This window comes from Pinus tabuliformis, chromosome 6 (assembly GCF_031772625.1).
Source record: "Pinus tabuliformis cultivar Carrire ecotype Pingquan chromosome 6, CPIR1, whole genome shotgun sequence".
In the NCBI taxonomy this organism is placed as follows: Eukaryota; Viridiplantae; Streptophyta; class Pinopsida; order Pinales; family Pinaceae; genus Pinus; species Pinus tabuliformis.
This window is the reverse complement of record NC_142292.1, coordinates 1,859,045,076-1,859,117,164: the sequence shown is the minus strand read 5'-3', so window position 1 is coordinate 1,859,117,164 and position 72,089 is coordinate 1,859,045,076.

Sequence of the window (72,089 nt, the reverse complement as noted above, 5' to 3'; positions counted from 1 at the left end):
TGAATTTTATCCTACACCCACTAGGTTATCGATATGTAATTTCGGTAATTTTGATTTCAAAAGATATTTTAAAGAAATGCAATGATTTCATTTGTGTATTCAATAAACACAAGATTTTATAATTGAGTAAAATATTCGCCATGCCTGGTGAGAGATTCGCCAAAAAATCATATATACATATCATATTATTGATAAAATCGCCTTCCATTTTTCCTATATACCATGGAGATTCGCCCATTTATTATACATGTAAATTTAGGGGGGGTTCTTAAAATTTTCCCCGTGTAGTACCTTGAGGGTCATCATCATTATCAGTGATTCCTCTCGCACCTGTTAACAACTTACATCATTGACTAGTAATCAGGCGATGTCTTTCCATGTTTGACTCCAGAACATCTTTCACATGGATCGAATTGTACTCCGAGTGAAGATTGGATGACTTTGAAGACCCCGGATCTAGTTTCATCCATCTGGGCTGCAATATATTCAGGAAAATAAAGACATCAAATGTACATCATTACTTCACAGATGATCATCCGAATCAAAGGATGATGGTTCTAACAGAATCATCAGTCTACCACATAGACGGTTGTCTGTCTTATGTACATGAAAATGGATTTATAAAGCTGAGCATGGGAATGCCCGCCTCAGCTAAATCATGAAAAATATTATGAAGATAATGTATTGTATTGTATCTTATTATAGGTTGCCTTCTAGATCGAAAAAACTTCGGATCCTCATGATAAAGCATTTCACCCGACATCAAAAGATTAACGACCTCATGCTTTAGGGGGCAACTGTTATAGACATTTTTGGGCACTGCAACCCCAATCATACATGTCCATAAACCAAGGGCTCCTAAGTGCCTAAAAGTGTTGCTTCACACCCTAAAGGAACAAGGTCAGCTGATTATATCATCTCCCAGAAGTTTTCCACAGATAACTGCTCAGAACTGGTCAAAGCTAGACCATATAGACTACCCAATGTAGAGGGTGCGATGCATCTCACCTGCACAGTGAAAAGGGTGCGATGCATACTGGAAAGCCCTTCTGTAGGGTGCGATGGGCAAGAGTAGACAAATGGCAGAGACAGTTTGCAAGGTGGATCGTCATGGAATCTTCTAGAAACTTCTCCTGTGACACTTGCCTTTCTAATTCGCCCAGGGATGAGTAAGAGATCATCAATATCCAAGTGGAATCAAGAACTATCAGAGAGAGGACACTAATCAAAATCCGAGAAGCTAACTCACCCCCTTGCAATCATCTATATATGGATCCCTCATCCCGGAGATCCAGAAGCTGGAATTTTGTATCTTGTAAGGAAGTGTTGTTGGTTTCTTGGTGGAACATCATAGTGTTGGGTGATCTAAGCTTTTCATGAGGTGAAGAAGGGCTTTCATGCTGGGAGGATGACGCTGGGTCAGAACAATTGGTTGTAACCCTCTTTGCTATTCTTGATATTAATAAAGCTATTCAAGTTTTCCTCCACATTCTTGTATGTTTGATGATATATGCATTTGTGTGGTCAATATATATCTGGTCCTATATTGTTTATGATTGTAGATCTTTGTTCTTTGATAGTATTGTGTTGCTTTGATCCCACAGGTGCTTTTTGAAGCTGGGTAGACAAAGGAAAAGCGACAAAGATCTATCAGAAGGGAGAGGAACCAAGGAAGGAACCAAGCGCAAGACTGAGGTTGGTGTCCTTTGTTCCCCTTTTATCTACTTCTCATAAAGGAAAGCGAAAGTAGTTTTAGTTTGTTTGTTTCTAAGATAGCTACCAGTCTTACTAGGACTAGCAGCTTCGAGTGGACACTAGATTTCTCGATAACACCTCCCTTAAAGACTACTTGTCTTTGATCTTCTTGTCTACAAGGTCTTCATTAGCTTATTTACACATATTTGAAATTGCATAGAGCGAACTCCATGAAGTTGTCTCATAACCCTCGTAAAGGTGTAGTCAGAGAACTGGATTCCCGAGTTCCACTCTTGAACTCATGAATCACATATCTCCCAAAGTTAATTATTGAACATCCCAAGATGTCGAATAACCTCATGAGAGGACCACTCCCACGTCTTTAACAAATGAGGGATCCTTCCCTAGATCCACAACTGCCAAACTATCTAGACAACCATCCATATTGAGTTTTACACCACATGAGCTCTTAAAATAGTTGTTTTAGACAGAATAAATCGCGTGCTTGCAATAACTGAACTACTAGTCATTCTATGGACGAGCTCCCATCCACCAAGATACATGGGTACCAACCCCTGTACTTTCCAATTATCTAGGATAACTATCTATATACGGAATGTATCTAGAGTCATTTTTAGAAAATGACCTCTATCTAACTTAGAGGTTCTTCATCATTTATCTTTACAAAAAAAATATATGCCAATTATGAAGCTATCCAATGAGTTTCATAATACCTATAACTCAATCTATATATAATGAAATGGGACACTTGAGTTACGTCTTTGATTCCCTCCTTAATGCAACGTTGTAACTTTAAACCTGTTGGTTGAAATGATAGCCATGTAAATAAACTACATAATCACACTCAATCTACATCAATTCTCTCACCACAACTATGATAAAGACGGACCGCCCCCAATATGAGATTTACATAGCAGATCACACTGACCTATGACTTCACATTCACCCTACCACTCTCCTAAACAAAATAATATTCCATGACCTCTACAAGTCTCTCTCTTTGATGTAAACAAAGGAAAATTTCTTTGGAAGGGCGTGATGCCATGGTGGTTGCTAAGAACTTGAGATGTTGAAAGCGCAGTGTGTACATGCATGGTCAATGATGATTAGGTACATATACATGTGCACCTCCTCTACAACCATAATATGTCTCTAACAGATCATATCAATTGGAAAGCAGGTTAAACCCTTGCTCCAAACACAATAAGTGTCCCTATTACAAAGGATAAGAAGACGATTATCACCACATTACGTAAAACATTGTTTCAAAAACCTGATTCAACTTCACACTAGATAATGTAATTGTTCACACTGGAAATATGTGCAATACATGCATGTTCGCGTTCAAATCCAATGTGGTATGGATTGGTGCGCCTAAGGTTTGAATGCTATCAATAGATCTCAATGCAAACTCCTTCATGTAGGTCACAATTCTCCAAGCTTCTTCTATGCACAAGTTTCTAGTTGACAACATTGAACATGCAAGTGTTACACAACTCTGCTAGGCAATGGCCTGCAACTCTTGCTGCATACAAAACCACCAAACACTCACACACAAAAACAAACTCACTCCGCAGAAACACAAAACTCTTTACACACATCCACACTAATATATTTTCATTCACACATTAATCTCACATTTTTCACATATACCTAGCCCCTCCCTTAAGGAAGTTACCCATAGAGCCACTGGCTGTGATACTAATTTAGAAAATTCAGTTGCCCACCAAAATCACAATTATATTCTATTAAACATTGCATATAAATACAAGAAGTATTATTTCAAGATAGAAATTCTATCTTAACCATACAATTAATTAGTTGAGAAAATATCTCAACCAAACACCAAAGTAGGAACTATTTTAGTTGTACTAATTCTCTCAAATCCAACTAATTAACAACCAAAAAACTCACATAACAATTACATTTATGATGAAGAATCTCATTCAATGTGCACCAGACAAGTAAGATTTAAATCTCCTAGTGTTTAATATTTCAATATCACCTTCTAATTAAAAATTAATGATTTAATATTTAAATATTGTCTTTTAATATTTTAATTTTGGTCTTCATATTGTTAGTTTGGTACTGCTAAAGTCTTCATGTTCAATGGAGCCCTAAGCATTGTTAATTTCCCCTGCAATTTGATCATCAAATATAGTTAAAAATTTATTTGGGCAATTAAATTTATTAAATTCTTTTTGGATCAAGTTGTTGAGTGGTGGCAGTCAAATCTTCAATATCCAATGTGGAAGAGTGTAGAGGAGATTTGTTTATTGGATGCCCTTGTGACAACTTGGAATAACCTCGTTCAAGACTTTCATTTAGTTGGCTTCATGAAGAAGGATATGGGTGATACTCTAGTTTGGAATGATGTTATAAACAAGGGCTCGATGGTGGTTTCAAACATTTATGAGTTTATTTCGAATTATGTCAACCCCATTACTAACAAGTGTTGGTTCAGGAAAGTTCGGAGGTTGCGGGTCCCTTTAAAGGGGACCATATTCTTTTGGATGGTTTGGAAAAATAAAATCCTAACCTCGGATAACATCTGCAAACGAGGATACCTTAGTTCAGGGTTGTGTGTTTTCTATCATATGGAACAAGAAAGTGTGGCACATTTGTTTATCCATTGTCCCTTGTCTGCAGAAATTTGTGGGAGTATATTGAAACTAGTCCATATTTCCTAGATGGATTCCTTCGATACTCTCGAATCTTGCTTCAAGTAGTGGTTCAATAGAAGAGGGAGGTATAAATCACTTCCTCTATATTTTATATGGGAGATTTGACGAGGAAGAAATCTTGTGATCTTTGAAGGCAAACCACCCAATGTCTCCAAAATTTGTCCAAAAATATCAGCTTGGTTGCCGGTGGGGAGTCATTCCATTCGAGTTGATAACGTTTCCAGGACATGTTTTCCTCCATTACAGGTGGAATTTCTTGCAGGCTTCTTCAATGACAAGACTCCAAACGATAGATGTGGATGCGGGGCATGGATGAGTATTAATCCTTGCATACATTTTCTCCTCTTCTAGTATGGGGCTCATGTTCGAACTCAAAGGTTGAATTACTTGCACTTTGGGGTTTGTTGGTTTTTTCCAAACACTTACAACTATTGAAGTCTTATGTGTATGGGGACTCTAGCTCCACCATTATTGTTGTGTCTGGGTGGTCCTCCTTCTCAAATCCCTCCTTAGTTGGATGGATGGATGAGATAAAGTTTCTTTCAGGCTCTTTTGATATTATCACCCTTTCACATGTCCATAGGGAGCGTAACTCGATGGTGGATGGACTCTGAAAACAAGGTTTAGTTGTTGCTTTAGGTTTAATACATTTCATATTTTTAGTCGATGACAAGGTGCCGGAGGAGGGAAATCTTGAGATGCATTAAATTTGATTCTAGATTTCTCGGTTGGCTATTTTGTTTACAACAATATGATGCTCTTTTTTTTTATATTCCTCCTAGTTACATGCTTGACTCTTGTTTACAGTAGATCCTAGAGATCTAGATTGAGTTTTTTGATGTAATTTTGTGACCTTTTGTCTCTTTAGAAATTGGGAAGAAATAAGGACTTCTATTGATGATCATGTCTATTTTGGATATTTACATGTATATATAGTAGAAGTTCCTAGTATTTAATAGAAAGCGCAAGTATTTTTTTCCTTCTGGAAAAAAATCAAATTTATTAAATTATTTCAATTCTTAATAACATCAAAAACAAGTGTAATATGCAGTGTTGATGCTTAGTACTTCCCTCTTATTGATAGAAGAAGTTATTGTATCTAAGATACAAATTCCTCTCATGCCCATGCATAGAGATCTTCAATTCTTTTAATTATTCAAACTTGTGATTTGCAAAGTTCAATTTTGTAGGCAACATTATAATAGTTTAAAACTTCTTCAACTTTTGAATTTAGATTTCTACTTAAGAATGTTAAAACAAATTTTCAAAATATGAAAACAAATAGAATTGTTAAAGTTTTTATGTAGGGAGAATTTTATAGTTCAATTCACAAAGTTAAGATTCAAAAGTGTTTAGTTAAAACAATGAAATTTCTGTTTTGCATTAAAATCATTTATAACAAAATTTTTCACAACAAATGATATCAATTGACTTTTGTTTGCTCTCTATATTCTTAAATGACTAATGCATCTACAAATTCTTATAAGTAGTTATCTTGCATTATTTGACATCTTGATATTTCAAGCCCTTATATGACTCCTACACAAGTTGCCTGTAAAATCAAGCAAACTATTAAAGCTAGGTAAAAATGTTTGAAAGAAAAATATTTAATGTCATAAAATCAAGCTAGCTATTAAAGGTAGGTAAAAATGTTTGAAAGAAAAACCTTATATAATATTAAAGTAACAACTAATTAATTATGTTGATTTAGGGGCATTGCAAAGAGCTATAAACATTTATAATGGAGCGGACATTGTTTTTTCTTATCAATACATTATATTATTTTGAAATACGTTGTTAGTAAATGAATAGGTAAGTTTTAGGCATTTTGTTTTTTTACGGAAAAAACAATAGAAAAATATTTATAAGTATTTGAAGACTTCAAGTTATTAATAGATTAGATAGGCAATAAATGTAATATTGAGACTATAATGTCAGTTCTAATTAGAAAGCAATTTATGAGGTTGCATTAATGTAGAAAAAGACTCAAAATACAGCTAGAGTTTAGAAAAAAACCTTAAATTGCATTTTCAAAAATATCTATATATTAACCTAGAAAGTGATATAATATTTGTTGGTTAGATTTCTCTTTAGGTTGTTCCAATAGTATAAACAGAAAACAGGGAATGTTGATTTTTATACATTGCTTTGTTTGGGAAGAAGCGTCACAATCACCGAGGTGCCGGGCATTTAACTATTTTGGACAGTGACGGGCATTTAAACAGTGATCATTTTAGATCGAGTGACGGGCATTTAAACTGTGAGGGCATGTGAGAGATAGGATTCATAATCGCAAGATACGATATAACTCTAAGCTCATCATTAGATATCTTTAGCGGCTCAGAGAGTATTCGGAACAATATTAAAGGCCGTGTTTTAAAAGGCTTTAAATTGTCAGCATTGTTTTTCGTTATCACGTTACTTATTGCTTGTACCACCTTCCATTTCCATGGTATTATTTAGTTAGTTAAGGTAAACTAGCTGCATATTTTGTTACAGAAAACCCAAAAAAATTAAAGGCAGGAAACACACGGAACAAAATTAAAGGCCGTTTTAAAACGGTTTAAATGGTATAGCTTTTCGTTATAACGTTGCCTACTGCTTCCACTGTGGAGGCATAAACCACGTTCCACTTCCAGGCTCATTAAATCCCGGTGTAGCACACTACACCGCTTTGTGGGGTTACCTTCCAATTAATTCTCATTATTGCATCTCCATGCTCCGTCCTTACACTCACCTGACAGGAGCTTGACGTCACCGGGACCATTGATCATGCATCTATGCATCCATCTCTCCTCCTCACCCAGTTCCGGCGGCAAGAGCTAACCAGCCATACATTGGGTATTAAATGCCCCTATGTAAGCTGGCGCATCTATGTATGTGAACGGGTCATGGACTCATGGTCGGCTTCCTTGCCGAACTTTCCAATGACCGCCAAAACACCTCATCTTGCATCCATGCCAACCCATGCGTAAACCTCCTCGGTTTTCGGTTTTCGTTTTCAGAAAAGTACCTTTTCCGACCGATGTGTTGGTCGACTACTCCGTCTCTCTAACGGCGTTGGTCTCTGTCCCATTCCATTTACATATAGTAATAGAAAGCAGGTTTTCGTGATCCGTGTGACAGCGGATGAGGATCACAACGTCAACCGTCGATTAGAAGTAGAATTTGGACGGTAGAGATCTGTGGCGCTGTGGGATTGCAAATAAAAAAGGAACTCGGTTCTAGGACAATGACAGAATCCTTGTTGTGTGTTTGAATTTGCAGAGTAGAGGAAGAGAGACGGCGAGAACAAAGCGGACGGAGAGCTCAGGTTTGGGAGGACGTTAAATTTTCTGAATATTATTGTGATTTGCTTACTGCGATTTTCTGATAACATCCCGATTTTCTGATTTTCGCCTGGGTTCTTCATCCCGTTTGGCTGGTTAGCTCTTGCCTTCAATGAACCGAGGCAACTACCGAGAGAAATTAGTGTGAAAGAATTTACGATGTGTGCATCAATGTTATTGACAGAACGGCCATGAAGTGCATCCATAAAGCAATCAAATAATACCAGAAAAATCTCCCGCAATATAGCTCCTTTTTCTACCAAAATATAATATACGTTTACATGGAGAATATTGAAGGTGGGAAGACATACAACGAATATGTGAGTGTGTAGCTTCGCCGAGACCATAGCAGTGAACAAGGTTAGGCATATGACCATCTCCACAAATCTGGCTGTAAATGGCTGCGCGGACAGATGCTGATTGAACGCCTCCATTGCCTATAGATTGATTCACCAGAACGATCTGAACTTGAAACTGCACAGAATGGAATTGACAGTCGAAGAGGAAGATAGGCGTGGATCACAGAATTGCCGAGATCAAGTATTTATACACGTAAATTATCAATTGAACTCAGTTCAGTTCAATTTGGTGATTGGTCAGTGTTTGAGTTGTTAAAGTCGTTATAAAATGGCAGAAGTTGGTGAAGCTGAAAGTCGTCGTTACACATGGCTAAACTCGGTGAACTTAGGCCCTGAACTCCAGATTAAAGATGAAAGCACACTCAAACCGTTGTACAACATCCGAAAGGTCTGTTCACTCGATGACGGCACCACCCCAGGGAATCGGGAATCAATCATCTGACCTGCCATCCATATATTATCTTTGGTGGAGACATGAAGACTATGTTCATAGTCTCTCTAATCATTTCTCCCCATTATTAATTATGTGGAACATCATGTACTGCAAGAAGCAACAACGAAAGCTCCACTAAGATTGTTACGAAATTTTGTGTGCACAGAGAGGGTTTAAATATCTGATTAATTATATTGTTTTAGTACGTTGAAATATCCTTGTAAAGAAGTGTTGATTTTAAGTCCGATCATAATAATTATTCTTGTAAGTTAATTGTAAACCAATAGTGCATTCAAAATAATTATGAAACGGACCATGATCATTATGGATGGTAAGGAAATAATAATAAAGAATTTAATGGATGGTAAGGAAATAATAATAAGAATTCAATGGAGAGTAAAGAATTTAATATGATGTATGGTTTTTATTTAATTAAAATGAGAAGTTAATATAAGGTATATTTTTTACTATAAATGAATTTAAAAGTACTTAAAAAAATTGTATTTAATTTAGAAGTATTTAATAAAATTGTATATAACTAATATAGATTTATCTTAACCTTAGAGGGATCAAATCTCTCTAGGTGCAAATTTTTCCTCAAGTTTTCCACTCAAAAAAGAAGTTTTCACCTCAAGAGAATTGATCCCTCTCGCCGGTTGATAGATCTCGGGTTAAAATGGGTCTATGTTTGTTTTAATCATTATCTCCCTCTCTATCTCCTTCTCTCTCTCCCCTTCTCTCCCCCTTAATCTATGTGTCTCGCTCTCTCTCCCCCTCTCTCTCTTCCCTCCTCTCCTCTCTCATTCACTCTCTCTCCATCTCTTCCTTGTCACTCCCTCTCTCTCTCTCCAACTCTATCTCTCTGTGTCTCTGTTCTTCCCTCTCTCACTCTCCCCCTCCAAATCCATCTCTCTCCCTCCCTCTCTCCTTTTCTCTCACGAGTCCTCTCTCTCTTCCTTCCTCTCTCTCTCATCTCCCACCTCCCCCTGTTTCTCCCCCATCACTCTCTCTCCCCCCCCCCCCTCCAACTCTATTACTATCTCCCTCACTCTCTCCCTCTCTCCACCCTCGCTATCTCTCTTCCCTTCTCTCCCTCCCTCTCTCTCCTCTCTCCCTCGCTTTCTCTCCATCTTTCCCTTTTCACTCCCTTTCTCCTTCCATATCTATATATATCTCACTCTCTCTCCCTTCCTCGTCCTCTCCCTCTTTCTCTCTCTTCCCCTTCTCTCCCTTGTCACCTTCTCTCTCTCCAACTTTCTCTCTTGATGTCTTTCTTCTTCCCTCCCCCTCCAACTCCGTCTCTCTCACCCTCCTTCTCTCCTCTCTCCCAAGTCCTGTCTCATTTCCTTCCTCTCTCTCCCTTTCTCTCCCACCTCCTTCTGTCTCCACCTTTTCATTATTGGGATGAGGAAAATTTCACGAATATTTGTAATGCTTTGGGTCAATATATTGATTGGGTCGAGATATAAGAAGGAATGTGATATTTTGTTTGGATTTGTGTTGAAGTGAATCTATATAAGGGGATACCAATAGCAATCAAATTGTAGCTAGACAATTGGATTCATTATCAAGGGGTATATTAAGACCAACTACAATTAAAATATAATATTTTCCATGAATATGGGCATTTTTCTGTTAGATTTCCAAGGAAGGAAGAGACCTAGAAAAACAATCAAGAGGGTGATTAATGGCAGCAGCTAAAACAAAGAAAGGGAGCTTGGAAGGAGAGTGTGGCTACAAAACCTTAGGAAGGAAATGGATCAAGATCTAAATCCCCTTATTCTCCAAAGAAATTAACCACTATAGATGAAGGATCTTCCACAAGTAATCTCAAGGGCCCTAGAGGGAATAAATTTGAAGCCTTGAACCTGGTATATGAAAATGGGAAATTCTGGATTTGACCCATTAAGAGATTCCTTTTGTAGACCACAACAAAAGGAATTTGATATTATGTAATATGGTATCAATTTAATAGGAAAAAAACTTATTTATAAAAAAATTCAAAATTCAAAATTTTAAAATAATATAAACATTTTTAATAATTTTTTGCGAAGTAAATATTTTATATTTCCTAAAAATAGAGGTTTATATGCAACTTCTCTATGTAAATTTGTATGTTTTCCAGTGGATGTTTTCTATTTTTATTGAGAATCTATTTGTAATGACTAATTGTACAGGGTTAAAACCTACATTTGTTATGAGAGAATTTTTGGATACAAGGGGGTGACTTTGTGGCTAAGGTGTTTGGCTCGAACCATGGTAGACCCAATTATAGTGGGAGATCTATGCAAGTGATTCTTTTGGTGAAAATAAATGGTGAGAAATTCAAAAATATAGATTGAGAAATTTATTGGGAAAATATTTTACCTAAGTGGATCACTATGGATCTAGGTATTGCATTAATGGGGATGTGAACATAAGATTGGAGGAATCTGGATTGGAAGGTAAAGGACATAATAAATTGTGTCTCTTAGATTCAATATTACTAAATGTGTCAGTGGAAGCAACAACAAAGACTTGTGGAACAAGTTATGGGATTTGTATTAGTCTCAGTCCCCAGTGAATAATCCCACAAAAAAAAAAACTATATAACCTGAGGATGAAGGATGGAGTCTTGATGAAAAAACATATGAAAAAATTCAATAATATGGTGATTCAATTGTCATATATTGATATTAAAATTTTAGATGAGGATAAGTAAATTATTTAGTTATGTTCTCTACCAAACTTGTGGGATAGTCTGGTTGTTGCATAGGTAGTAATGCAACTACTTCAAAATTCGATAAAATAATCTCATCCTCATTATTGGAGGGGTTGAGATAGAAAAACATGGAGATCAAAAATGAAGATTCCTTGTATGTAAGAGGATGCTCCCAAATCAAAAATAGAAAAAGTCCTCAAGTGGAAGATCTAAATCTAGAGGAAGATCGAAATCTCTAGGAAAGTTCATAAAGGTATGTTGGAGATATGGAAAATAAGGGCATTACAAGAAATACTGTAGATCCAAAATTGTAGAGAAAGGGAAGGGATCTGAAGATTCTCCTTTTATAGAAGCAAATAACTCCTTAGATGAAGGAGGGAATGCGTACTTGGATTCTTCAAGTACATAGGTCGCTGATGAGGCATGACATATTGACTTAGGAACACCTTTTCATATCACTCCTCACAAGGAGTGGTTTTGTGAGTATGAAAGATTTGATGGTGGTGATGTTTTATTAGGAGACAAATAAGGAGCCAAAATCATAGACAAGGAAAATTCAAGTTGAAGATGAAGGATGAAATTATTAGGACAGTTCTTGGTGTTTTGTGTATCTCAGGATTAGCTAGAAATTTAATTTTTGTAAGCAAGATGAGTGATGCAAGTATAAAAATAATGTTTGAAAAGTATACCTGCGGGATGGTTCAAGGAGAAATGGTATTGCTGAGGGGATTTTAGATTGAAATTATGTATAAGTTGTTTGGAAGCACTCTAGTGCTGGGTGCAATAGTTCCATTATTCCTAAGAGTGGACTAGAAGAAGGAAAAACTCTTGCAACTTTAGGAGACAAGACTATGTTGTGGTATCAAAGAATGAGACACATAGGAGAGAAGGGACTTTGAGTATTGCATGGAAATAGTATGGTAGAAAATATGTCTAATTTCTCTCTGTATTTTGATTTCAGTGAACATTATTTATTTACGAAGCAGAATTGGGTGAGATTCTTCTCTGGTGCTAAGAGTGCATAAGGAATACTACAACTAGTGCATAAGGATGTGTTTGGACATGAGCCAGTTCCATCATTGGGTAAATATGTGTATTGTGTCTCATTTATAGATGAATTATTAATGAATATGTGGATATATTTCCTCAAGAAAGAATATGAAGTCTTTGACACATTTAAAGAATTTAGAAATCTAGCGTAGAATTAGATAGAGAAGAAAATATAGGTGTTGATTACTGTGGGAAAGAATGTGAAGAGTTATTTGAAAAGCGTGGTATAGAAAGGAATAATACTAACCCATACAAACCTCAATAGAATGAGTTGTGGAAAATATGAATAAGGCATTTATGCAAAAATACAGGAGCTTGCTCAGTGGTTCTCAGTTAGGAAAGGAATTCTGGGTAGAGGTACTGGATACTGCATGTTACTTAGTGAATGGATCACCCTCATCAATGTTGTATGATAAGAATCCACATGAAGTATGGACTAGAAAGAAACCATATCACACACATTTGAAGATATTAGGTTGTGATGCATATGTACATATTCCAAAGGAATATGTACATATTCCAAAGGAAAATATAACTAAGTTTTATAGAAAATCTGAAAAGTGCATCTTTATTGGTTATAAAGATGGTTTAAAAGGTTACAATCTTTGGAACCTAGAAACAAAGAAGGTTTTGTACAATTGAGATGTGGTATTTAGAGAAGTATAATATGTTATCAAAAAATAAGTCTTACCAAGGGAGGAAGAACAAAAGAAGATCGATTTTGAACTATAGGATGATGATTTAGACTCTATAGAGGAACATGAATTAGAAGAAGAAGAACCACATACTCTGGTTGTGTGGAGATTAGTTCAAGAAAGAAGTCATCCAGAAAGGAATACTCAGCTTGATTTTTTCTTTAATTTTTCTTTGTTAGTAATTTACTGATGATGAGCCTAGAATTATTAGGGAGGCAGTGGATTCAAATGATGGAAAAATCTAGAAAACTGCCATGGTTGAAGAAATATTAGCCTTAGACCAAAATGAGGCTTGGGATCTAGTGGATTTGTTAGTTGGAAGAAAACGCATTGGCAACAAATAGGCATTTAAGAAGAACTTGAATGTAGAAGGCATTGTGGAGAAATAAAAAGCTCGATTGGTAGCAAAAGGATATTCTCAGGTGTAGGGAATTGATTTTGGTGATATATTTTATCTAATTGCAAAGTTAGCTTATATTATATTTATTTTATTTGTTGTTGTTGCTTTTGTTTTAGTAAGGTAGAAAAAATAGATGTGAAGACATCATTCCTACATGGGGATTTGGAACAAGAGATCTATATGAAATAACCAAAAGGATTTGCAGTAAAGGGTAACAAAGTGTTGGTATGAAGGTTGAAAATTTCCTTGTGTGGGTTGAAGAAATCGCACAGGATTTGGTATAAAAAATTTGATACATAAATACAAGGAATTGGCTTCATAAGAAGCAAATTGGATCACTGAGTGTATTTTAAATTAGTTGGTGATTGTATTATTTATTTGATATTGTATGTGGATGATATGATATTGATTGGAAATGAAAGGAAAATCATATAGGAAGTGAAAACCAGTTGTCTTTTAAATTTAACTTGAAGGATCTTGGTGTTGTAAATTTCATTTTGGGAATGCAAATTAAAAGAGTTCAGGTAATGAGGAAACTCTGGTTAAATCAAAGGAAGTGTATCAATAAAATATTGTAGAGGTTTAATATGTAGGAAAGTAAATCAATGAAGGTAACTGTTCATGTAGGTGTAAATTTATTTGTAGACTAGTGTCCCAAGACACAAGAAGAGGAAGAGGAACCCTGGATAATATGCCAGTGCGATTGGAAGTTTGATGTACATGATGGTTCTAGAAGACTAAACATTACACATGTAGTGGGAGTACTTAATAGGTATATGTCAAAACCATGGAAAGATCAATGGACAATAGTAAAGAAGGTTTTCAAGTATCTATGTGGCACTATTGATTAAGGATTTTTCTACTAAGGAAGACTAGGACTAGAAAGAGTGTTGGGCATACATGGCTTTGTTGATGCTGACTAGGTTAGAGATCTAGATTGTAGAAGATCTACAAGTGGATATGTTTTCAACCTATTTGGAGGAGATATCAATTGGATGAGAAAGAAACAAATTGTAATGGCTCTTTCAACCACAAAAGATAAATACATGGCAACCACTCATACAAGTGAGGAAGTAGTTTGGTTATAGATATTGTGTTAAGGTATGGGGTTGGTACAACAAGCTATAATGATAGATTGTGATAGCCAAAGTGTAGTTTTCTTAGTGAAGAACCCTACTTATCATTCAAAGAAAAATCATATTGATGTTCATTATCACTTTGTGAGGGATATGATTGAAGAAAAGAAGGTGTTGTTGGAAATGGTGGACATTTTGAAGAATGTTGTAGATGGATTAACAAAATTTGTGAGTGCTAAAAATTCTTTACTATGTACAAACAATAGATGTCACCGCTCTAAATTTTTCACTATGTAGTCCTATGCTCCCCTATATGCAAATAAAACAACATATGTGAGAATTTTGTGTATGCGTTACATTATTTGCATGAATTATATGCACAAGGAACAAAATGGGGTCCGAGGGGGTTGGGAAGCCCCTACATAGGATTTAGGGCAGCACCCTAAGAAATTTTTTGGGTGGTTTTTTTGCATCCATTTTGGCAATGTTTTGGACATAGATTTTGCTAAAAGTGGTTATGTGGTGCATGATGGTTTTTCTCATGGTTTTTTTAGTTTTGGTTATGGATCTATGGTTCAATTTGTGGTTCATATGCCACAATATGTATATTATATTGTAATACTCTACAAAACTTATATAATGATAAAAATATTAATAGTTTTCCCAGGTTTTGATTTTCAATATAAAATCTTTGTGTAAATTGTGTGTTTTCCATTGTATATTTTCTTCTTTAATTAAGAATCTGTTTACAACAATTAATTGTATAGGGTTAAAACCTACACTCCTATGGGCGACTTTCCTAGGAGGTATAAGGTTAACTGAAAAGACTACGTTCAAAGAAATTTTTTCTCCCTGATCTCATCTAGACAAGATGGAATGTATTGAGAAACTTGGAGTGAAGAAAAATTACATAGGGGGTGAGGGAAACAACATGACTGTGTTTTCTTTTCCTTCATATCCCACCCATAAGAGGATCTTGAGTATCGAGAAACCTAATTTACAAACTACATGGAATGTGAGAGAGGAATGTGGGTTATCCATTGCAATAATGTAAATAAGAATTGTTGAACTGAGAGATCTAAAAGATCCCCAACCACCTATTAATTCATTGTAACACATCCTTGATCAATAAGAAATGATGAAAATGATGTAAAATTATTCCACATATCAAAGTCTTGGAACTGATACTCACCACTTGATGTCTATAGAATGAAAAATTGATTAGCTAAGGTTGTATGACATGATCGATCGGTGACTTGATATCCACATCAGAGTCATTTCCAAATAATTTTATATGATTTTCCATCGTTCTCATGTTGGAAAGGGATAAAATATTTTTTGTTCAGGTTACCTAGTGGTGGCCGCTAGAGGAATCTCTTAATGGGTCAAATCCGGAATTTCCCATTTTCATATACCAGGTTCAAGGCTTCAAATTTATTCCCTCTAGGGCCCTTGAGATTACTTGTGGAAGATCCTTCATCTATAGTGGTTAATTTCTTTGGAGAATAAGGGGATTTAGATCTTGATCCATTTCCTTCCTAAGGTTTTGTAGCCACACTCTCCTTCCAAGCTCCCTTTCTTTGTTTTAGCTGCTGCCATTAATCACCCTCTTGATTGTTTTTCTAGGTCTCTTCCTTCCTTGGAAATCTAACGGAAAAATGCCCATATTCATGGAAAATATTATATTTTAATTGTAGTTGGTCTTAATGTACCCCTTGATAATGAATCCAATTGTCTAGCTACAATTTGATTGCTATTGGTATCCCCTTATATAGATTCACTTCAACACAAATCCAAACAAAATATCACATTCCTTCTTATATCTCGACCCAATCAATATATTGACCCAAAGCATTACAAATATTCGTGAAATTTTCCTCATCCCAATAATGAAAAGGTGGAGACAGAAGGAGGTGGGAGAGAAAGGGAGAGAGAGGAAGGAAATGAGACAGGACTTGGGAGAGAGGAGAGAAGGAGGGTGAGAGAGACGGAGTTGGAGGGGGAGGGAAGAAGAAAGACATCAAGAGAGAAAGTTGGAGAGAGAGAAGGTGACAAGGGAGAGAAGGGGAAGAGAGAGAAAGAGGGAGAGGACGAGGAAGGGAGAGAGAGTGAGATATATATAGATATGGAAGGAGAAAGGGAGTGAAAAGGGAAAGATGGAGAGAAAGCGAGGGAGAGAGGAGAGAGAGGGAGGGAGAGAAGGGAAGAGAGATAGGGAGGGTGGAGAGAGGGAGAGAGTGAGGGAGATAGTAATAGAGTTGGAGGGGGGGGGGAGAGAGAGTGATGGGGGGAGAAACAGGGGGAGGTGGGAGATGAGAGAGAGAGGAAGGAAGAGAGAGAGGACTCGTGAGAGAAAAGGAGAGAGGGAGGGAGAGAGATGGATTTGGAGGGGGAGAGTGAGAGAGGGAAGAACAGAGACACAGAGAGATAGAGTTGGAGAGAGAGAGGGAGTGACAAGGAAGAGATGGAGAGAGAGTGAGTGAGAGAGGAGAGGAGGGAAGAGAGAGAGGGGGAGAGAGAGCGAGACACATAGATGAAGGGGGAGAGAAGGGGAGAGAGAGAAGGAGATAGAGAGGGAGATAATGACTAAAACAAACATAGATCCATCTTAACCCGAGATCTATCAAGCGCCGAGAGGGATCAAATCTCTTGAGGTGCAAACTTCTTTTTTGAGTGGAAAACTTGAGGAAAAGTTTGCACCTAGAGAGATTTGATCCCTCGAGGGTTAAGATAAATCTATATTAGTTATATACAATTTATTAAATACTTCTATATTAAATACAATTTTTTTAAGTATTTTTAAAGTAAAAAATATACCTTATATTAACTTCTCATTTTAATTAAATAAAAACCATACATCATATTAAATTCTTTATTATTATTTCCTTACCATCCATTAAATTCTTTATTATTATTTCCTTACCATCCATAATGATCATGGGTCGTTTCATAATTATTTTGAATGCACTATTTGTTTACAATTAACTTACAAGAATAATTATTATGATCGGACTTAAAATCAACACTTCTTTACAAAGATATTTCAACGTACTAAAACAATATAATTAATCAGATATTTAAACCCTCTCCGTGCACACAAAATTTGATAACAATCTTAGTGGAGCTTTCATTGTTGCTTCTTGCAGTACATGATGTTCCACATAATTAATAATGGGGAGAAATGATTAGAGAGACTATGAACATAGTCTTCATGTCTCCACCAAAGATAATATATGGATGGCAGGTCAGATGATTGATTCCCGATTCCCTGGGGTGGTGCCGTCATCGAGTGAACAGACCTTTCGGATGTTGTACAACGGTTTGAGTGTGCTTTCATCTTTAATCTGGAGTTCAGCTCACCGATTTTAGCCTTTTTGTAACGACTTTCAGCTTCACCAGCTTTTGCCGTGATTTTATAATGACTTTAACAATTCGAACATAGACCAATCACCAAACTGAACTGAAGTGAGTTCAATTGATAATTATAAATACTTGATCTCGGCAATTTTGTGATCCATGCCTATCTCGTCCCTTCCTCTTCGACTGTCAATTCAATTCTGTGCAGTTTCAAGTTCGGATCGTTCTGGTGAATCAATCTATAGGCAATGGAGGCGTTCAATCAGCATCTGTCCGCGCAGCCATTTACAGCCAGATTTGTGGAGATGGTCATATGCCTAACCTTGTTCACTGCTATGGTCTCGGCGAAGCTACACACTCACATATTCGTTGTATGTCTTCCCACCTTCAATATTCTCCATGTAAACGTATATTATATTTTGGTAGAAAAAGGAGCTATATTGCGGGAGATTTTTCTGGTATTATTTGATTGCTTTATGGATGCACTTCATGGCCGTTCTGTCAATAACATTGATGCACACATCGTAAATTCTTTCACACTAATTTCTCTCGGTAGTTGCCTCGGTTCATTGAAGGCAAGAGCTAACCAGCCAAACGGGATGAAGAACCCAGGCGAAAATCAGAAAATCGCAGTGAGCAAATCACAATAATATTCAGAAAATTTAACGTCCTCCCAAACCTGAGCTCTCCGTCCGCTTTGTTCTCGCCGTCTCTCTTCCTCTACTCTGCAAATTCAAACACACAACAAGGATTCTGTCATTGTCCTAGAACCGAGTTCTTTTTTATTTGCAATCCCACAGCGCCACAGATCTCTACCGTCCAAATTCTACTTCTAATCGACGGTTGACGTTGTGATCCTCATCCGCTGTCACACGGATCACGAAAACGTGCTTTCTATTACTATATGTAAATGGAATGGGACGGAGACCAACGCCGTTAGAGAGACGGAGTAGTCGACCAACACATCGGTCGGAAAAGGTGCTTTTCTGAAAACGAAAACCGAAAACCGAGGAGGTTTACGCATGGGTTGGCATGGATGCAAGATGAGGTGTTTTGGCGGTCATCGGAAAGTTCGGCAAGGAAGCCGACCATGAGCCCATGACCCGCTCACATACATAGATGCGCCAGCCTACATAGGGGCATTTAATACCCAATGTATGGCTGGTTAGCTCTGGCCAGTTCCGGCTATGCGTGTTCCTGCCCGCCTCCAGCGCCGGTGTTCGTGCCCGAGTTGCCCAACGGTTCAGCGTAATCAACCCAGGTAGTGCGTTCCGATGCACTGATAGTAATCACGGCATTAATGTTATTCAAATAATAAGCGCATTTGAATTCAAATTCAAATTTGAATTTAAGCGCCCAAAATTCAGCGCTCATCTATATTTCAGCAACCACATTCGAATTTCTTCAGAGCTTCGTCAACCGGAAAAATTGCACATCTGTATCTCCCGCGGTCATTTCAAATATTTTCAAAAAGGTCGGCCCGCTCTTTTGCATATTGATTCTTTGTTCAGTTTTGTTTTGTCAATGAAGTTGCAGACGATAGAATATCATGACCTCGCCCTTCAAATTCGGTCTTCCAGAGATAAAACTCAAGAGCAGACAATGAACGAAGCAATGAAGGCTCTGTGCTCCACAGAAAACAGGCAATATGATGACGTTGAGAGCGCTATGACCGAAGAATTAAACTCTTTGGCCATGGGGATCTAAGAGAGCAGATGGCAGTGAAAGAAGGGTGAAGTTATGTTGAAGGATTGGGGTTCATACAGATCACTGGAAAAAAACCTTCTAGAGCTGGAGATAATGGGGAGCGAAATGAGCGTGGTGATGGAATCTGGCGAAGACTCAGCGTATTTGAGGATCCGAGAAGGTAAGCAATGTAGAACACTGGGAAGCTGTCGTCTTCTCAGTATAAAGGCGTGGTTCCTTGGGGGAAACGACAAGGGGATAACAAATGCGCTGGAAAATATTGCCACTTCATTAATACACCGAAAATTGGCACTCTTGGTCTGTGCTGGGTCGGTCGTAAACATACATATATACATCGACTCCTTTAACTGTAAATCCCAAGAAGCTGAGGAGAGGCCTTTCTCCTTTTCTAATGTTCGGTTGATTTTTATTCTTGGTTCTGTCCAAGACGACGATTCTTCTGAATCATTGGTCTCTCAATTTTTTTTAGCGGCGAATTGAAATGTACACAAAAATTTCAGCATGTTAAGACTCGTCGTTGTTATGAACCACCTGCAGTGATGGTTCAGTGTGGAAAGGGTTACTAGAGTCTTATGGAATAGAAATGATGCATTAAATTCGATATCGCCATGATGCCTTAGCTTTTGAGGTTTTCCTTGTATATATTTTGCAGTTGGAATTTGTTTTAATTTTTAGCTATACAAGATTTTCAATGTTTTCCCTAATATTTGATATTTTTTAACTAGTTATTTTAAAGGCATAATATTTAATATTTTTTAACTAGATATTTTAAAGGCATACACATTTTATAGGTATAATTTTAAGTATTTTTATTTTGAGTAAAATGTTTAGAATTTTAGTTTAATTATTAAAGATTTTTTTTTTATTAAATATTTTAAAATGGTTTTAATAGTAATTATGGTTTAAAAGTTAAGGTTTATCTTAAAAGTACTTATGGTATTTTTGTTCTTTTAATTAATTAATTTATTAAAAATAATGTCATAAGAATATGAATTATGATTGGTGGATATTTGGTATTAATAAGCCATGGCATTGGTATTGGCACACAGTATTATAAGAAAAGTTATTTGCAAATTAAGAATTTTCATGGTAAAATAGAGATGAATCTCCATGGCTAATAATTTTGGTATGTGTTTTTTAAAATAAATATGTTTAACATACATATTAATTTTTTTTATATAATTAATAATAATAATAATAAAGTTTTAATTTAGTTAATTTTAATGTTTTTTTAAATGTTGGTAATGTGATATGTATCATGAGCTTTGAGGCTTAGCTTAGTTCTGTGCATCATAAGTTCAATTCTCTAGACACTATTAGGTGAGGTTCTCATTAAAAAAAATTGAAATGTATCATAAGATCATGTTTAAATGTTTATCAACTTTTATTGACCATTTATTTTATATAATTATCTTAACTTTATATCACATATAAAATTTTCAAAATAAAATTTGTAATTAATAATGTTTTTTTCTGTTAGGATTAATAATATTTTTTATAATTTTTAATAATTGACATTTTATATATGCATAGTATAATTAATTTTAATGATTAAACTTTTTAAGCAATTATTTTTCAATATAATTTAGAAAATTAATTTAATTAATTATTGTTAATTGAGTTACTAAGAATTTGATTTTATTATAATATCTATCAACATCTTTGTTGAACATTTATTTTATATAATTATCTTAATTTTATACCATATAAAAAATTTCCAAAGCAATATTTGTGATTAATAATGATTTTTGTTTTAAAATTAATAATATTTTTTTTTAATAATTAACTCATTTTATATATACGTTAGTTGTAATGATTTAATTGTCATTTTTCAATATAGTTTAGAAAAATAGTTTAAATAATTATTGTTAGTAGCTCTATGTAAATTCTTAGTAATAAGAATTTGATTCTATTTTTTCGAAGTGTAATTATCCATTAAGTTTAATCTGGAAAATAGTTATCCACTTCACTCACAATTAAATCAAACACTTATATTGTGAAATTTAGATCATAAAATGACAATTTGTTTTTTTATAATTAACTCAAAAATGTTTTCATATGATTTACATGTTTAAAAATGTTAAATTCAAACCATTTTAAAAAAATATTATGAGATTATACTCATTTATAGAGTGGTATAATTAGTTGTATGATTTTTTTTTTAATCATAGTGAATTGGTAAGGATCAAAATTAACACTTGGAAAAATATCGAGAAGTTTATGTGATCGGCTAGGATTTTGGTATGAAAGCCCTGGCGCCTCTACAACAATCCCTCAGCAGCGACGATTCCTTCACCTGTACCTACCTCACTTTGTCCTTCTGATAGAGGCATGAGTACACCTACGGGGGGGGGGGGGCGAGAGATCCCCACCTACCGAAACGTAGCGGTTGGGGAAACAAGTAGTCAAGGAGCAACGACGACAGGCAATCATGGCAGCACCAACAAAGGCCCTCCAGTTCTTGGGGCCCTGATGAGCACCATTATTGCAGCAAGGACGCTACAACTCCTGGGGCTACCAACTTTACTTCATCAACCCGGGGTTCGTACAAACTTGGAGGTGGCAGTGCTGTATACACAAATAGATGTAACTGGTCTACTATTTGTCACTATTGAGTTAGGGTGATAGACCACTAGGGTTTCTCAAACCAACCTTCTATTGACTAGAAGAAGTCTGATTACCAATTTGGAGAAGGGAAACTTACCCTAATTGGAAGAAAAGAAATGTTGTCTATTGCATGAAAGAAAGACTGAAAGAAATGCTTGCAAAACAACATGAAATCCTCTATCTACTTGCTAACATACTTTGCTTGCAAAAGAACCATATTTTAACACATGTGAGGTTTTAACTAGTCTAAGCATGAAATTTGATCTAAAGAGTGCTACCTGTTGTGTGCAAGAATAAATATAAAAGAACTTTTTTTTTTTATATTTTTGCTTGAAAAATGTAAGTGCTAATCTTTCTTGGTTCTTTGGCAGGGGAAACAGGTGTGAAGGAAAAAGAGTATAATGGTTTAAATGACTTGGAGGGCAAGTAGGGACCTAATCTAGGCTTTTAGTGATGATTTTTCTCAATTCGGGCTCTAAACAGGCTACTACATGTCTTCCTACAGGATGTCTATGAGAAGTACTAGTTCACCTATAGGATTCCTTGTTTTACTATAGGAACAGGCTGAAATCTTATGGAGTGGTCTAGAAGGTGGGGTGGAGCTTGGAAAACGTGAATAAGGTGGAAATAAGGCATGGGAGTGGTAGGCACTTACTTAGAACTCAAGCCAAAGCTTTAAGATGGTTGGATTTTCTCAATGGAGATGGCAAGTTTTCCTCATAAGATACGAATTTGAATTGAGACCTTAGTGACTTTTGGCAATCATGGGTGGATATGGCTTGGCTAAGGTTGCTGATATGAGGTCTCCCTGCAATTTAGAAACTCCTGCAACAACAAACATCATTCTTGGAATTCATATATAAACTCATCAAAAACAAGAAAGTGTATTCAAGTAAAAGAAAACAGAGTTATCACCATTTACTTACTAAGCTCATGCACGGAAATGCTTGGAACCAATATGAAAGAGAGCTGAAAGCAGTGAAAAACTTAAGAGATCATAAAATACCAATTGCAACTTATCTATGAAACTGCAAGATAATGACCAAATTAGCAAGAAAACCCTAAATTACACAAAAAGCAAGAATTCTGTCTTTTTGGGCTGTATGTGAAGTGTTACTCAAACCATGATCCCTAAAAGGGAGAAATGAGGTGAAAACCACTTGTTGTCAGCCTTTTTGGAATATATTCTTATCACTACAATGCTACTGTTAGAACTATCCACAAATGGAAGCAAACTAATTAAATCTACCGATGCTTGCAAATTAACAACACCAAAATCAGTGTAACTCTAACTATGAACCTAACCTAAGCATACATATACAACAAAGTAACCTTTGCTACTAAGGTTGAGCCCTAACCCAAGAGCTTCAGCTCTCTGTGTAAACTCAGTGCTAGATCAAGGGAATGTTTCTCATTTTCATTAAAGAAATCATAAATACATAAGAGTTCTTGGTTACAATGCTTCAACTCGAAAACTTCTTAGCTATCTTGAACAAAAAATCCAAATCTTAATGACGTCTTAGGTCTCTCGATTTATACAGTTGAATTTACCAACAAATTCCTTAAATTTAGGGAGCCTTGGCTCCAATCTCAAGATCAACTGGCCTTCAACTATCACTGGCTTGGCTAGCAATGAACTTCATGACTCGGTTGCTTACAACTTCAAGTTGATGAGATTTGATTGAGGAATCTTCTGGTGAGTGAGGAGTTAAGGAGGAAGATCATGTCTCCTAGAATCCCTCTTGCTTATCCCCATTCAAGTTCCTGCACTTTAATTAACCAAAATTTACTCCAAAACCTACAATCAATGCACATTAGACCACTAGACATGACATCTCATCTTTACTCTCCTCATTAAGCAAAACATAATTAAAACATGTAAAGAATGATGAGAGAAGTTGATTTTAGTAAGCTGGAGGTGCATTAAGTTCCATATAATTTACTCATTGATGAGCCTCATCATCACACCCCTACTAAAAATGTTGCTCATCCTCTGAGCAACTCAATCTATGTCCATGTCTTTCATTGCTTTGGTGGCCTCCCTAACATTCCAAGCTTTTGTTGTAGTCTTCTCCTCTTGTGGATAAAACCCCGCATTCCTCTCTATTACTTCCCACTTCTTTCTTTCTTCTTCTTCCTTTCTCCCATATAACATACCTAAAAGCAATGTAGGCCAATTTTTAATCCAATCCAGTTGACCTTGAGTCTCTATAATGTGTGTTTATACATTGGGACTCTCTCTAGTGCATCCCTCATTCTATCAGGAGAATAGATTCTTTGATCTTTAGGCTATAAGGTAAGGTGTTCCATCTCCTTTGGCAGGCTTGTTGGCTGTCATCTCCTAGTAATCTTAGCATGTATTCAAAATGAGTGACTGCTTGTTCTTGTACATCAAGGTATCGTGGTGCAAGCTTGGGATCATTTGAAATGAGGTTGTGAGTGTCAATGATAGTCACTGGTTTAGATTGTTCTACTAATGGAAATCGCACTTGCGAGGGCAGTATCTTCCACAAACTGCCAAAAAAATGAGATTTTTCATACCCAACAACAAATTGGAGACTTACAGGAAGTATATGAAATACCATGCCTAATATGTAAATTTATTGGGGTTTGGCCAACAGAAAGGGACTTGGTCAAATGGATCCAGAAAAAAATGGCAGCCAAAAGGCCATATTGAGCCGAAGCTGGGGGCTAAAGGCTTTTTTACAGTGATTTTCACTAATCTGGAGGATAAGAAAAGAGTTTTCGAAGATGGTCCATATGTTTTTAACAATGCAAGTCTCTTTATGGGACACTGGGAAGAATGTTATAACCCTAATAAGGAGAAACTCTTAGTAACGCCTGTTTGGTTCCGATATTCTCCCTACCCGACGACTTCTAGGATCTAGAGATTTTATAAGGGATTGGAAACTCCATTGGAAACTTTTTCAAGGTTGCAGATTCCACGTGAAAGGGAAGGTATACCTCTTATGCTCGGATCTGTGTCTACATGAATATAACAGAGCCATTACCTAAATGCATAGAGCTTGAATACGATGAAGAGTTTTGGTAATAGCCCTTGGACTATGAGCATATACCTTTTAGATGTCATAGATTCCACGAGTATGGGCACATGTTTCATGAATGCCCTCTGAACCAGTTCAAACCTCAAGAATCACCCAGCGCAAATGGCTAGACCAAAGAAAAAGAAGACACATAGGGTTTCTAGGAAGTTCAAAGAAAGAAACGAAATGAAAGGAACCAAAAAAATTCCAACCAGTCTCCAAGCGGTAAAGGTTTACGAAACCATAATTGATATGACATTCTTTAGGAGGAAGAGGAGGGTGTGGAAATCCTTAATGGAAATACAGGTTTGGAACACCACCCAACCCCTTAGAAGGGTGGGAACACCACTAAAAGAAAAGAGGAAGAGCAACCCCAGGAAAGAGAAGTCACCATACAAACAGTGGATCAAGCCAACATGGAGATCGAAAGCCAAAAGGAGGATCTTAGAAGAGAAGAACAAGTAATGAAAAGATTATTGAATGAATGACGACATCTAGATTAGTGATTCATCTTGGAGGATTGGAAGCAACTCTACAAAGATACCTTTCAACAATACAAATCCAAGCAAATAATGACAACCACTGACCAATTGGAGCATTTGGGATCCCAAGCAAGCCAAGTTCTGGAACAAGGACTGGAACAAGGACCGCAAGGGAAAGGAAGGAAGAAGTGAGAAAGGAAAAACCTGAGTGAATCCATCTAGATGGAAGGAGAAACATTGGTAAACTTTGGAAGGGTGGTGTCATTGTCAGCGATCTTCCACCAACTTAACAAACCCTTGAAATGACAATTACATCTTAGAATGTAAGCGGCCTCAACAACATGGGCAAACAAAGGTATTTGAAGGACAGACTCAGAAGATATAAGTTGAGTATTATGGTGATCCAAGAAACCAAGATTACTGAATTAAATCTTAAGGAAATACTGAAGAGCTACAAACCCCATTATGAAGTAGTGACTCAAGATGCTAGAGGCAGTGCTAGAGGCCTTTCTATCCTATGGAACCCTGCTGAAATAATATTTGAGGATTGGGTTAGCCTCCCAAGAAATCGATAGCGAAGGAGAAGGATATCTCTCTCAAGAATAAGAATTTGAAATTATCTCTCTCTCTCTGTTACGTGTGGAGTTTTTGAGCTATTGAAGGGGAAAAAATTGCAGTGTTGAAGTTGGGCTGAAATTCTGAGTTGCTAGGGGCTGAAATTTTGGGTTTTTGTTGGGTCATAGATATTGGACGAGAAGAGACTATTGAAGGTTTCCGAACTATATTGAAAGGTTGACTTGGTGCAGGAGGAAGATAATTAGATCTAGGGTTTATGCTTCTACATCGTATATGCGCAAATTCCATATACATAAATTGCGCATATATGGAAACTGTGCATATACAGAAGATGTGCGCATATACGGAAATTGGGCATATAAGGAAGATGTGCGCATATACGGAAACTGGGCATATACGGAAGACATGCCCATGTCTTCCGTATATCCCTAACTTTCCTGTATGTGCATACCTTCCGTATGTGCACGTCGTTCGTGTATCTGCATCGTATACGTGCAAATTCAATATACAGAAATTGTGCATATACGGAAACTGTGCATATACGGAAGACACGCGCATATCTTCCGTATATGCCAAATTTCCGTATATGCCCAATTTCTGTATATGGAATTTGCGCATCTGCGATGCAGATACACGAACGACGTGCATATACGGAAGGTATGCACATACAGGAAAGTTAGGGATATACGGAAGACATGCGCATGTCTTCCGTATATGCCCAGTTTTCGTATATGCGCACATCTTCCATATATGCACAGTTTCCGTATATGCGCAATTTCTGTATATGGAATTTGTACACATCTTCGTTTATGTTATAGAAACTGCGTATATAGGGAAACTGTGCATATACGGAAGATGTGCGCATATACAGAAACTGGGCATATACAGAAGATATGCGCATGTCTTCTGTATATGCACAGTTTCCGTATATGCGCAATTTCTGTATATGGAATTTGCACATCTGCGATGCAGATACATGAACGACATGCATATATGGAAGATATGCACACACAGGAAAGTTAGGGATATACGGAAGACATGTGCATATCTTCCGTGTATGCCCAGTTTTCGTATATGCGCATGTCTTCCGTATATGCCCAGTTTCCGTATATGCGCACAGTTTCTGTAACATAAACGAAGATACGTGAACGACGTGCATATACGGAAGATATGCACATGCAGGAAAGTTCATGTATCTGCATCGTATACGCGCAAATTCAATATACAGAAATTGCGCATATATGGAAACTGGGCATATACGGAAGACATGCGCATGTCTTCCGTATATGCCCAGTTTCTGTATATGCGCACATCTTCCGTATATGCACAGTTTCCGTATATGCGCAATTTATGTATATGGAATTTGCGCATATACGATGTAGAAGCATAAACGAAGATGTGTACAAATTCCATATACAGAAATTGCGCATATACGGAAACTGGGCATATACGGAAGATGTGCACTGTTTCCGTATATGCGCACATCTTCCATATATGCACAGTTTCCGTATATGCACAATTTATGTATATGGAATTTACGCATATACGATGCAGAATGTCTTCCGTATATGCCCAGTTTCCGTATATGCGCACATCTTCCGTATATGCACAGTTTCCGTATATGCCAAATTTCTGTATATGGAATTTGTATACATCTTCGTTTATGCTTCTGCATCGTATATGCGCAAATTACATATACATAAATTGTGCATATACGGAAACTGTGCATATACAGAAGATGTGCGCATATATGGAAACTGCGCATATACGGAAGATGTGCGCATATACGGAAACTGGGCATATACGAAAGACATGCGCATGTCTTCCGTATATCCCTAACTTTCCTGTATGTGCATGCCTCTCGATTATGCACGTCGTTCGTGTATCTGCATTGTATACATGCAAATTCAATATACAGAAATTGCGCATATACGGAAACTGCGCATATACGGAAGATATGTGCGTGTCTTCCGTATATGCACAATTTCCGTGTATGCCCAATTTCTGTATATGGAATTTGCGCATCTACCTTTTTCCTCCATAGATCCCTTATATTCCTTGAAATTGATTAATTAATAGAATTATAGTTGTTAGTTTGCATTAAAGTTAATTTATGAGTTTTTATGTTAGAAATTAGGAATTTTTAATAAAAATGTTACAGGAAGTCATAACATACTGTAAATGGTTTATCATCTGACATGTGGCATGACAGGCAAGCCAAAGCAAGGGATAGGAACAAGAACTGGAATGTACAAGCATGGAGAAACATCGATCCTACAGCAAATCAAACACCCCTAGTTATGCAGTCAACCCTGGTCAAAACCCCAGCCTTTTGGTGACAAAGGCAGCAACAGCCATAGGTTTCCCAAACAGGTTTTGTTTTGTTTCTTTTTGGAAATCGGTTTAGAATGGAAATGACCAAAAAATCATTCCATAGTAAAAGTGGAAACAGTTGCATAGTGAATGTACATTCAATTCAAATGAAGACCGTGTATTAATTGTTTTTAAAAACACAGTTATAGTTACAGTTACGGGGTTGGTGATCTCTGTGTATTGTTTTGAGAACAGAGCTTTTTGTAAGATCTTCAGAACTTAATACCAGAACTCGATTATAGTCACAGTTTTATTATAACATTGTTCATGCGTTAATACCTTAGTTGCTTGAGCGTATTCCAGTGTACCATTGAAACGCGGACGAGCCCTACGTGGACTGGTATACTGTCATTTTCATTTCATTAGCAGCTTTTGAATATTGAATAGCATGCATAGTAATTAGAGTTATGCTTATAATTTTGTTGATTTAATTAGCAATCCTTATGAATGGTGTTTATGGTGATAGCTTAAAGGATTTATCATTAAGATAATTGAACCATATCTTGTAAGAGATCTGATCCATCATTATATTTTTAAAGCATCCTCATAGACTCTGTTTACATGTATTTAAATTTGTAGTATGCCTTTGATCTTTCATGAGTGCTCAAGTGTTAACTAGACAGAGTTTTTATGCATATCATCCTTGTAAGGGGATCAAAACCTCAGTCTAGTGATACGCTGTATCCTTAGGACAGTTAGACAAGTTAGATGATCTGAGTGTTAAGGTGAGAGGAAACATATCTTAATCTTCTGTAAAGAAGTACTGTGACCCATCACAATAAACACTTAGTTAGGGATCCTTTATGTCTATAGACTGTAGACGCATGCCTCGAAGTTTACCGACCCTGGTTGATAATAAATATAGTCTAATCTAGCACCCTAGATTGGTCACTACAGGGAGTGAAGTGAAAGGATGAACCTGAGTCAATCAACCATGCCTCATGATCTACATGTGTACTTAAAGAAGCCAAGTACACATCCCCACCTTCATCGGAGGTGTTTTTCGCCTCTTTAGAAGGAGCATCATCAGATCCCTTTCCTTTGTCAAGAGCTTTAGATTTATAGTCTTTTTTTGTAGTGCCCTTCCTTTCCGCATTTCCAGCACACCACCTTTACAAGTTTTCCTGGAGATTTAGATCTCCCACTCGATGACTTATTTTTGTTTTTGTTCTGGGACCGTCCTCGTACAGATAAGGCATCACCATACTGGCTCTCCATATTTTTTCATCTCATCTCCTCCGTCAGCACGGATGAGACTATTTCATCAAATTGCAAGGCAGTTGTATTGCTACCTATTGCAATAATCAGACTATCCCACGAATCTGGTAGAGAACACAACAAACTGATTCACTTATCTTCATCTGAAATTTTGATATCAACAAATAATCACGGACTTACCACGGTATTAAATGCATTCAGATGCTCTGTCAGCGAGTCTCCATCTTTCATCCTCAGGTTATACAGCTTTTTCTGCAGGAGCAGTTTATTCACCAGAGACTTAGATTGGTACAAAGTCCCTAACTTGTCCCACAAAGCCTTCATCATAGCTTCCCCAGATACATTTAGAAAAATGAATCTGAGATGCACAATCGTATTGTGCTCTTTGCCTTCTGATCCAACTTCTTCCATTCTTCATCAGACAGTCCCGTTGGTTTAGTACCCAGATCTACTGTGATCCACTAGTCTTTATCCACCAATAGATCCTCCATCTTGAGTTTCCATTACTCAAAACTATGACCATTAAATTTCTCGATCTTTATCTTTCCACTGCTCGCCATCTTCTTTCACCACTAGAATCGATCTCGCAGATTTCCCATTGAACAAGGTCTACCACAAGCCCGAGCAAAACCCCTTAGCAATAAATGCATCCCCTTGAAGCCAAAACATCTATGATACCAAATGTAGGTTCTAACCCCATATAGAAATTACTTGCATATGATTCTAGAACACAAAAAATAAACAATGCGAGAGCATAACACATAAAAAACATATACACAAATATTTTCCCCTTGATCCCAAAACCGGGACTACCAGTTTGATTTTTCATTATGTTCCTTTCAATGTTACAATACATATTTATACATGCCGAAGCATCCAATACCATGGACCGAAAACCATCACGTCCAAAACCATGGACCAAAAACTATCACGTCCAAAACCATGTGCGAAAAATCATGCACAAAACCATAGGTAGGTCTGCCCAACCTAATATAGGGTTAACTGCACCCCTCAAACCCCATGTGACTCCCCCCGCTACGCAATCGGCGCAACGAAGGGGGGCTCCACCCCCCTTCTAACCACTCGGTTAACTACATGGGCTAGTCGTGGAAAGAATATAACACAACCCAACAAATGACCCCTAGTGGCATGGGATAAGTTGTGTAAACCAAAGATGCATGGTGGCCTAGGACTGAAAAATCCTGAGTTGTTATCTCATGCCCTTAGTGCAAAATATTGGTTGTGATGGCTACACGGAGGACAAGAGATATGGAAGTAGCTTTGGGTGTGAAAATACAGGGTTACGGGTTGGAAATATCCATTGCAATACCATCATAGCCGACCAAATGACTCCTCGATCTGGAATCGAGCAAAAGACCACCAGGGCCTCATTCGAGATCACGAGTTCTGGGAACTTAGGAATGGAAGCAAGGCCAAATTTGGAAAGAGGCTTGGATACAACACCCTATATTGGCTCAAGACCTTACCCTCGAATATCTCCAAGCATTTACCTCCCAGTTAGGGGTGGTTCGCGTTAAGGACTTCTAGGAGGACCCATTTCCAGGGTCAAAATGGAGGGAATGAAAATCTTCAGCTCATTGGCCAACCCATGACCCACCTCTAGACTAGATCCAAGACCCTAGATCCAATTATCTTCCTCCTCCACCAAGTCAACCTTTCAATATAGTTCGAAAACCTTCAATAGTCTCTTCTCGTCCAATATCTATGTCCCAACAAAAACCCAAAATTTCAGCCCCTAGCAACTCATAATTTCAGCCCAACTTCAGCACTGCAATTTTTTCCCCTCCAATAGCTCAAAAACTCCACACGTAACAGAGAGAGAGATAATTTCAAATTCTTATTCTTGAGAGAGATATCCTTATCCTTCGCTATCGATTTCTTGGGAGGCTAACCCAATCCTCAAATATTATTTCAGCAGGGTTCCATAGGATAGAAAGGCCTCTAGCACTGCCTCTAGCATCTTGAGTCACTACTTCATAATGGGGTTTGTAGCTCTTCAGTATTTCCTTAAGCTTTAATTCAGTAATCTTGGTTTCTTGGATCACCATAATACTCAACTTATATCTTCTGAGTCTGTCCTTCAAATACCTTTGTTTGCACATGTTGTTGAGGCCGCTTACATTCTAAGATGTAATTGTCATTTCAAGGGTTTGTTAAGTTGGTGGAAGTTCGCTGACAATGACACCACCCTTCCAAAGTTTACCAATGTTTCTCCTACCATCTGGGTGGATTCACTCAGGTTTTTCCTTTCTCACTTCTTCCTTCCTTTCCCTTGCGGTCCTTGTTCCAGTCCTTGTTCCAGAACTTGGTTTGCTTGGGATCCCAAATGCTCCAATTGGTCAGTGGTTGTCATTATTTGCTTGGATTTGTATTGTTGAAAGGTATCTTTGTAGAGTTGCTTCCGATCCTCCAAGATGAATCACTAATCTAGATGTCGTCATTCATTCAATAATATTTTCATTACTTGTTCTTCTCTTCTAAGATCCTCCTTTTGGCTTTCGATCTCCATGTTGGCTTGATCCACTGTTTGTATGGTGACTTCTCTTTCCTGGGGTTGCTCTTCCTCTTTTCTTTTAGTGGTGTTCCCACCCTTCTAAGGGGTTGGGTGGTGTTCCAAACCCGTATTTCCATTAAGGATTTCCACACCCTCCTCTTCCTCCTAAAGAATGTCATATCAATTATGGTTTCGTAAACCTTTACCGCTTGGAGACTGGTTGGAATTTTTTTGGTTCCTTTCATTTCGTTTCTTTCTTTGAACTTCCCAGAAACCCTATGCGTCTTCTTTTTCTTTGGTCTAGCCATTTGCGCTGGGTAATTCTTGAGGTTTGAACTGGTTCAGAGGGCATTCATGAAACATGTGCCCATACTCGTGGCATCTATGACATCTAAAAGGTATATGCTCATAGTCCAAGGGCTATTACCAAAACTCTTCATCGTATTCAAGCTCTATGCATTTAGGTAATGGCTCTGTTATATTCATGTAGACACAGATCCGAGCATAAGAGGTATACCTTCCCTTTCACGTGGAATCTGCAACCTTGAAAAATTTTCCAATGGAGTTTCCAATCCCTTATAAAATCTCTAGATCCTAGAAGTCGTCGGGTAGGGAGAATATCGGAACCAAACAGGCGTTACTAAGAGTTTCTCCTTATTAGGGTTATAACATTCTTCCCAGTGTCCCATAAAGAGACTTGCATTGTTAAAAACATATGGACCATCTTCGAAAACTCTTTTCTTATCCTCCAGATTAGTGAAAATCACTGTAAAAAAGCCTTTAGCCCCCAGCTTCGGCTCAATATGGCCTTTTGGCTACCATTTTTTTCTGGATCCATTTGACCAAGTCCCTTTCTGTTGGCCAAACCCCAATAAATTTACATATTAGGCATGGTATTTCATATACTTCCTGTAAGTCTCCAATTTGTTGTTGGGTATGAAAAATCTCATTTTTTTGGCAGTTTGTGGAAGATACTGCCCTCGCAAGTGCGATTTCCATTAGTAGAACAATCTAAACCAGTGACTATCATTGACACTCACAACCTCATTGCAAATGATCCCAAGCTTGCACCACGATACCTTGATGTACAAGAACAAGCAGTCACTCATTTTGAATACATGCTAAGATTACTAGGAGATGACAGCCAACAAGCCTGCCAAAGGAGATGGAACACCTTACCATATAGCCTAAAGATCAAAGAATCCATTCTCCTGATAGAATGAGGGATGCACTAGAGAGAGTCCCAATGTATACGCACACATTATAGAGACTCAAGGTCAACTGGATTGGATTAAAAATTGGCCTACATTGCTTTTAGGTATGTTATATGGGAGAAAGGAAGAAGAAGAAAGAAAGAAGTGGGAAGTAATAGAGAGGAATGCGGGGTTTTATCCACAAGAGGAGAAGACTACAACAAAAGCTTGGAATGTTAGGGAGGCCACCAAAGCAATGAAAGACATGGACATAGATTGAGTTGCTCAGAGGATGAGCAACATTTTTAGTAGGGGTGTGATGATGAGGCTCATCAATGAGTAAATTATATGGAACTTAATGCACCTCCAGCTTACTAAAATCAACTTCTCTCATCATTCTTTACATGTTTTAATTATGTTTTGCTTAATGAGGAGAGTAAAGATGAGATGTCATGTCTAGTGGTCTAATGTGCATTGATTGTAGGTTTTGGAGTAAATTTTGGTTAATTAAAGTGCAGGAACTTGAATGGGGATAAGCAAGAGGGATTCTAGGAGACATGATCTTCCTCCTTAACTCCTCACTCACCAGAAGATTCCTCAATCAAATCTCATCAACTTGGAGTTGTAAGCAACCGAGTCATGAAGTTCATTACCAGCCAAGCCAGTGATAGTTGAAGGCCAGTTGATCTTGAGATTGGAGCCAAGGCTCCCTAAATTTAAGGAATTTGTTGGTAAATTCAGCTGTATAAATCGAGAGACCTAAGACGTCATTAAGATTTGGATTTTTTGTTCAAGATAGCTAAGAAGTTTTCGAGTTGAAGCATTGTAACCAAGAACTCTTATGTATTTATGATTTCTTTAATGAAAATGAGTAACATTCCCTTGATCTAGCACTGAGTTGACACAGAGAGCTGAAGCTCTTGGGTTAGGGCTCAACCTTAGCAGCAAAGGTTACTTTGTTGTATATGTATGCTTAGGTTAGGTTCATAGTTAGAGTTACACTGATTTTGGTGTTGTTAATTTGCAAGCATCGGTAGATTTAATTAGTTTGCTTCCATTTGTGGATAGTTCTAACAATAGCATTGTAGTGATAAGAATATATTCCAAAAAGGCTGACAACAAGTGGTTTTCACCTCATTTCTCCCTTTTAGGGATCATGGTTTAAGGAACACTTCACATACAACCCAAAAAGACAGAATTCTTTCTTTTTGTGTAATTTAGGGTTTTCTTGCTAATTTGGTCATTATCTTGCAGTTTCATAGATAAGTTGCAATTGGTATTTTATGATCTCTTAAGTTTTTCACTGCTTTCATCTCTCTTTCATATTGGTTCCAAGCATTTCCGTGCATGAGCTTAGTAAGTAAATGGTGATAACTTTGTTTTCTTTTACTTGAATACACTTTCTTGTTTTTGATGAGTTTATATATTAATTCCAAGAATGATGTTTGTTGTTGCAGGAGTTTCTAAATTGCAGGGAGACCTCATCTCAGCAACCTTAGCCAAGCCATATCCACCCATGATTGCCAAAAGTCACTAAGGTCTCAATTCAAATTCTTATCTTATGAGGAAAACTTACCATCTCCATTGAGAAAATCCAACCATCTTAAAGCTTTGGCTTGAGTTCTAAGTAAGTGCCTACCACTCCCATGCCTTATTTCCACCTTATTCACGTTTTCCAAGCTCCACCCCACCTTCTAGACCACTCCATAAGATTTCAGCCTGTTCCTATAGTAAAACAAGGAATCCTATAGGTGAACTAGTACTTCTCATAGACATCCTGTAGGAAGACATGTAGTAGCCTGTTTAGAGCCCGAATCGAGAAAAATCATCACTAAAAGCCTAGATTAGGTCCCTACTTCCCCTCCAAGTCATTTAAACCATTATACTCTTTTTCCTTCACACCTGTCTCCCCTGCCAAAGAACCAAGAAAGATTAGCATTTACATTTTTCAAGCAAAAATATAAAAAGAAAAAGTTCTTTTATATTTATTCTTGCACACAACAGGTAGCACTCTTTAGATCAAATTTCATGCTTAGACTAGTTAAAACCTCACATGTGTTAAAATATGGTTCTTTTGCAAGCAAAGTATGTTAGCAAGTAGATAGAGGATTTCATGTTGTTTTGCAAGCATTTCTTTCAGTCTTTCTTTCATGCAATAGACAACATTTCTTTTCTTCCAATTAGGGTAAGTTTCCCTTCTCCAAATTGGTAATCAGACTTCTTCTAGTCAATAGAAGGTTGGTTTGAGAAACCCTAGTGGTCTATCACCCTAACTCAACAGTGACAAATAGTAGACCAGTTACATCTATTTGTGTATACAACACTGCCACCTCCAAGTTTGTACGAACCCCGGGTTGATGAAGTAAAGTTGGTAGCCCTAGGAGTTGTAGCGCCCTTGCTGCAATAATGGTGCTCATCAGGGCTCCAAGAAATGGAGGGCCTTTTTTGGTGCTGCCATGATTGCTTATCGTCGTTGCTCCTTGACTACTTGTTTCCCCAGCCGCTACGTTTCGGTAGGAGGGGATCTCTCGCCCCCCCCCGTAGGTGTACTCATGCCTCTATCAGAAGGCCAAAGTGAGGTAGGTACAGGTGAAGGAATCGCCGCTGCTGAGGGATTGTTGTAGAGGCGCCAGGGCTTTCATACCAAAATCCTAGCCGATCACATCAACTTCTCGATATTTTTCCAAGTGTTAATTTTGATCCTTACCAATTCACTATGATTAAAAAAAAATCATACAACTAATTATACCACTCTATAAATGAGTATAATCTCATAATATTTTTTTAAAATGGTTTGAATTTAACATTTTTAAACATGTAAATCATATGAAAACATTTTTGAGTTAATTATAAAAAAACAAATTGTCATTTTATGATCTAAATTTCACAATATAAGTGTTTGATTTAATTGTGGGTGAAGTGGATAACTATTTTCCAGCTTAAACTTAATGGATAATTACACTTCGAAAAAATATAATCAAATTCTTATTACTAAGAATTTACATAGAGCTACTAACAATAATTATTTAAACTATTTTTCTAAACTATATTGAAAATGACAATTAAATCATTACAACTAACGTATATATAAAATGAGTTAATTATTAAAAAAAAATATTATTAATTTTAAAACAAAAATCATTATTAATCACAAATATTGCTTTGGAAATTTTTTATATGGTATAAAATTAAGATAATTATATAAAATAAATGTTCAACAAAGATGTTGATAGATATTATAATAAAATCAAATTCTTAGTAACTCAATTAACAATAATTAATTAAATTAATTTTCTAAATTATATTGAAAAATAATTGCTTAAAAAGTTTAATCATTAAAATTAATTATACTATGCATATATAAAATGTCAATTATTAAAAATTATAAAAAATATTATTAATCCTAACATAAAAAAACATTATTAATTACAAATTTTATTTTGAAATTTTTATATGTGATATAAAATTAAGATAATTATATAAAATAAATGGTCAATAAAAGTTGATAAACATTTAAACATGATCTTATGATACATTTCAATTTTTTTTAATGAGAACCTCACCTAATAGTGTCGAGAGAATTGAACTTATGATGCACAGAACTAAGCTAAGCCTCAAAGCTCATGATACATATCACATTACCAACATTTAAAAAAACATTAAAATTAACTAAATTAAAACTTTATTATTATTATTATTAATTATATAAAAAAAATTAATATGTATGTTAAACATATTTATTTTAAAAAACACATACCAAAATTATTAGCCATGGAGATTCATCTCTATTTTACCATGAAAATTCTTAATTTGCAAATAACTTTTCTTATAACACTGTGTGTCAATACCAATACCATGGCTTATTAATACCAAATATCTACCAATCATAATTCATATTCTTATGACATTATTTTTAATAAATTAATTAATTAAAAGAACAAAAATACCATAAGTACTTTTAAGATAAACCTTATCTTTTAAACCATAATTACTATTAAAACCATTTTAAAATATTTAATAAAAAATAAATCTTTAATAATTAAACTAAAATTCTAAACATTCTACTCAAAATAAAAATACTTAAAATTATACCTATAAAATGTGTATGCCTTTAAAATATCTAGTTAAAAAATATTAAATATTATGTCTTTAAAATAACTAGTTAAAAAATATCAAATATTAGGGAAAACATTGAAAATCTTGTATAGCTAAAAATTAAAACAAATTCCAACTACAAAATATATACAAGGAAAACCTCAAAAGCTAAGGCATCATGGCGATATCGAATTTAATGCATTATTTCTATTCCATAAGACTCTAGTAACCCTTTCCACACTGAACCATCACTGCAGGTGGTTCATAACAACAACGGGTCTTAACATGCTGAAATTTTTGTGTACATTTCAATTCACCGCTAAAAAATTGAGAGACCAATGATTCAGAAGAATCGTCGTCTTGGACAGAACCAAGAATAAAAATCAACCGAACATTAGAAAAGGAGAAAGGCCTCTCCTCAGCTTCTTGGGATTTACAGTTAAAGGAGTCGATGTATATATGTATGTTTACGACCGACCCAGCACAGACCAAGAGTGCCAATTTTCGGTGTATTAATGAAGTGGCAATATTTTCCAGCGCATTTGTTATCCCCCTGTCGTTGCCCCTGAGGAACCACGCCTTTATACTGAGAAGACGACAGCTTCCCAGTTTTCTCCATTGATTACCTTCTCGGATCCTCAAATACGCTGAGTCTCCGCCAGATTCCATCACCACGCTCATTTCGCTCCCCATTATCTCCAGCTCTAGAAGGTTTTTTTCCAGTGATCTGTATGAACCCCAATCCTTCAACGTAACTTCACCCTTCTTCCAGTGCCATCTGCTCTCTGAGATCCCCATGGACAAAGAGTTTAATTCTTCGGTCATAGCGCTCTCAACATCATCATATTGCCTGTTTTCTGTGGACCACAGAGCCTTCATTGCTTCGTTCATTGTCTGCTCTTGAGTTTTATCTCTGGAAGACCGAATTTGAAGGGCGAGGTCATGATATTCTATCGTCTACAACTTCATTGACAAAACAAAACTGAACAGAGAATCAATATGCAAAAGAGAGGGCCGGCCTTTTTGAAAATATTTGAAATGACCGCGAGAGATACAGATGTGCGATTTTTCCGGTTGACGAAGCTCTGAAGAAATTCGAATGTGGTTGCTGAAATATAGATGAGCGCTGAATTTTGGGCGCTTAAATTCAAATTTGAATTTGAATTCAAATGGGCTCATTATTTGAATAACATTAATGCCGTGATTACTATCAGTGCATCGGAGCGCACTACTTGCATTGATTACGCTGAATCGTTGGGCAACTCGGGCAGGAACACCGGCGCTGGAGGTGGGCAGGAACACGCATCGCCGGAACTGGGTGAGGAGAGATGGATGCATGGATGCATGCTGATGATCAATGGTCCCGGTAACATCAAGCTCTTGTCAGGTGAGTGTAAAGACGGAGCATTAACTTTTCTATAGAGGTGGATTTAGACATCGCCTTTAGTCCTTATGGACGTCACGCCTTTGAGTCTTGGAATCGTGAAAAACAATGGTGTCATGGCTGTGGTCGTTCCCAGAAATACTCCTATTCCCACTCGAAGGGAGGGAAATTTTACTACAATGTTGGACAATCAAGTAAATGTATGTTTTTCAGTTTATGAAGGTGAGAGAACTATGACAGCAGACAACAATTTGCTGGGTGAATTTTCCTTGCGTGGAATTCCAGCAGCGAGATGTGGAGTGCCAAAGCTTAAAGCGGTGTTTGAACTGGACGTGGATGGAATTCTGAAAGTTTCAGCCCGGGAGGAGGGTAGCGGGGTAAGTAATCACATTGTTATAGCCAATGACTGTGGTCGGCTGAGCAAAGCGGAGATAGAGAGGATGGTGCGTGACGCAGAGCGGTTCCGGAGGGAAGATGAAGAAACCAAAAGGGATCGCACTGCCAAATCCGAGTTGGAATGTTATATATACAACATGACAAGTAGAGTGAAAGAGGTTAAAGCAAAGGGGGCGGCGAACATCAGAGGGTTGGAAGCTATCGAGCAAATGCTGAGCAGTGTAGAGGAATGGTTAGAGGAAAACGAGTGGGCGAAGGCCAAAGTATTGGAAGGGAAGTTGAAAATGTTGAAAGAGATATGCAGCCCATCCACATACAGATCACTCTTCTTTGATTTACTGCCCTTGGAATGATATCGGTCGCAAAAGTAAAGGCTATTTTATATTCTGAGCCTTATGTCGAGTAGAAGGTTATTTTGTAGTTTGATCCTTGTATTATATAGTATTTAGTAGAAGGTTATTTTGTAGTGTGATGTATATGTTGATTGCAGATTCAGTACTCAGAAGTTTTACACTTGGAATGATATAGATTGCAGAAGTAGAAAGCTATTCTATATTCTGATCCTTATGTCGAGTAGAAACTTATTTAGTAGTTTGATCCTTATATTTAGTGTTTAGTAGAAGGTTATTTTGTATTCTGATGTATATAATTGCAGCTTCAGTATTCAGAAAATGTGCACTTTAACGAGGATCCGGACGGTATATGTAGTTCCATAGTGGCCAAGGCTAACCAGTCTGCCATAGGGCATTAAATGTCCAGGTATATGCTTACTCTATAACAAAATAACACACAGTCTTTGGTGGCTACATAAATTAAAAGTAAAGGCTGTGTGTTATTTTGTTATAGAGCATGCATATACCTGAGCATTTAATGCCGCCCTTGCCTTTCCATAGTTGACGACTATCTGATAATAAAAGTGATATATCAGTGGATTTTGATTTTAACTGATAATACAAATGATATATCAGTGGATTTTGGAGTACAAATCAAGGATATAATGTTATAAGGAGTACAAATGACATATCAGTTGATTTTGGAGTACAAATCAAGGATATAATTTGACTAACAAAATCTTAAACTGTTAATTAAAAATATTTATTAATTTTGAATTTGTTAATTCACAATATTTATTTAAAATGTAATTTAAATATTATAAAATAAAATTTGTGAATTTGTTAATTCACAATATTTATTTAAAATGCAATTTAAATATTATAAAATAAATAACTTACATTTTAATTAATTAATGGTTGCAAAGATTTCACTTTATTATTATTAGTCTTTTTGACCATTATTAATTTAGTATTAACCAATGCAATTTATAATTTTTAAATTTGGAAAATATTTTTTTTTCAATATTATTTAAAAATTTAATTTTTAAACATTTGATTGTCCCAGAACTTAATGTCTTATTGCATGTTTTGCATAAGATAATACTTCTTGGATATAATTTATGCCATAATTTATGGATATAGTTGTAATATTTATCCATTAATTTTATATATTTGTTTAGCCAATTTTTATTCTTAAATTTTAAATGATGTAAATAACATATTTATCATGATTTTCTTTCCTTTTGTAATTGTGTAAAGGAAAATTTAATGTTTTTATTTCTTGATATATATTCAAGTTATTTATTTGTTAGACATCATAATTATAAAAACAGACAGATAATTGTGTCAAGAGGCACTTTCTACAACCTAGTATGACACTGTTGTGTAATTTTGGAAGTCTCAATCTTAAGTGTATTTTTTTAAAATAAAAAGTAAAATAATGTCCAATATCATATAATATAAAAAAAAATCTAAACAAAAGAACATGTTTGCTATAACAGAAAACAAAATAAAAAATAATTAGTCTTAATTAGAATCATTTTAAAGGGTCTATATTTCACACCAGTAAAATATTTCATTTTGATTAATAGCCATAGATAAAATATTTTGAGTTCTTAAAGAAGATAATTTTATATCAAAATTTTAAGAAAGATTAAGTATTTTACTAGAAAAAAAAATCACTCTTGAATTTGTTATAAAAAATTACTTTAATATTTACCATAATAAAATATTTGAATATTTAAAAAATACTAATCGAAAGTAAAAAGGTTCCACAACTCTTTAATACCAAAGAGACGTTTAATTCATTCAATTCTAAACATATAAATTTTAACAGTCATAAATAAAATATGTCAATATTCATTTCAATACATATTAATAACAAAATAATAATAATAATAAAATAATGTGATTTATAAATAAAATATTTCAATGTCCATGTTAAATAAAATATTTTAATGTTAATCATATCTATATTGATGATGATGATGATGATGTTTAACGTCTGTTGAGACCAAACAATGGTCTATCGGACCTAAAGAAACAAATTATTTATTTTGATTTAAGATTTTATTCCTATGCTCAAAAAGCTTGGAGAGAAGCCTCTCGAGCTCACTATAATTTTGACATTGTAAAAGGCTAGGAAGGTCAGTATTGTAACAAAGATTGTGAAACTGAGATCTAATGTGATTGTACGCGGGGCACTCTAAGAGGAAGTGGTTTTCATCCTCGATGTTCCTATTCTCACATATATGGCAGATCCTTTCCATCCATGGCGTTTTAGGAACTGCTCAACGACATGTTTCACTATGGAGCTCATGAGAATTCGTTCTAATCTTTGCTATATTAATTTTCTTCTTTGAGCTAGTTAAAATAGAGAGATACTTTTGATCTTCTAGGGTGGGGTTGATGACCTTCTTATAATAACTTAATTTTCTTTTAGCCGCTAAATCTTTCTCACACCACATTTTTTTCTTTGAACTTAGAAGTAACAATATCTTTAATGTTATTTATGTTTTGCAATGCATCATTTTCGTTGATCTCCCAATAGTTTAACCAGGCCCTTGTGTCTTTATGCCACCCTCGATTGAGCCTTAGGTGGTTTTGGCTGGAATTTAAAGCTAGCTTAGGAAGTCTATGATCATCTATGTTATTGAGTTTGTGCTTGTACAATAGAAACCTAAGCATAGCTAGGCTCTCAATAGGGGAAAGACCTGCTTCTATAAGGAGAATAGGATAGGGTGTATTACTTTTAATTTTCAGGTTATAAGTTATAAAACACTTCTGGATTTGTTCAATCTTTCTCCATGATTCTCTGGAGATGCTGCAACCCCAAACCTCATAGCCATATAAGATAACAGGAGTGACTAAAGTTTCAAAGAGGAACTTCTTTTTATCCCACATTACGAGGTTTGCTATTTTACAATTATTTTCAAGACCAAAATAAGCTTTCCACCCCCCATTAATCCTTTTCTCAATGCTATGGTTCCAGTTGAGCTTGTGATGAATATCAATTCCTAGGTACTTGTAAGAATATACTTCCTCCAAGTTTTTATTGTCATACATAAAATTAGCGTAAGTGTCCTTCTTGGATTTGATAATCATAACTTTTGTTTTGTCAGTGTTAACAGTCATACCCATGGTAGAGCAGAAATCCTTAAGAAGCCTGAGTTGTTTATCAAGATCAGATGGGCACCTTGCCAAAAGAACAATATCGTCAGCATAAAGAAGAAGGATGACGACTATCCCAGCTAAGATCGTGCCATCACATCTTGCTTCCTCTAAATAGCCTTCGAGCTTATCGATGTAAATGCCAAATAGGGTAAGGGAGAGGGGGCAACCTTGTTTAACTCCGATGTTACACTTAATATCTTTTGACCACCCCTCATTGCTCTTTAGCTTGGCAATTACATTCTCGTATAACCTTATAGTGGCAGCTCTCAACTCGAGAGGAACCTTTAGCTCTTCTAATCTATTCCAAAGGTTGTATCTAGGAACCGTATCAAAAGCCTTTCTAAAGTCCACAAAGCAACAAAATAAATTAGATTTATCATTACGACATTCCTCTGCAATGATCCTATGTGTAACAAGGTGGTCTATTGTTGAGTGATGTCATCAGAAACCTGCTTGGCCTTTAGCCCGCTTACCTTCACTTTCAAGCCATATGCTTAACTTCTTTTCCAAAATACTACCATATAACTTGGCTAAGAGAGGGCTGATCATAATTGTTCGATAATTAGAGGGGTTATTTGTATCCCCACTTTTAAAAATAGGGATAATCAGGCTCTCAGTCCAAGGTTTAGGGAACCCTTGCTTGACTGCTTGATTGAAAAGCTTGTGGATGTGGGGGATGAGGACGAGACCTCCAATTTTTAAGATTTCCGCCTGGTAACCTTCAATGTCCTTAGCTTTCCCATTAGCGAGGTGATTAACCCCAAACTTAATGTCTTCTAAAGAGAAAACTTCTTTTGTTGTGAGAAGGGTTTCCAAATTATCCATGACATTTGGAGATTCATAAAGCTTTTTAAGATAGGAATTCCAATCGTGAAGAGAAATTTTATTATTATCCTTAGTCTTCCTAGTTAGAATATGCCTCCAAAATTTCTTAGGGGCTACCTTAGAGAGGTGTAAGAGATTCTCCTGTCTTTGACGAATGTACTGCCTCTTTTTCCTTTTAATTAGGGCTTTGTATATTTTTATCTTGTCCATTTTAAGAGATTCATCAACAGCTTCCTTAATTGCTCTCCTCGCACTTTTACAATCTTTGTCATACCATGGATTGGTTTTGCTATTTCTTTTATTATTTGAAACTTCAATTGAGTACTTGTTAATAGAATATGAGAGGGTTGTAGTAAAATTATGATAGAGGTCTTCTATGTTGTCTTTACTAGATAAAGGAAGCAAATTAGTTTTTAATTCATTTAGAAAGAGATCATTTTTATTTCTATCAAATATTAAGTTCTTTTGGCTGTAATTATTATTTTCAATGGGAACTCTATTCATGACAAAATTGAGAGTTATAAGTAAAGGCCTATGATCAAAGTCAGGTTCGTGGTCGTTTAAGATGTCAAAATTTATTATTTCGTTGTATAATGGCTTAAAAAAAATTATGTATATATTATATAAAGAAATTAAAATTTTAAAATAAAATAAATAAATAAATTTAATTAAAAAATTTATTTTTATGGTTAAAACATTTAAAATAGTCTTAATATTTGACTTATTTTCAAATATGTTTTGCAGTGTATATTGTCTAAAATCTATGGAAGAATTGGTGTAATTGCAAAGCGTGAGCTACAAAATCCAAGTGTCAATGGGGATTTTCAAGGTATTGAATCCATTTATATACTCGAATTTAATTTTAAATTTTAATCCATTTACTCATTTATACATTCAATATCAAAATAAAAGCTTCGCTAAGAGCATGTAATGAGCACAACTAAAGACACATCGAAGACTGTGATAAAATGGTGCTGTGGTTGAAATTTATAGTAGAAAGATCAATATCTTCTTTGTAATGTCTTTTTTATAAGCCGGTATAAAATTTTCTATTAAGCATTCAACATCCTGTCTGAAGCCAAAAGTGAAAATAAAAGCTTGGCTAAGAGCATGTAAGGAGCACAACCCACGACACATCGAAGACTCTAATAAAATGAGGTTGTGGTTGAAATTTATAGTAGAAAGATCAATATCTTTTTTGTAATGTCTTTTCCATAAGCCGGTACAAAATTTTCTATTAATAAAGACTTAATTTCTAGTGATAAAAAATAGTTAGTAGAATTTCACAATGATTGATTTTGGAGCTCAAGTCTTTAACGAAATGAATAAACTAAGCATGTTGATCTACTGAACTAGAAACCAGAGAGATACATCACTTTACATATGTCAATTTAAGTCAAAGATACCCAATAAGCGCTGGAAATATTTTTAAGAAAACCATAGACAAAACATTGAGAATATAAAATTCATTTTAGTGTGATATGATGATTGGTGACAAAAGAGAAGTATGAGAGGGTGGAGAAGTAACAACTAGTGGATCATTAACAATAACAAGGATATCTATTGTCTCCTCAGAATCAGAGAGGACATATTTCTCCACCTTACCAAACGTGAAACAATATCATCCAAGAAGAAACACACATTTCTAAGAAGTCTCTTAGAAATACAAGGAATATGGAAGGAAGAGCAAGTGAAATCCTAGAAGCCCATTGTCAATGTCATATATAAGAAACAAGGCATTTTCTTATGCCAAATTTGGCATACTGGAAGGGCTTCTCATATGGGTAAGGACATAAGAATTATTATGTGTTAATTCCTAATCAGATTTGGATTTGGATTTTGTATTTTTAAATTCCTTCCACTTTGGTAATTTGTATTGGATTAAAAAATATATAATATTTTATTTGTTAGCATGAAAACCATTTTATCTTTTTTTCTAAAGGGAATTTTTTTATCTATTAATTATATTAAACTAATATTATTATATATTTGCATTTAGATTCTTTAAATAAAGATGGCTAACAAGGTTTATGAAGGCAGATTATCAATCCAAAAGGTAGTGGTTTGTTTCATTATCAGATCATGGCATGAATTTTGTATACTATCCTACTCATGCAATTCAAGGCATTCCATAGATTATTGATTATTTTCTTGTTGCTTCCATAATTGCTATAAGTGCAATGGAGTGTCATTAACATTTCACTTACTAAGCTATAGTTACCATATGAGTAGTGTTGAATATATATATATATATATATATATATATATATATATATATATATATATATATATATAATTGCACAATAAATTTATAGATATATTCAAATCATTAGCATAAGTTTAGGCATTTTTATATTCAAAATCATTTGGTAGGGACTATGATCTTGTAACAACCCTCGTTAAAAATCCATGTAATAAAGTTAATAGAGGAAAAATAAGACCAAGGTCACGGGACACATATTCCAAGCTAAATGTTAGAAAAGACATAGTGATGGGGATCACTGTTAGTTAATTAATGGCTATGGAAATTGAATAATGATTTAGAAAGGAAAAGAGGGATTAATTGACATGTTATTTATGAAATAATGTAAAATAGGAGAAAAATAAGGTGAAAGGACATCACAAAATTGAATGTGAGAAAAATTGAAGGAAAAATAAAGGAAAATGAAGAAAATTGAGGCCTCAATGATAAAAAAGATTTTAAGGATCAATTCACAGACTTTTGTCAGTTTTAGTTTGGAGCTCTCTTCTATTCCCTCTCTCACACTCTTGCACACATAGCGAAATCTTGGAGCATTCTTGGAGCACATTGGATTTGGAGAAAGAAGGCAAAGAAAGGGTGAGGGTGGGAAACCTTTACAGTGTTGGACTTGTGGAAAGGATCATCATAGGAGAGATTGTCCACAGCGTCAGGGTGGCAGACCACAAATTTACAGTGCTTAGGAGGCACAGACAGTTGGGGATGTTGGACAGAGTATTCCATGAATCTATGCAACATTGGATAATAGGCAGGCTGGTCATTAGGCATCTATGATCGAGGCATGTATTATCGAGATGGACGATAAGCTTTGTGATCAAGTTGTTTATATTTTAATTAACCCCAAAACTAATTATAGCTATGATAATCCTGACCTGGTGGATAAGTGTGGTTTGAATAAAGAAGTGCATGAAAAATCTTGTTTAGTGCACTTAGCTACAGGCACAAAGAAAAGAGCTCATCATTGCATAAGAGCTTGTGCATTTGAGCTTAATGGTATGTCTACGTCAGTGCATCTAAATGTTCTTGTGTTGGCATGATGCAATATGTTATTGGGTATGAATTGGTTATACATTCACGGGACTAAGGTAGATTGTTATGATAAGGCTATTGAGTGCATGGATGACAATGGGGAACAAATAATATTGCAAATTAAGAAGAAGGATACATCAGTTAGAATGGTCACAACTATGCAGGCAAAGAGTAGTTGTAGGAAAGGATGTGTCTTTTTTGCAGTGCATATTTCCATAGAAAAAGGTAAGGATGTTGAGGATTCTGAGGTCTTGATAGGTGCCCAGTTTTGCAACAATTTCACGATGTGTTTCCAACAGATATTTTAGGGTTTCTGCCTCACAAGGAAGTGGAATTTTCCATTGAGTTGGTACCAGGAGTAGAAACAACATCAAAGGCACATTACAGGATGAGTATGCTAGAGCTAATGGAATTGAATTTATTGTTGAAGGAAATTCTTGACAAGGGATACATTAGGCCAAGCGTTTCATCTTGGGGTGCACCAGTATTGTTTGTGGAGAAGAAGGATTGTACTCTCGGGTTGTGTATTGATTACCGACGATTGAACAAGTTGGTGACTAAGAACATGTATCTTCTATTGAGCATTGATGACTTGTTTGATCAGTTGAAGGGAGAAACAATGTTCTCAAAGATTGATCTGAGATTGAGATACCATCAAGTACGCATCAAAGAAGAGGATATCTACAAGAATACTTTCCGGACCAAGTATGGGCATTATGAGTTTGTTGTAGTTCCTTTTGGTTTGACTAATGCTCCAGTGAATTTTGTGTGCTTGATGAATAGTTTATTATGCCTTTATCTAGACAAGTTTTTTATTGTATTCATTGACGAAATATTGATATATTATAAGAATGAGGAAGAGCATGTCGAATACTTAGCAGCACTATTGATATTGCTAAGAGAGCATCAATTTTATGCCAAGCTTAGAAAATGCAGTTTCTTTCAGAAAAAGGTACATTACTCATGGCATGTGGTTTCCAAGGAAGGCATAGAAATGGACCCATAAAAGATAAAAGTTGTCATGGAATGGGAATATCCTAGAAATGTGGATGAGATTAGATCATTCATGGGGTTAGCAGGTTATTATAGTAGGTTCATCAATAATTTCTCATGAATTTCCTACCCTATTACATCATTGTAGAGAAAATGAGAGAAATTTAAATGGACAGAGGAATGAGCAACAAGTTTTGAGCAGTTGAAGCAATTGTTGACAATGATCCAGTTCTAAAGATTGAATATCCAGATAAAGAGTTTGTGGTGTGTACATGTGCTTGCAAGAGAGGACTTGGTGGGATTCTAATGTAGGAAAGACAACCAGTATGCTATGAGTCAAGGAAATTGAATGAGCACGAGAAGAACTATTTAACACATGAACTTGAGTTGGGAACGATCATTCATGCTTTGAAGATGTGGAGGGACTATCTTCTTGGCAGGAGGTTCATCTTTATGAATGACCACAGTGGATTGAGATAGTTGTTTAACCAACCTAATCTGAATTCCAGGCAAGCAAGGAGGTTTACTACAATCAGTGAGTTTGATTTCGAGATCAGGTACATTAAGGGTAAAGAGAACAAGGATGCAGATGATCTTAGAAAAATGATACATGTATATCACATTGTAGCTATGAGTTCTTATGGTACAGGTTTACGAGATCATATCTTGTAGGAAGGACAACCGGATGATAGGTATAGGGAGATTAGGAACGAGTTACAACATTAGGGTATAGGTGAATAGGATGTGGACTATCATCTCAAAACATATGATCTGGTGAGATTTAGTGATAAGATCTATGTGTCAGACAACAATGAGAAAAAATATAAACTTTGAAACGGGAACTATAAACTCAAAACGGGAACTCTGGCTAAAAAACCCCGAAAAAACATCAAAAACAGTGCTAAAAATGAAAAGTGTGGCTACTAGAATGATGGTTTTTTTTGTAGGGTCAATTTTGAACATTTTTTAAAAATGGCAGTGAAAACGAAATTTTCGTGCAAAAAAAAGCTTGAAAACGAAAAAGTGATGATACTAGAATGATGATTTTTTTTAGGGTCAATCTTCAACATTTTAAAAAAATGCTAGTAAAACCGAATTTTTATGTGCCAAACAAAGTTGTTTATGAGGGAAAAACACACTAATGTTTTTGGTAGAATAACATTTTTCTTTCCTAAGTATAAATTCAACATGTTCTCAACCATAACATGCTAGATACAAAAGAAATTGAAATTTTTTCAACCATAAAATAAAAAAAATCATGACATTATGAACAAATTACATCACTAAATGAATTCAAAATTCATTATTTGTATATTGAATGAAACATACATTATATCTCTAATTTAATGTTGCATTGTAGATATTCTAAACAATAAAAATTATCATAATTAAAACATATAATCCAACAACATAAAAATGACTCATAACTTCTCATTTAACACCATATGGAAATCAAAAATTTTATTTGAAGATACGATGCAAACATCAGTTATATAAACTGTTTTAAAAAATTATTCAAAATCACTCATATTTTCTTGCACACCATCAGAATTCGCATCTTCATATGAGTGGCTGGATGCTAACGAAGATGTTCCATATTCTTCTCTTTCGTCAACTATTGCCCCATCTGAGTCCACATGCATGCCCACCATTTCAGGTTTCAAAATTCTTCTAGATCTACGAATGGTTTCAACAGACTCCCATCTCAACACTGTTCCTTCTAGTAAAAACCTTTTCAGAATCTCTATCGTCTTGAAGCGAAGACTTCCTCTCTTTGTTAAATTGAAGTCATAAACAGGTATGTCAACATCCTCCAATTTTAATGTCTGTGCGGCGACGATTTATATTTGTACCCTTTCTTTTTCTCTTTCCGCCATTTTTTTGTCAACTACCATCTCTGGCTTATACACACCATTGAATGGGTGTGTATTTGTGGCATACCAATGTACTTCAACACCTGTAACATCCTCATTTCTTGTAAAGACCTTTATAACTTTAGAAACCTAGAATGGATAGTCATTGGGATCTCCATCTGCTAGCACTGCGATCATGCAACCCTCCTTAATATCTTGTAATGAACTCCTGTAAAGGTCTTCCATGGCTTCACGTTGTGCATGAGATCTTCTAGAACCAATATACATCTCTCTTTCCTCTGCCTGTGAAGAATTAATAATACCTTGAGATTGTTGCTGTTCAACAATGTTTATTTTCTCATGTTCATTCGACACATTTTGTGGCCAAATAAATGGATTTTTCAAAAGTATATCTTCATTTGTTGTTGTTGAAATGATATCACTTTGATTATTGAAAAATGACTCCCACCAAACTGAATCAGAAATGTCAAAGTACTCATATGTATATCTAATACATTTTTTAATTTCTTCTAGGCAATCAGAATAATTTATATCTCTATTTTGTTTGCGTGCATTATGAACTTCACCAACTGATTGTAATAACAATATTTTTGATGCAAATATTGGATGATCTAGAATGAACTTCAAAAATTGCAAACCTGATGACGGTGCCCATTCTACAGTAGTTGAATACTTCTTGCCCCATATTAATGTTTTCCCATCATTTTTTTTGATACGAAATTGATGTTGGAAATAAATGTCATTAAGTTGTTCAATGCATTTCCCCTCACCATATGATCCCAGAATAAACCTTCACATGTCAACAGTTTCTTCCAACACATCAAAAGTAGGCTTTGGCATGTATGATTTCTTAATACATTCAATTAATGATGGCAAGCTCCCAACTTCCTTCCTCCTCAATGTGACCGAAAAACCACTGAACATCTAATCAATATGGTCATGAGTGTGCCCAACAAGAAGGAAACCAACCTTTACCTTCTGAAAAATTCTCAATTCAACAAGCATGTTTAGATATCCAAGAACAACCTGATTTTTGTTTTCACGACAAGTGTTGTCCAATTGTAGATACAAAACTTCAGGAAGATTACCAAGCCAATGAGAAAGCACATCATGAATTATGATTATGGTAAGATTTGCATCATTATGAATATTTGGAGCTGTGAAGTACATCCTTGGCAACTTTTTCCCATTGAAGACCATACAACCGACCAAGTGACACTGAATAAAATTTTCCTCCTGTAAATTTTTGGGTGTGCGAACAAAATGTGGTAAAAGTGTTTTCTTCTAGTCCATACCTTCAATTATCAAACCCAAATATTTATTCGGATTATCATAACACTTCTTTCGATGTTTGTACAAATTTTTCCTTTCATTTGTTTGTTGTTCACGATGCTCCTAAAGTTCTTTGACAGTTGAATCTACACAACATAAAATAAATCCATTAAGAAATATGTTTTCATAGTTGATGACTATACAATTTTAAAAGTTAAAGTTATGAATGCTTACCTCTTTCTGACCCTTCACATTTGTCCCTTTTTTATTTAAGAGAAGCACATGTACTGCAAATCCCCATCTTTGTTTTCTTAGGAATACGGACATTGTTGAATTCTTTCTTCGATGCCTTCACAAAATATTGATATGTAATAAACCGGCCATGTCCCTCAACACCTTCTGCATATTCTTTGTATAAGTTGTAGATTTATCGTCTTGAAAAATTATTTGGAATATGTATTGTCTCTCTATTTGGCATACACTCTCCATGCTTTGAAAATACATCTTTCACCCATGACATTGTAGTGTTTGATAATGGCCCAAACTGTCTTTTATGATGTACTTCTGAATAAAATGTGGGATCATTTTCCAAATTTTCTTGAATTCTTGAGAGACGAAAATTCCCAATCGAATGAAACATTTTGAAAGCTTTTCTACAGATAAATAAAGTCCTAATATGATAATCATAACCTAACAATGTAGATTGCATGCACCCAACTAAATATGAATTTTGCATGCTTTTATTCATTGACAAATATCTCTTCCTTCTCTCTAATGCAAATTTGAAATCCATATGTTTCAAGCAATCTTTTTGACAACATTCACTTGAAATGAGAGTGCTGATAGAACTTCTTCTCGTCAGATATTCTGCTCTACCCCTTGTATAACTAGAACATCTTGCATTGATACGAAAAGGTTTGCTCCTACTCCTCGATACAATATTTCTTGGCAACATCTCCATCATTGGATCATCATTTGTATAAGGATTTTCATCATCATTAAGAGGAATGTTATCCACACTATGTGCAGCTATGCTTTTCAAATACTGACTTGGAGGATATTCTTCATTTCCCCCTTCTTCAGTGCTACTGTCATAGTCCTTAGAATTCGAACTGAATGGAAAGTCTGACTCGATGTTTGTTGGATATTCTTCCTCATGTGCATTGTCAGTGCTGCTCTCATAGTCCATATAATTAGGACTACGTCGAAAATGTGACTGTTTACTTACTGAAAATACTACATCCTGTCCTTTGTCACTGCTACCTTTATACTCATTAGAATTAGGACTAAGTGCATCATCCTGTCCTTCATCACTGCTGCTCTCAATAGTCGTTAGAATTAGGACTAAGAGAACACCGTGACACTCCATTCTTTTGAAATTCATAATCACGCTTTTCATCACTGCTGCTCTCATAGTCATTATAATTAGGACTAAGAGGAAACTATGACACTCCATTCTTTTGAAATTCATCATCATGCTCTTCATCACCGTTGCTCTCATAGTCCTTAGAATTAGGACTAAGTGGACACCGTGACACTCCATTCTTTTGAAATTCATCATCCCGCTCTTCATCACTGCTGCCCTCATAGTCCTTAGAATTAGGACTAAGTGGACACTTTGACACTCCATTCTTTTGAAATTCATTATCATGCTCTTCATCACTGCTGCTCTCATAGTCCTTAGAATTAGGACTAAGTGGACACTTTGACACTCCATTCTTTTGAAATTCGTTATCACGCTCTTCATCACTACTGCTCTCATAGTCCTTAGAATTAGGACTAAGTGGACACCGTGACACTCCATTATTCTGAAATTCGTCATCGTGCTCTTCAACACTGCTGCTCTCATAGTCCTTAGAATTAGAACTAAGTGGACACTGTGACACTCCATTCTTTTGAACTTCACCATCATGCTCTTCATCATTGTTGCTCTCATAGTCCTTAGAATTAGGGCTAAGTGGACACCATGATACTCCATTCTTTTGAAATTTGTCATCATGCTCTTCATCACTGCTGCTTTCATAGTCCTTAGAATTAGGACTAAGTGGAATTTGTGACTCTATATTTATTTGAAATTCTCCATCCCCTCTTTCATCAGTTCTGCTTTCATAGTCCTTAGGATCAGAACTAAGTGGAAGAATTGACTTTCTATTCATAGTGGAAGAATTCCCGCTATATTCATTAAAATGAATAGAGTTGTTATTCGATGAAGATGTTGATGTTGTACAAATCGAAACTTCACTATCAGGACAATCCATCCCTTTCAAATAGAATATGTTGAATGATACAAATGGAGAGTCTCCTAAAGATATTATATAGCTTAGAGAATGAAATTTTCCCTCCAAAAAATTTCCCTCCAAAAAGTTTGTTAGATTTATTTCCCTTCATTATTTTATTCTACAATTTATTGAAAATTGTAAACTGAATTTTTTTATGAAATCAATCATTAAAGTTAAAATTGTAAACTACAACTTATACCTAAATTATTTTAATAGTTAAAGTATATAATATTTACTAAACAATTGAATGTTTTTTTAATTTTTATAATACATTCTAAAACAAATTAACCCCACATTCACCCCACTGTAAAGCAATTCCATAATATTCACTATATCATATTTTCTTTTGTCGCCATAAAAAAATTAACATGTTAAATTTTTTTAAAACAAATTAATCCCACGTTAACCGTACGATAAAACATCTCCGTAATTTCACCTATATAATAAATTTCATTACAATTATTACTCATATCAAATCAAGGTTTTCTGAGGTTCGTTGAAAGACTTGGAGCGAATTTATGGAGCAACTACATTACTATCAACAACATATTCAACGAAGAATTCTCGCAATTGAAAGGTTAGTTAAATTTTTCTCACAATGAAGTAGATTTTTTTTTTTAAATTAAAACTTTTTGCGAGCCAAATTAACCAATACGTCCGTCATGAGCATGGTGGGCCCGGTAAAGTTCACAACAGCCAAACTAGCCCGTAGGTTAGGGGCAATGAGCATGTCTAGCTTGCCCGACCGCGGGGTGGCAGGGTGATTCTCGGAATCACTCGCCACCAAGCCCCACCTCGCGCCACCCCGGCGGCCCGCCCGCTCGCCCACGGGGTGTTGGGCGATTTCGGGAATCGCCCAACACCCCATGGGTGGGCGGGTGGGCCGCCGGGGTGGCGCGGCTGGGGCTGCGACAGCCCACCCGGCGGCCCGCCACCCCGGGAATCCCCCAACACCCCACTGGCGAGCGGGCGGGCTGACCGCCGGGGTGGCATGGGGGGGGGGGTTGTGGCAGCCCCCCCGCACCACCCCGATCGCCCGCTCGCCAGTGGGGCACCCCGCGGGCGGGTCGACCGGCGTGGTGGCGCCGGGGGGCTTCTACCATTTCTCCCCATATTGATCTCCTTCTCCATCTTCAATCTACCCCTCAAGGGGGAGGCTGAGGGGTAGATTGAAGACAGAGAAGGAGATCAATGTGGGGAGAAATGGTAGAAGTTGTTGCCGCAGCCCCCCTCATGCCACCCCGCCCGGCGGGCCACCGAGGTGGCGTAGGGGGAAGGCTGTGGTAGCCCCCCGTGCCACCCTGGCGGCCACCCCACGGGCGGGCGGGCCGCCGGGGTGGTGCGGGGGGAGGCTGTGGCAACAACTTCTACCATTTCTCACCACATTGATCTCCTTCTCTGTCTTCAATCTACCCCTCAGCCCCCCCCGAGGGGTAGATTGAAGATGGAGAAGGAGATCAATGTGGGGAGAAATGGTAGAAGTTGTTGCCACAGCCTCCCCCCACGCCACCCCGGCGACCCGCCCGCCCGTGGGGTGGCGGGCGATTTTCTTAGTATTAATATTTTTTTAATTTCAATGATCTGATTATACAAATTAAAAATTTATGATATATTTTCATTGTTAATTTAAGTTAATATGTTTTCGTTATTTACTGATTTATATGTTTCTTTTTTTCAGGAAAATGACATCAAAGAAGATTTTTGTGAATCTTTCTGGACCAAAGACTCTTAAAGGTGGATCTTCAAAAAACACTGGTGAATGAACTCCACCTGAGCTCATGGCTACAAATCTTTCAAGTGCCTCAAATGATAAGAAGATGATATCATACTAGAAGAATTCAAAAAAAGTGAAATTTCCATCAAGAATGTGGTATGTGAAAGAAAGAGAAAGCCAAAATGTGAATATATATCTATATATTGATATACCGGATGATAATGGAATTTATGAAGTGATGGGAAGAGTCATAGATATGTGTTTGATACTGGACAATGAAGTTGTTTACATACTTACAAAACCGCCCAAGTCACATGAAAGGATTAAATACCGGCTATTATATTCATTGTATGACACGAGAGAGGCATCTACAATGTTGTGTAAACAAATCGTAAATGAGATGAAACAAAATATCGTAAATATTGTTATTTATATTTGTATTTTGCGTTCTTGTAACTGTCTCACTATTTTTTTTAACTTTGTTTTTATTGACATATGATATTTTGTTTGGCAGAATTTTGTTGAAAGTTGTTCAATTAGGTTGGGAGGCATTCATTTCATAGAGCATGATATTATGAAAGTTGTCAGTAGTTTCTACTTAGTGTTAGAAGAAGATATGGAAAACAAGCAAAATGTAGTAATTGATGATGCTACAAAACTACATCCAAGGGATCAGAAAAAAAGGCCTCTAGTGGATAAATCTAGCAAGGGTAGACAAGTTACTTTTGAAGACGATGAAGTTGAAACTGACAGTGAAGCATATGTTGTCGTTACTGAAGATGACATTGGAACTGAGAAGAGCCGTAAAAGACCAAAAGTAACAATGCCCAATGTTAGCCTCCTGCTGCAGCAGGTTAATCATCTTTCATGATCGACATCTTTACATGCCAAATATGTCGTACTATACATGCTGCAATGCTCCATATTTGCTACAGATGGCCAAAGAAGTGTCCACGAGAGTGTGCTAGTCTCACTGCCACTGCTGTGTTCCAATTTTTGGTAATCAATTCATTGTTAGTTTGAGGTAGTTTTTTCAGTTGGAGGACTTCAAGCAAGGCATGTCTAACTCCCCTTCTTCCTCTTTCCCCAAATCACTCACTAACTTCCCCCAAAGAGGTCAAGATCTGCTTGATACCTCTTAGTTTCATCATTCTCCATATCATTTGCCTTGGTGAAGATATGCTTCACTCAAGGAATGTTCACACTTCTTCTATCAGTCATTTTCCCCCATTTGATAGCCTAAGACATCATACGTAGCGCTTTTTCTCATCATTGTCATATTAACTATTAACTTTACTATGTAGCTCCCTATCTATTTCCCCTTCCCCTACTAAAACTATGTATATTACTCCCCTATATACTTATCCCCTCCCCCTGGTTGAAAGATAACCATATACATCCTCGGGAATTGCTAAGTTTATCTGAAACTTAGCAAGAGCCCTCAATACCCCCTCTAACCATCTCCCAAATGCATAAGGACTCATTCCTTTGCATAGTTTCCCTTCATATGTATAAAAATCATCCTTTTGGCCTTGTTTTACCTTTTTAAGGCATAAACCCTTTGTTTTGGCCATTAAACCCCTCTCAAAACACATAGAAATCCTCCCAAGTGCCTTTGGAATCCTTCCAAGGCATGAATCCTCCCTTTTTGGCCATTGGACCCCTTCCGATGCCCTAGAAGTCCATTCCAAGCACTTACCTCACCCCTCCGAATTCATTTGCCTTGCATTTTTTTATAAATAATGGCTCCAGCAGCGAAAGTGCCGACCAAATCTGGGCCGTCCATCTTTCCGCCCAAATCAAACGGCCCTCGGCGTTTCGGCGATCGCAATATGTAAAGGCTGTGCCCTCCACCCCGCCGATTGCTGAAGTCAAGAATTAATCACAGCCATCCATTCTTAGGCCCTAGATCAATGGCCCATATTTAATCGCATCGCCCCATATATTGCTCCGACTGGCCGGAGCCGAAATAATAATAAGGCACGACATATAAAAGTTTCGGGTCCGAAAGGAGCCCTTTGTACAGCGAAATGGGAGTGCTCCGATAATCCGGAGCCGAAATACAATAAAGCAGAGCTTAATGAATATTGGGGCCGAAAGGGGTCGCTACTGTAGGTTCCATATACCGGGCCCGAAAAGCAATAAAATGCAGTTTTGAAGGATTTCGGGTCCGCTTATCATTTTTATTAAAATCCGCCGATTTGGGTTCGCCGATGGGCCGGACCCGATGTAAATCAAAAGGGAGCCTATAATGCATTTCGGGTCCGCGGGGTTCATCGCTCATCGGAGGCATTATGGTTTGGGCCCCGCCGTATCGCTTTGCCATGTCCGCGTCCCGTCATCCGTCGGATCCGGGCCCTCCCATCCGACGGTCATCGGCGATTTTGGACCGCCCCCGATCGCCGTCCTTTAGCGCCCGAAAAGTGTCAGAGGATGACGTAGGGCCTGAGGCGCGTGTCAATTTCTTGTTGGATCGGGTGGCTTCCGACACAAACCGGGCCCGTACCAAAAGCGGTCCGATAATACCGCTTACCGCCCCCCGGTCCGCCCCGACGCCGATATTGCGATAAGATCTGGGCCGTTGGATCGGCCCGTGCCGGATCCAACGGCCAGAATTTAAGGTTTTGAACAGTGTTCGCTAAAAGCACCATTTTTGTTAAAAATCATGTTTTTGATGCGTTCTGCGTATTAAGAGAAGAAGGCAGTATTTCAGTGTTATTCATGCAGTGCCCGTGCCCGCCCATGGTTTAAAGGAAAGGATGGTTTCCTTGGCATTTTTGGAATCGCTCATTGCCCAGAGCGCACCCAGTACAGGGTTTTCTCTTTGGCGTACCTACAGAGCCCCCTTTTCATCATTTTTGTAGCGATTTATCAGATGAAAGGCAGTTTCTGGATCGGCAAGCACCGATAGCATCCCAAAGGCCACAGAAGCATTTGCAGCAGTTATTCTTGCATTAAGTTGGCAAATAACGGGGCGATTTGACAGTGAAAGAGTATCAGGGAGAGAAAGCGACCCGATTCAGTGTCAAAGTGTATCAGAGGAAGCGGCAAAGAGTATCAGTTCAAAACATTAGCAGCCTAAAAGTAGCAGAACACTAAAGAGGCCCCCATCAAAGTCAATAAAGCAGCTCAGAGCCATCAAAGCCCACCAGATCATAGTTATGAGCATTAAAGCCAGCATTAAAGCCACTTGGTAGCAGCAGAACCGCCTAGAGAGGTAGTTCAAGTGTTTAAAGCCCAGTTATTGCCAGAACAGTGTATAAAGACACCTGAGAGCAGCGCTGCAAGTTCCCAAGGCGCAGTTATGGCAAATTGCCAGCGTAGAGCTCTAAAGGACCATATTAATTCATTCTTGAGACTGTTGTCCCTGCGCAGCTGGTAGATAGGCATTCTTTCATTTATTTGCAATAAATGTTAGGTTAGAAGCATTCATTTCTCCAGATCTGCTATCAGATTTGCTGTTGTAGATATTTTGTAGATATTTTCTCTATTTATACCACCCTCTGGATAGTGTAGAGGGTTGGTTGGTTGTATTTCTCATTCCAGACTTGCGTTATAAGCTTAAGAACTTCTATAATCAAAGATTTCTAGAATATTTGCATCTGAACTCCCTGGTTGTGCTTTCAATGGCCGAAGAGCTTGATGTGGAATTCATGTGCTTGCTCATGGTTCAATAAGTCTTTCCTCCCTCTGTTTATCAGTTTATATGTATCTGTATCATCTGTATATCATAATCTAAGTTGCAGGAAGAAGGAATAGTTCAGAGCTGCCCTCTGTGCTCAATTCTTGTAACTTTTCTATGTTTTCCTCTGAATTAGTGACAAATATGTATACTTAATTGATCATGTTTAAGCTATTTCCTTCATTATATGAATGTTGTTTAGGAATCCTTCATTGCTCCTATATAGTCTTCATCCACTTTCCCTCTTTGGCTGGATGAGAGATCCTTAATTGCCTCTCATCCCCTAACCTCCATTTCATCCTTGTTCCAGCATTAATCATTGTGCCATGTGTAGCTATCCTGCTCCATATTCCCCTCTTCTGCCAAGGAAAACACACCCTATAGTTCACACTCATTGACTCCATGCCCAATGGTTTGAACTTCTTACACTTTGTATGCCAACTCTGCTTGAACAGATCAACCATCCCACCAAACTCAAACAAAACCCATGTGCATCATATCTAGCCTAAAATCATCCCTTAAACATAGCTAAATCCTAAAGAGAGAGCCCTCTCTGACCGCAGGTAGGCTAGGACCTGGAGTCCAAAGATTGGTTTGTGGTTACCTCGGCCGTATCCCTTTGGGAGTCAAAAGGGACAACCTGAGTGATAACATAATGGTGACTCCGCTGGGGACCTGAAATCATTTGTTTATTACTGTATACCCCCAATTTTGATCAGTTTGCCTTGTTTTCTGGAGAAAGCATCCCTTTTCTTCAGATCTTCTCATGTTTAGCTTTGATCTGTGACGGTGGACAGAGATCAGGCACTTCAAGGTTAATTCATCCACCTGGCGACTCCACTCAGAAAAAAGACTCCACTGGAGAAATGAACCCAAAAGAGATATATGAGCAGATTAGGCTTTTGACCTGGATTACTATCCAAGAGGTCATGTTTTTTCTCCATAAAGTTTTGCTGTGTATATTGTATTTTAAAGACGATTCTATATCAGATTTTTATGATTTTCCTTTGGAAAATGTTGTTGAAAAGCCTCCTTGCACATTAGAGCAGCAGTCTTCAAATGCTGTTGAAGATCATCATACAGCCAAGGAGGAACCAAAAATAGAGCCCAGTCTTACAGTTCCTGTATATACTCCTGCGTCTCGTAAAGTTCCTGATAGATATAAGCCTCTCATTTTGCCTCCTGTGCTGAATCCTTTGCCTGCAAATCATCCCGAGTATCTCCCTAGATTTGATGGAGAGAATGGTATTACTGCCCAGAAACATATCTAGGCTTTTGGAGATTATCTTAATATATTTGAAGTGGAAGATGAAGATGTCGGTCTTAGACTATTTGCCCTTTCTTTGCAAGGCGAAGTTAGGACTTGGTTTAAAGCATTACCTGAGGCCAACATCTCTAATCTTCAGCAGTGTTCCAAGCTCATCCTTAATAGATGGATGATCAAAGTTAGTTTCCTCTCGCTCATTCAAGATTATGATGAGTTAAAAAGGCTTCCAAATGAGTCGGTTCAGCAATTTTCTCATCGATTCAATCAAGTCTATCTCTCTATGCCATTGAATATTAGGCCTCCCCCTGATCTGGCTCTATTGCAATATCCAAGAGCTTTTGATCCAGAAATGGAATTTCGTTTGAGAGAAAGATGCCCGTCCACTTTGAAACAGATGCAGGACGTAGCCGTGGACGTGGAGGAAAATCTAAAGAGGAGGGAGGAACAACGCAAAGCAGAGCAAGAAGAGAGACTTCATAGTGTGTTACAAAAGTCAGAAGAAATGATGCAGTTGATCACAATGAAAGTTGAATGCTTAGAGCACAAGAACACATCTGTTGTGCATGAGGAAAGTAGTGACATTCACGAACAAACCTACCACAAATCAGATGACATATTCATAGAGCCATATGTGAAGGAGGAGTCTCCTGATATACTGTGTGAATATAATAGCTTCTCTTCTTTCAACTCCTTGCCAAAATATGATGAGTATGATGATTATTATGAGCCTAACGACTAAATCAGCCTTGTAGAGGAATCAGATCCTATTTTGGTAGGAAGCAAAGTTCAGGCTCAGCAGCTTGAATGTAATGATCAGCTTGCCCAGTTCAGTTATGAAGTAAAGGAGGAAAGCGCAGAAAATTTTGATTTCAGCGAAGGAACTTTACCATTTTGTTTTGAGTCTTTTCAATTTATCAGGGATAATTATCATGCTGTGTATGATCAAGTGTCACCTTGTGTTGCTATTGACCGCCTGGAGGTTAATCAAAATATTGTTCCAAAGGTATTGCCTCTAGTTTTGCAACCCCAAAGACCCATCGAATATAGGATTGAGGAAGACTTAGAAGCAGTAGCATATGATCAAATGATCCAAGTGGATCCCCTGCGTCTTTGTTTTCAGCCATCTAAGTTATTCGAAGAAGAAGAAGAGGAGCAGCCTGCGCAGATCAGTCAAGTCCTATTCGAGCCAGATTGTAATAAATTGCAAGCACCTCTGCAAGTTTTGAATGACCTATCTGCTGGCAGGCAGAATGATGAAAGAGATCAGCGCTTTTCTCCATTAGCAGGCTGCAAGGCTTAGTATCAAGTTGTTGATGATCTCCCGACTCCAAGGCATGGTAGCAATCCTGAACCTTTGTACAGTTCTTTATTTCAGCCTAGCAATTGTATATATATGTTGCAGGACAGTTTTGTACAATGTTTAAACACAGCAAAGAAGGTCAGTAGCTTCCTGATCTTCTCAAAGATTAACAAGGCCACATCAGATTGCAAGATCCCAATTTTTCTCACCGGCAAGCACAAGCAGCAAAGCTCACTGATGTCTATTTTTCTTAAATGGCTGCATTGGTTATTTCACTTCACCTAACAGCAAAGTAAGTGCTGGTTAGGGTAGGTAGGTAGGTAGGATCAATAAGGCAGCCAGCCAAGGGAATTTTACAGAACACAGCAACAATTGAATACAAGGCAGTCTAACCTGCTGTTCCTGGCTTGTCACAAAGAAAAGCCATCCCCAAGTGGAGCCGCTTTTAGCCTCCTGCTGCAGCAAGTTAATCATCTTTCATGATCGACATTTTTACATGCCAAATATGTCGTACTATGCATGCTGCAATGCTCCATATTTGCTACAGATGGCCAAAGAAGTGTCCACGAGAGTGTGCTAGTCTCACTGCCACTGCTGTGTTCCAATTTTTGGTAATCAAGTCATTGTTAGTTTGAGGCAGTTTTTTTAGTTGGAGGACTTCAAGCGAGGCATGTCTAACTCCCCTTCTTCCTCTTTCCCCAAATCACTCACTAACTTCCCCCAAAGAGGTCAAGATCTGCTTGATACCTCTTAGTTTCATCATTCTCCATATCATTTGCCTTGGTGAAGATATGCTTCACTCAAGGAATGTTCACACTTCTTCTATCAGTCATTTTCCCCCATTTGATAGCCTAAGACATCATACTTAGCGCTTTTTATCATCATTTTCATATTAACTATTAACTTTACTATGTAGCTCCCTATCTATTTCCCCTTCCCCTACTAAAACTATGTATATTACTCCCCTATATAATTATCCCCTCCCCCTGGTTGAAAGATAACCATATACATCCTCGGGAATTGCTAAGTTTATCTGAAACTTAGCAAGAGCCCTCAATACCCCCTCTAACCATCTCCCAAATGCATAAGGACTCATTCCTTTGCATAGTTTCCCTTCATATGTATAAAAATCATCCTTTTGGCCTTGTTTTACCTTTTTAAGGCATAAACCCTTTGTTTTGGCCATTAAACCCCTCTCAAAACACATAGAAATCCTCCCAAGTGCCTTTGGAATCCTTCCAAGGCATGAATCCTCCCTTTTTGGCCATCGGACCCCTTCCGATGCCCTAGAAGTCCATTCCAAGCACTTACCTCACCCCTCCGAATTCATTTGCCTTGCATTTTTTTATAAATAATGGCTCCAGCAGCGAAAGTGCCGACCAAATCTGGGCCGTCCATCTTTCCGCCCAAATCAAACGACCCTCGGCGTTTCGGCGATCGCAATATGTAAAGGCTGTGCCCTCCACCCCGCCGATTGCCGAAGTCCCGAATTAATCACAGCCATCCATTCTTGGGCCCCAGATCAATGGCCCATATTTAATCGCATCGCCCCATATCTTGCTCCGACTGGCTGGAGCCGAAATAATAATAAGGCACGACATATAAAAGTTTCGGGTCCGAAAGGAGCCCTTTGTACAGTGAAATGGGAGTGCTCCGATATTCCGGAGCCGAAATACAATAAAGCAGAGCTTAATGAATATCGGGTCCGAAAGGGGTCGCTACTGTAGGTTCCATATACAGGGCCCGAAAAGCAATAAAATGCAGTTTTGAAGGATTTCGGGTCCGCTTATCATTTTTATTAAAATCCTCCGATTTGGGTTCGTTGATGGGCCGGACCCGATGTAAATCAAAAGGGAGCCTATAATGCATTCCGGGTCCGTGGGGTTCATCGCTCATTGGAGGCCTTATGGTTTGGGCTCCGCCGTATCACTTTGCCATGTCCGCGTCCCGTCATCTGTCGGATCCGGGCCCTCCCATCCGATGGTCATTGGCGATTTTGGACCGCCCCCGATCGCCGTCTTTTAGCGCCCGAAAAGTGTCAGAGGATGACGTAGGGCCTGAGGCGCATGTCAAATTCTTGTTGGATCGGGCGGCTTCTAACACAAACCGAGCCCGTACCAAAAGCGGTCCGATAATACCGCTTACCGCCCCCCGGTTCGCCCCGACGTCGATATTGCGATAAGATCTGGGCCGTTGGATCGGCCCGCGCCGGATCCAACAGCCAGAATTTAAGGTTTTGAACAGTGTTCGCTAAAAGCACCATTTTTGTTAAAAATCATGTTTTTGATGCGTTCTGCGTATTAAGAGAAGAAGGCAGTATTTCAGTGTTATTCATGCGATGCCCGCGCCCGCCCATGGTTTAAAGGAAAGGATGGTTTCCTTGGCATTTTTGGAATCGCTCGTTGCCCAGAGCGCGCCCAGTACAGGGTTTTCTCTTCGGCGTACCTACAGAGCCCCCTTTTCATCATTTTTGTAGCGATTTATCAGATTAAAGGCAGTTTTTGGATCGGCAAGCGCCGATAGCATCCCAAAGGCCACGGAAGCATTTGCAGCAGTTATTCTTGCATTAAATTGGCAGATAAAGGGGCGATTAGACAGTTAAAGAGTATCAGGGAGAGAAAGCGACCCGATTCAGTGTCAAAGTGTATCAGAGGAAGCGGCAAAGAGTATCAGTTCAAAACATCAGCAGCCTAAAAGTAGCAGAACACTAAAGAGGCCCCCATCAAAGTCAATAAAGCAGCTCAGAGCCATCAGAGCCCACCAGATCACAGTTATGAGCATTAAAGCCAGCATTAAAGCCACTTGGTAGCAGCAGAACCGCCTAGAGGGGCAATTCAAGTGTTTAAAGCCCAGTTATTGCCAGAACAATGTATAAAGACACCTGAGAGCAGCGCTGCAAGTTCCCAAGGCGCAGTTATGGCAAATTGCCAGCGCAGAGCTCCAAAGGACCATATTAATTCATTCTTGAGGCTGTTGTCCCTGCGCAGCTGGTAGATAGGCATTCTTTCATTTATTTGCAATAAATGTTAGGTTAGAAGCATTCATTTCTCCAGATCTGCTATCAGATCTGCTGTTGTAGATATTTTGTAGATATTTTCTCTATTTATACCACCCTCTGGATAGTGTAAAGGGTTGGTTGGTTGTATTTCTCATTCCAGACTTGCGCTATAAGCTTAAGAACTTCTGTAATCAAAGATTGCTGGAATATTTGCATCTGAACTGGCTGGTTGTGCTTTCAATGGCCGAAGAGCTTGATGTGGAATTCATGTGCTTGCTCATGGTTCAATAAGTCTTTCCTCCCTCTGTTTATCAGTTTATATGTATCTGTATCATCTGTATATCATAATCTAAGTTGCAGGAAGAAGGAATAGTTCAGAGCTGCCCTCTGTGCTCAATTCTTGTAACTTTTCTATGTTTTCCTCTGAATTAGTGACAAATATGTATACTTAATTGATCATGTTTAAGCTATTTCCTTCATTATATGAATGCTGTTTAGGAATCCTTCATTGCTCCTATATAGTCTTCATCCACTTTCCCTCTTTGGCTGGATGAGAGATCCTTAATTTCCTCTCATCCCCTAATCTCCATTTCATCTTTGTTCCAGCATTAATCATTGTGCCATGTGTAGCTATCCTGCTCCATATTCCCCTCTTCTACCAAGGAAAACACACCCTTCAGTTCACATTCATTGACTCCATGCCCAATGGTTTGAACTTCTTACACTTTGTATGCCAATTCTGCTTGAACAGATCAACCATCCCACCAAACTCAAACAAAACCCATGTGCATCATATCTAGCCTAAAATCATCCCTTAAACAAAGCTAAATCCTAAAGAGAGAGCCCTCTCTGACCGCAGGTAGACTAGGACCTGCAGTCCAAAGATTGGTTTGTGGTTACCTCGGCCATATCCCTTTGGGAGTCAAAAGGGACAACCTGAGTGATAACACCCAAGAATAAATCTGTTACAGTTAATGATGAGAATGTTATGAAGAAGAAAAATAAAGTTGAGGATTTTGAAGTAGTCATTACCAGCAATCAAGAACCTAGTGAAACTTCAAAAGAAAGCAGATAAATCATTACACCAAGAGTTGATTTAGAGGATGGCATTATCAAAACAAAACAAAATGCTATTCGACAAAATTTGACAAAGAGAAACTTAATTAAGGGTGGCCGTACATTTTAGTTTAGTGTCAGACAAACCTATAAGGCAAGTGAAGGACAATGTTAATATCAAATGAGAAAGCCACATCATCTGCATGTTCACAACTTGAAGACATTGATGAGGTACAATCCATATGCTCATGTGGTTAGTTATGTGCTTCTTGTTGATCCAGTTCAAGTTCCCAACAAAGAAGTATTTGATAAGTCAAAATGTTTTGAATACAATTATTATGTGCTTAGGGGGAACCATTCTATAGAAGCTCAAAGACAATTGATGGAGGAATATCCTAATAACCCACGTTTTGAAAAAATGAAATGTATCATTTATGCTGAATTATAAGATACAGAAGCAAAGTTAGTGGCATGGGATCATAATTTAGATAATGAATATAGGATGTCTATGACTTCCATCGAAAGGGTTAGATTTCTTCATAGTGAATTTCAAGAAAAATGTGGTGGGGATAGGATAAATGTTACTGTATATTTCCGAAAGGAATGTTGTATGAAAATAGGCTATCAAATTGAAGAGAAAATCAATTCAAAAGGTGGAAAAGGCGACAAAATTAGTGATTTATTCAGAGGTGTTGATAACATTTTCCAATTTCCATTTAGAACTAGAGATGTATGGGAGTTGATTAATGAGATTTTTAGCATGTGGGAAAACATTGGCATTAAAAACCAGAAGGTGAAAATATCTAAGCCATTGATATGTAGCAGCAGTAAATCAGGTCCTGAAATGAAGCAGCTTCCAGAAGATATGACTATCACACCTTGGAGAGCAATGCAAGGAGTGAAAGATGAAAAAATTGTCAAAACAATATTATCTCGTGTGAGGTCAGGGGAATTATCATTGGAGGAAATGTCTAAGGAATTTCAAAAGCAAGTTTTTGAATTATTTTTATTTATTTCTAGATTATTATTTTCTTTTAAATAAAACATATTGTTCCTGGTAGTATTTGTTATACATATCATTATATTAACTATTTGTTATTTTATCTATGCAGTCACAAAGTTTACATGAAAATTCAAGAACAAATGGTTAAATTGTTGAATGAAGATAGTTGGGATGATGTTGTACACAACTATCCAGATTCATGTTCTACATCAACATTAAAAGTTTTTCATCTTACATTTAAAAAAGTATCTTGATTTATACATTCATTTTTATTCATCTATGTACTATTTTTAATTTATAACTTACACATATTTGTTTATTTTATAAAAGATAAAGAAGGATGATAATGGAGCACCAGATAGTTTCAGAACCTTTATTGAGAAAATAAAGATCGAAAGACTGAAGAAGCAACATATTAAGAATTTTGAACTTGATCCAACTCTTACTCATTTCATTTGGAATGGGCTAGACACTATTCAATATCAAGTAAGACAAGGAGACTATGAAGACATTGCTAAACTCATACCTAAAAGGGATTATGCCCTAGTTATTGCAGATATTCCCCATGGTTTCAATATTCCAAACATTGACTATGATAGTGACCCTTATACTTATCAAGCTCTTAGTAAAGTGGTTGCGGGATTTCTAGAAGTCACGTCATCACCATTATGGAGATTTGTGACATTTCATTCAGACACACAATTGGCAATGGTATTGTCAAGCTTCAAAGGGAAAACAAATTCAAGGATACAGCTTATATGGTAAGACGTTTAAAATGTATATTTGATTAATGTTGAAAAATTCATTTATGTACAAGTTAATTGAACTTTTACTATTTCATGTTACAGGCAAAAGTCAAATCTTCTTAACCGTGAAGATCAACTATTTATAAATGATTGTGAATTCATTCATATTGATAGTTGGGCAAAAGATGATAGCTATATGTCTATGATTTTTAATCAGGTAGACGGAAAGTGTCATAGTCAAATACTGACTTATGATGCTATTGTGAGAAAACTAACATATGAAGACAAAGAAGCAAAAGGAGATATAGTTAACATTTATCAAAAACCACAATTATTGATTAACTATCTTATAGACATATGTTCAAATGAAGGAGATTGGGTTCTGGATTTATTTTCTGGCTCAGGTAAGTTTTATTATATGGAATTGAATTTCAATATGTTATTTTTTAATTAATATGTCATTGTACTAATTTACTTCATTATTTCTTTTGTGCTTGATAATTAGGTACAACACTAGCATGTTGTCTTCAAAAAGGAAGAAATTTCATTGCAATTGAAAAAGATCCAATACAGTGCAATTTCATTCAACAAAGAATTAATGCTCTTCAATTTCTTCCAGATGCAATGCAAGAAATTGGGTTGAAGAAAGGGGACTTTAGTGAATCACGTGTGGCAAAAAAGGCAAAGGAACCCCAACCACCATTACACAGAATGTGTGTAAAGACATACATTGAGAGATTCACAAATATCAAAGATCCATTAGAAGAGGAAAATGAGCAAAATGAAGCAGAGAATATTGTGGAAGAAGACAATGATGAAACTCTAGAGGACGAAGAGTTTGGATTACGTGACATTGTTGATTAAATTTAAGTTATGCTTGGAACTCAAGTTCATTTTTTGTAACTATTAAGAAGTTGTACTTGTAATGTTTTGATTTTGACATTTTATGAGAAGAATATACACTCAATTAAGGTTGTTATGCATTCAATATTTGTAATATGTGATTTTCGCATTAATTTTTAAGTTAATCATTATTTTTTGAAAAAAATGTGATTATTATTATTTTTTTGACATGAAATTCATAAAAAAAACTATTATTTAACCATTTTTAGTTAAACTTTTCATATAAAAATTGTGATTTTGACATGTCATTTCTAGCAAAAATTTATCAAAACGTGTAGTTTTTTAGTAATATTTATGTTAAAAATAGTTATTTTTATGTCAATTGTTAAAAATTATTGTTTTTTAGAAACAATTATTTCTTGTGGATTGAAAAATTAATTAACGATGTATAAATATGTAGAGTATCGAAAATTCAAAATATCGACCTTCTTCTTTAAATATGCAAAACAATAAAAACCTCACTACAAAAAAATTAAAATTAAAATAAAAACAAGAAAATATGAAGAAAAGACTGCTTCAAAAATTATTAAATTTACAAAATAATTATTTACATTTCATACATTAGAAAATCAAAAAAAAAAAAAAAAAAAAATCCTTTTAAAAAAAGGGCCTGGTGTACAATTACCACTTTTTAAAATCAATATAAAAGACACTACCATTCTAAAATGCAATGTACATAAAAAAAAGTATAGTGCCAAAAACTATGCTCTAAAAAAACATGTGTGTTCTGCATCACCCCTTTTCAAAATTGGGTCACTTTTTTGCTATCTCTACAAAACGGGTAACAATATGAGTTCCTGTTTCAAAGCTTACATTGTTGAGATCAAGAAGCTCATCTTATGGGAATTTCATGTTAAGTCGTATTTTGGTCATTTGGGATATCCTAAGACATTGACAATGATGAAGAAGTTATACTACTCACCGAATATGAAGAAGGAGGTGGCAGAGTTTGTGGCTAGATCTTTGGATTGTCAATAGCTTAAGGCAAAGTGTAAGCATCCAAGTGGTTTACTACAGCCAATTCCTATTCCAGAGTGGAAATGGGTGGTCATTTCTATGGACTTCTTTACAGGTTTGTTGAGGACATCTAGACAACATGATTTTATCATGGTTTGGGGTTGACAAGTTGACTAAGGTAGTTCACTTCATTTCAATGAAGTCTACTCATTCATCTAGTGAGGTAGCACAAGTATTCATCAAGGAGATAGTGACAATACGGTGTTCCGAAGAACATTGTGTCAGACAGAGACACAAAGTTCATTTTTACGTTTTGGAAAGAGTTATTTGCAGTTTTGGGTACAGAGTTGGCCTTCAGTACAACTTATCATTCACAGACAGATGGACAGACAAAGAGGGTGAACAGGATTTCAAAAGACATGTTGAGAATGTATGTTATGCATCAACAACGGAAGTGGGAAGATTATCTTCCACTGGTTGAGTTTCCTTATAACAATGGCTATCAGGATTCACTGAGGATGAGTCTGTTTGAGGCACTTTATGGGCGGAGTTGTAATACTCCCATAAACTGGAGTGATCTAGTGAATAGGTTATTGATTGGACCAGACATGTTGGCATAAATGGAACATGAAATGTAGGTTATCAAGAAGAATTTAAGGGTAGCACAAGACAGGAAGAAGAGATATGCAGATCAACACAGGGTATTTAAGGAATTTCAGGTTGGATAATAGGTGTACTTGCACATCAAGCCCAAGAAGAGCTCCTTGAGGATTGGGTCATGTGAGAAACTGAAGCCTCAGTATTGTGGGCCTTTCCAGATTCTTGAAAGGATTGGATCATAACCCTATCGACTTGCACTATCTTCGACAGTGAAAGTCCATGATGTTTTCCATGTGTCATTGCTAAAGAAGTATGTGAAATATGATGATCATGTGATTGACTGGTCTGTATTACAAGTGGAACCAAAAGGAAAATTCCATTCAGAACCTGAGTGCATTTTGCAACAAAAGATGCTCATGCTTCGGAATCAAACAATCGAGCAAGTGAAAGTGCAATGAAAGCACTTTGGGCCCAATGAAGCTACATGGGAGATGGTTGATTAGATGCGGGCTATGTATCCTAATTTATTCTCTAGTTAAGAAGCATTCTTTTGGTATATGTTTTGGTGTTATCTATGTATATGTATATGTATGTAATACTGCATCGATTTGTGTTATAAAGCTCCAATAAGTGATATGGTGTTCATGATATGTTGGTTTTATTTTCAGGAGTATGATATGATGTAAATGTTGCATTGAGTTGTGTTATAAAGCTCCATGGGAAGCATGTGTTTTGTTGGTTTATAAGTTTCATTGAACACCACGACGGTGTTCCCCCAAGGGGGAGGGTTCTGTAACAACCTTGGTTAAAAATCCATTTAATAAAGTTAATAAAGGCAAAAGGAGACCAATGTCACGGGACACATATTCCAAGCTGAATGTTGGGCAAAAACATAGTGATGGGGATCACTAGTGGTTAACTAATGGTTATGGACATTGGAAAATGAATTGGAAAAGACTTTGGAAAGGAAATCAGGCATTAATTGACATTTTATTTATGAAATAATGGAAAATAGGAGAAAAGGAAGGTGAAACATCACATAATTGCATGTGAGGAAATTTGAAGAAAAGTAGAGGATTATGAAGAAAATAGAGGTCTCAATGATAAAAATGTTTCTCATGATCATTTCACATACTTTTGTTAGTTTTAGTTTGGAGCTCTCTTCTATTATCTCTCTCACACACTCTTGTACACTTAGAGAAATCTTAGAGCATATTAGATTTGGAGAAAGAAGGCACAGGAAAGCAGGAAAGCGCAAGGGGACAACAAGATCAATGGATACAGTTGGACTACTTTGCAGGTACCGAGTTGCATGTATGGTTTACTTGCTATTTTTGGCATGCATCGTGTATGCATGTGGTTATTTGGTTTTTGTCTGTCATTGGCATGGAGGATTGCCTGGATTGACAATGATTTTTCCTACCTTTTCCATTTCGTGGATAACTATGGTGTTGTGAGTTTTACCTTTTGTTTTCTGATTGGTGCTCATGTTCGTTATGGATGTGGTTTGAGTTATTAGTTCTTGTAGCCTTGGTTGGACAAACACTTTAGAATCCCTGGAACAACTTGGGTTGAGTTACTAGTCTTGGAAGTCTTGGTTGAACAAACACTTTTAAGCCCTTGGTGGGTTGAGTTACTAATCTTGGGGCCTTGGTTGGACAAACATTTTGGAGCCTTGCGACAGTTGTGGGTTGAGTTACTAATCCTAGAGCTGGGTTGGAACAAATTCTCTAGAGCCCTAGACAGTTTTGGTAGAGATTGATCTAGTGATGGCTAGCGGTGTCCGACCGTGAGGTGGAATCATTGGTTGAGGGTTGAGTTGGTTTGGCCTCTGGAAGCCCTCGTTTGGTTTTGCTTGGTTTATTCCATAAAATCCCATAATCATGCTTGGAATATGGCACGGGGGTGATTGGCTGAAAGAGAGTTTTGGTTCAGCCCAATCTATGGTTGGGTGGTACATGAAGTCCCTTGGTTGGATTTTGCATATTTTAATGAGAGCTCTTTCCTCTTGTATTTCATGAGTAATTGTAATTGTTATTATGTGGCTTTAATGGTTGTTCTATTTCTTTTATTATTTTTGTTATATGCTGGTTATAAGCATGGTTTTATGACAAACTTTAGTTATGGCTCTCATTATGTTTTAATTGGTAAATGAATGGTTATTGAATGCATGACCTAATAGATGTTGTTGCGGCTATTATGAGAGGGAAACATACCTTCTTGATGAGTTTCAAATAAGTATGAGACCCCTATGTTTAGATATGTAATTATGGCCTGTAGATTACATGTTCATGATGTGTTTGACGAAATGTTTGTCATGGTTAGGCTTTGCTCGATCAAGTTCTTGTCTAATTTTTGTATTGATGGCTTTGTCCTGGTGTCATTCGTGTAACTGAAACGTTTCATTAAGTTCTGGGTAGTTTTCTGGATACTAG